The sequence below is a fragment of the Symsagittifera roscoffensis genome, chromosome 10, assembly GCF_963678635.1.
Source record: "Symsagittifera roscoffensis chromosome 10, txSymRosc1.1, whole genome shotgun sequence".
NCBI lineage: Eukaryota > Metazoa > Xenacoelomorpha > Acoela > Convolutidae > Symsagittifera > Symsagittifera roscoffensis.
Genome location: NC_087071.1, coordinates 5,014,001 through 5,077,750, shown reverse-complemented (window position 1 = coordinate 5,077,750; position 63,750 = coordinate 5,014,001). Strand labels below are relative to the sequence as shown.

The 63,750-nt window shown below is 34.6% G+C and overlaps 1 protein-coding gene and 1 long non-coding RNA gene across 2 annotated transcripts; one reads left to right on the top strand and one right to left on the bottom strand.

Annotated features, from left to right (window-relative positions):
* The first annotated feature begins 7,729 nt into the window (after positions 1–7,729).
* Positions 7,730–34,015, top strand: LOC134854954 (mucin-3B-like). The gene is made up of 8 exons (XM_063871334.1): positions 7,730–7,991; positions 10,655–10,889; positions 11,277–14,805; positions 29,432–29,569; positions 30,506–30,626; positions 31,988–32,159; positions 33,714–33,936; positions 33,998–34,015. The coding sequence occupies exons 1-8, from the start codon at positions 7,730–7,732 to the stop codon at positions 34,013–34,015; spliced, it is 4,698 nt and encodes a 1,565-aa protein (XP_063727404.1).
* A 21,692-nt stretch (positions 34,016–55,707) lies between these two features.
* LOC134855579 (uncharacterized) lies at positions 55,708–57,498 on the bottom strand. Its single transcript, XR_010164509.1, has 2 exons — positions 57,273–57,498; positions 55,708–56,135 (listed from the first exon to the last, which is right to left on the bottom strand). It is a non-coding gene; the product is annotated as an uncharacterized LOC134855579 (long non-coding RNA).
* Positions 57,499–63,750: the final 6,252 nt, after the last annotated feature.

Below are 63,750 nucleotides of genomic sequence, written 5' to 3'. Positions count from 1 at the left end.
GTCAGCAAAAACATAACAAATTAGGGTGTTCGAGCCGCGTTTTTAATAACAATCACATAGTCTGAGGATCCGAGACTCAGCTATGTGGTTGTGTTCGCATGTAAACGAAAGCTGATTAAGAGTCGTTTGACCGATGGCCTAAAAATAGTAACTTTTTACTTAGCCCTAAACAGACCAGAAAATCAACTGGCTAGGTCGAGACGAGTAAAATTAAGGTAACTGACGCTTGCCAGTCGTTAATAGGTTCTTTTTCTACGCTCCGTCGCTGTGTAGTATTTGGGCGAATGTTACACTTCACGTGCTTTTCACCGTCTTTACTAAAGCCAGTTCAAAACATTCCGAACAAGATCGGGTCAACGAGTGGTTATCGCTTAAAGGCTATCAGCTGAGTCATGCAGATTAACTTAATTTCATGCAAAATAGTTAAATCATGGCTGGATCTCAGTATCTGCAAACCACGGAATAACGGGAGAGATATATTATCATGATTTAGTTACTGTTTTACTACTGTTTTTGTACGGTAGACAAAAATCACCCTATCCATCGGATGGACCTTTTCCTTAATCCGTAGCTTCTCCTAGCCTGAAGCTGAATATGGACGCTACAATTTATAATCAGGACATCTCCGGAAGCTAACAAATAATAAATTCACAGTTGGGAGATATATCCCCAGACCCTTCCGATTCCTTCAATATTCCTGAGGAGACGACTTCATCACGACCAGGAAGGGTTGCCATCTTCGCTCTTGACCTTCACCATCGGTTCTATCCTTCCGGTAACGGTTGTATCAGCACAATCGTTACAACTCGGAAGGCTTCTTGTCTTTTCAATATTCGTTCCTGAAGTCCTCTTAATTTTTCTCCGTTAATGATATCACGGTTCTTTTCCACGAGTCTGATTTTTCTGCGTTTCAGTGGTCGCGAAATTATGAAACTTCACGTGTTTTTTTTTTCGATTGAATTCTTGAAAATATGCATGTTAACTCACAGTGACAATTCGTTCTTTTCGTTAAATAAGATTGTTAAACATAGAAACTGCTCTTATGTACAGTCAAACTACCCAAAACAAAAGCCATTTTGATAAACATTTTTGGCGGCATTTTAGTCGAATGTCCTTTTATAATCCGTGGGCGCTCGATATGGCCTCCTTGTCTTGTATTTTAGTTTTCGACTTATTGTTAGAGCAGCTTGATTTTTTCAAAAATAAATCTAATATAGATGAAAAGAACCAACACAAAATTTTTAAAATATACTTAGGAAACCTCAAGTTTGTCCATATGAAATTGATAAAAGTTTTCGTATGAAACGGTAAGAGAGTGATAAATTTTGGCTCTTTTCAGATTTTGCCCTGATGAAGTAACAAAATATAAATTTCATGTGATTCCAACCTCACTTTGTATGAAACGAAGTGTTAAACAACCTTTCTTCCAAATTGCGTCGTATCAGTTGAAAATTTTTAAGTAAGTTTGCACCGAACACAATTTTTTCAAATGGGCATTCGAACTTTGAAAAAGTCAAAGAGGGTCCGTGAAAACTCTATAAAACATTTTCGAAGTGATCACCCGGGTCGATGTCATCGAAAAATCAGCCAGTAAAAAAACTCAAAGAATGGATGAAAACAATTTAACAGCATGAACTTAAATGGTTCGTTGAAAATCAAGTCTCAATTACGTCAGCTAGTTATGATTTCGTATAAAATTAAACAAACTTTTGACGGATAGTGCAAATAGCAATTTATAGCAATTTATTACAATAGAACTTTAAAAGACATGTTTAAAATGGTAACATTTTGTGTTTGCAGTAAGATAATTGACAGACTTGCCAACTTTCACGACTATGACGACTATTGGCAATGAGAAGGAAGGTGTGGGTCCAGACGACGCCGCCTTCAAGTGGTGGACCCGACATCCTGGCATGCCAGGTTGCAAATGGCGTCAAGCCCCTCTCCCATGGTTCAGGGCAAGCTCAGAAGTCTCCGGGTTATTGGTTACGGAGCGTCTGAAGCCGGTCAGGCTGCGCCGTCCGCTCATATTCGCCCTACTCTTAAGATCAGGCATTAACCCTAACCCTGGTCCCTAGAAAAATTCACCCCGTAGCCTAAACATAAGAAGAAACCAAGCCAGTATCTGGTACCACATATGTGGCTGGATACATTTTAAATGCAAAGGCCTCAAAGATCTAAATGAACATCGCCGAGATTTTTACAGCCCCTTTTGCACTACTTCTACTTTCATTTTACCTCCCCTCGGAACCAAAGAACCATCCACCACCGTTTACCAAGTAACAATTCCCATAAACCAACCCTTGCCCACAGCCCCCTCTGCATCTGATTCCCAAACCAAACAATCAAAATCCATCCAACGAGTTCTCCAGTTTAATGGTAATGGAACCTCTGGAAAAGCTCAGGAAATTGCAGCTTTCCTAGCCCAGAATGAAAGCCCTATTCCATGAAACCAAGTCGTAACCCCTCACTAGGTCCTCTATACACTCTAATTCGAAAAAACAGGCCCAAAGAAGGTGGAAGCCTCTTCATTGCAATACATGAATCCATACAATACAATGAAGTAAGTTTAAGACCGACGGAACACTAAAGGTTATGTTAATATCAGTTGTAGCCAGAAAGTCAAAACTTTTTTGTAATTTTTATATCCCCTTATATCTAGTTGTCATCCCAGTTATACTGCGTCCCCGACTGAACTCCTGGTTCCAGGTGACGCTTTTTTACTCGGGGATGCAAACGCCCACTCTTTTCTCTGGACTTCAAATTTATAAGAAGATCAACAAGGTTAATTATTCTCAAATTAAATAGCTGATTCCTCTTACGCCCCCCTAAATGATGATACCCGAAGTAAGGTACTTTTTAGTTCTTTATCCTCTGTTGCACAATTCGCCTCCCCAGACATCTGACATCTCCCTAGCATCGCAGAGCCGTTTACTTTCTTCGTTCTGCACCCCAATTAGATCTTTAGGCTCCGACCACCTCCCCATACTTATCGAACTACCTCTAGATGAAAGCATACCTTTTCTCCAAAAAAAACTTTCATTCAGTTCCTCAGGGCTGATTGGCGGCAATTTACCGACGAGATTGAGTCGGTTGCCTTGCCTCGAGATTTCGTGCTTCAGTTACAGCCGGGGAGAAATTCTTTCGGGGTCTGGTACTTAGGGCAGCACGCCAGCACATACCCGCCGGGCGCCAAGGCCATAACATCCCAACTTTTTCTCCAGAGTCAGCCCTCTTGCTGCTGAAAGAGGTCTCGGTCGCCACAAAAATCAGCTCATTAAACCTACATAGCACTCCTTCCCAAATGAACTCCCAACTCCTCAATTGAACTCCCAACTCCTCACTTGATCTCCCAACTCCTCAAGCGAAAGACAAGAGAAACAAGTGCCGTAATTTTTCCAGACCTGTGATTATCGCTCTGGCGCCGGAATGTTCGGGAAAATGGCATGCTCCCTAGCCGGATCCAGGCCTGTCGTAGGAAGGCACCCTATTCAAATTGAAAAAAAATTAACCATCTCTTCAGACACAAACATTGCCAAGACTTATAACAAAACAGTTTACAAATACCAGGATTCATGGGTCAGATAAGCTAATCCGGAAAACTAGACGCAAATTAGCCCAGCTCAACTTTTCAGATAACCCTACAAGTTCCTCCCTATAAACTAAGCAATCCAAAGCAAACCCTCGCGAGCTCTTGGTCCAGATGATCTCGCGAGTTCTTGGTACCCCTAGCTCTTAATTTTTTAACCTTTTTTAATATGTCGCTGTCTGAAAAAATATCCCTAAAATGTGGAAAAATTCGAAGATAATCCCTCTGCCCAAACCAGAAAAGGCCCTTAAATTATCCATTTTTTATAGGCCCATCTCTTTACTCTGCCCCGCTGTTAAAGTTTTAGAAAGGCTTATTCATCGTTTTTTAACAAAGTATCTTCCTACCGCCAAACATCAACATGGTTTTGGTGCTTTCCACTCTAGAATTTGTTGTCACAGACGGTATTAATCAAAATCGCTCTTACTCCCGCACCGTTCTCGCAACGCTTGATCTCTCGAAGCTTTTGATTTGGTGTGTAATCGTACTCTCGTGGAACTAACTCATGACACACCGCTGGCTGAGTAACTACTTGAACGGCCGACAAGCCACCACACTTTTTAACAACCAAGATTCCCACCACACAATAGCTCACCGTGGACTTCCCCAGGGCTCTGTTATTTCGCTCAGTCTTTCTAATTTTACGTCCATGACGCTCCCACAGCCCCCTATGATGTTCGTCTAACATCTTACGCTGACGATTTTCATCCCTTTTCCCAAAGCCCTTATGTAGAGGCAGCATCTCGATCGTTGAACGATTAGTTTCATCATCTTTTTAAATTATCTATCGCGTCCTCTAAGGGATCAGTAACCCTTGTTTCACCGTACAATTAAAACTTTCACTTATCATCCAGAGTACTTTTAAGCAAGGAGCCACTTCCTCTTAACCTAAACCCAAAATATTAAGGGGTTATTTTTGAACCAACCTTATGCTTTGCTGCACACTGTAAAATATCCGCTGATATGGCTCGCCGCAGGTTATGTGTCCCAAAAGCGTCAGCAGGATCCTCTTGAGTACAGTCTAAAAAAAATTCCACTTACAAAGCCTTAATACGCCCCAATTTAGATTATGCCTCACCTGCCTGGTCACCTGCCGCTAGCAAAACCTCCATTAATTACCTGCAGGTTACCCAAAATCAAGCCCTAAGTGTTATTACCACCTCAGTACTCATAAGTTCCACTGCCCACCTGCACAGTGAGATCTTCATGGTTCTAAATCACCACACTCTTCTACCCTCTCAGTTTCTTATCTCGTCATACTGCTCCCATCACCCGAATATTTTAACCACTCACATCCCGTTTTTCCAAGTCAACTTCGACAATCGATTTTAAGCGTTTTAAAAGAAAATACTGACGTCGCTTTAATCAATCTTAACCATTCACTCAATTCTAATAACCTAGAAAAAAGTTTCCACTTTCGTTTTTAACCACCACAAGTCCCTTTTGAATCACAACCACACAAATCTAGTAAACAAGGTTCTCGCAGAAATCCCTCCCTCTTAAATAAATTGTATACCGCCCCCTAAGATCGACCCCACAGTAAAATTTCTCCCCAGAACTACCCGCTGTAAACTATCACAACTCCGGTCTGGTTACAGCCGGATTTTAATCACAAACCTCTCCCGACTAGACAACGAAGTTTCCCACTATGCCCGGACTCTGACCTAGCCTCATTCCAAACTTCTAACTGCCCCAAGAATCCCTCCCAACCTGTGGCTTAGGCCGGTAGAAGCTGCGATATTCCTTAGCCTGGAGATGGACGAGCCCAACCCAACCAACGTGGGCTAACGAATCGAAGAAGGAGCATTTGAAAAGCGTAAACACTACCGGGTCCGTGAAACAGTAGAAGAGTCGCAATTTGGATCTTCTCAGGGTGAGTATTTTGAATTTTTTGAACTCTTCTTTATCTAATCTGCATATTTCATTTTATCCTTTTTTTATTTTTTTTTGTGTTATTATGGTTGTATATCTGATGTTACGATCAAACTATGCGAAAAAATTCAGTTCAAAATAGATAGTTTGTCGGCTTTTTTCCAGTTTCCCCTCTTTCAAATTCTATTTTGAAAAGTCTATTTATTGTTGTCATAATGCAATGAAACTTGACGTGGTGAAGAAATCGACAATTCAGATTCATGAACAAAGTCAGATAAAAAACTGGATGAAATTACAGACTGTGATCAGATTTTCCTGAAATTCTAAAGATAATTGAAATTGACAATAATAAAAATACGAAGTAATTGTTGTCTACTTGTTCACTTTCATCTATTCCGCGTTCAAAAACCATGTATTGAATGAATAATTGTTTTACTACTTGAACTCGCATGCTGCTTTTTTTAATATAAGGAAGTTTGGCTCTTTTCCAGTTCCCCACCACTTTCAAATTCAATTTTGAAATGTCTATTTAACGATGTCATAACGCAATCAAATTTGGCGTGGTGAAAAAATCGACAATTCTGAACAGATTTGTTCTTCATACTTTACAGCGTAACATCACGCGTTTAGCCGTAATAACACGTAAAACAAATATAATACTCGGTATTTTGAAAGGGGGGAACTGGAAAAGAGCCAGTTTGTCTAAAGCAGATTTTTTTTGCATAATTGGGCTCTTTTCCAGTTCCCCCCCCCCACCTTTCAAAATACCGAGTTTTATGTTTGTTTTACGTGTTATTACGGCTAAATGCGTGATGTTACGCTGTAAAGTATGAAGAACGAATCTGTTCACAGTTGTCGATTTGTTCACTACGCCAAATTTCGTTGCATTTATGACAACGTTAAAGAAGCTCTTCATAGTTGAATTTGAGAGGGGGGGACTGGAAAAGAGCCCATAATTGCAATGATGAAGTAGTTTTCATAACTACATGAGTTGTTGAGCTGTTCTGTGGAAACCACCCATAATTTCAAAAAAAACTGCAAACCAAATTACCCTGGAATTGAAAAATAGTTGTCGAAATATTATTCCATGCCTAATTTTTTTTAAATGTCGAAAACCTTGTACAAAAATGATTGCTATTATTTTTCAACACGTGCTTTTTAAATATTTTTTTTATTATGTATTGCTTTCTGAACTTAGATCAACATATCAATTTATTTTAATTTCCAAATATTGAATAGTTGAATTTTTACGCCCAAGTTTAGTCAAAGTCTTCATACCAGGTGATTATGCTGCTGAGCGACAAAGTGTTATGATATGGACATCGTTGGAAATCAAGTGACTAATTCAAATTTACACTTAGAACTCTTACAACTTTCGGCTCTTTTCCAGTTTCCCACCCCCCTCGAAAATTTGCAAAATTGGGCTGATTAAAAAGTGTTTACACAGCTTTTTGCATATTAGAAAATGTAGTAAAATCTTGTTTATTTGACACTCTTTGATGCAATTTACATCATGAAAATAATTTTAATTAGGCTTTCGTTTTTTGAGTTTCAGAAAAAATAAAATGTGGGAACGGAAGAGAGGCCAGTTTTCTTGTCTTTTAAACTTAAATGACCCCAAAAATTTAGTTGCCATCAAATTTCATTTGTCTGCCTTGTTTCATGTGTTACCACTGCTCTTTTCCAACCCCCCCCCCCCCCCCCCCATTCAAATTCAATTTTGAAAAGTCTATTTAACTTTGTCAGAATGCAATCAAATTTGGCGTGGTGAACAAATCGACAATTGTAAACAAATTTGTTCCTCATAGTTTACAGCGTAACATCACGCATTTAGCCGTAATAACACGTAAAACAAACATAAAACTCGGTATTTTGACAGGGGGAACTGGAAACAAGGATCATAATGGAATTGAGCTAATGAAAAACCAATAAATTGGGGCGTTTTTAGGACAAGCATCAAACATTGAGGAGAACTTGAAAATCCGAAATTTGAGGGAAGGGAGGGGGATTGAAAAAAGCAAGTTTTCAAGAAACGGGAAGAATAGTGGATGCTAGTCAAAGTTTCGAGTCATTAAAAAATGAAACTTTTTTTCTAAACAAGTATTGCCTTTATTTCAAGTAGTTGTATATACAGTGTTAAATTTGACTGCTATGTTTATCGAATTAATGAGGACGCCGACAACAAACGAGAATGTAATCTGATAGCGACTATATCGGTCAGCGAAACGCGGCGTAATTAGCGTTATACTTTTGGAACTACAAGCCAAAATGCAGAAATTTGCCGAGACTAAGAAACCGAAAGCCGACTCGAATCGGACGAAATCCTCGAAAAGTATCGGATTAAATCGCAGCCAATCACAAGCCAGTACGAGTGTGTTGTCGGCTCTGTCTCAAGTAGCATCGGGTGGCAATGTTGGCGCTTCGGAACTGGCAGGCGGTGGAGTTAATGAAATACCGAAAGACTGTTCTAACTTGGCGACTATTAGTCTGACTATTGCTACGGATTTGAATGGGAACCCAAATGGAACGGGTAATTATCAGTTGTTGACAGTATTCCATAGTTCAACAAGCATATCCGGTTGCCGTGCACGTAGCACAGAATGTTCCGAACGCATTCTCAGAAACACTTTTTTAATTAGTTTTTTTTCTGGAGCGTCATGTGATGATAGAACTGTAAAAACACGTTGAAATTTATTAACTTAAGCTAAAATGATAATGATCCTCAAAAATAAGTAAACAAAAAAAACTAAATATTTTAAAATGTTTTTAAATTTTTTCATTAAGTTTCTTGTCTCTTCTCCATGCTTTCCCCGCGGCTCTTTTTCCTCCCCCCCCCCCCCCACTTCACACGACCTTCAATATATTAGGGTAACGAGTGGTTTTACGAGGTTGAGTATGAAAACCAAATATGTTTGTCGTGGCCTTATTAGTCTGTATGTAAAATTTCATAGCAATCGGACAATGTAGTCAACAAATTTACATGTTAAAATTTGCAGGTGGGGGGGGGGGAAGGAAAAAGAGCCTTCCCCGCATTTGAGTTTCAGTTTTGAAAAACATTTTAAATAGACTTTCTAATAATGAATTTCAAGAAAAATCAAGGGGACTGGAAAAGAGCCTTCAAAAAATCAGCAAAGTTTTCTTGTGCTCTTTTCCCGGGTCTTTTCCAGTCCCTCCCTCCCACTTCAAAATACAGGTAAAAACACGTAAGTATACAAAAATACACATTCAAATTACACGTAAAAACCGTAATAACACGTAAAACAAACATAGTTTTATGTTTGTTTTACGTGTTATTACGGCTAAATGAGTGATGTTACGCTGTAAAGTATGATGAACAAATCTGTTCACAGTTGTCGATTTGTTCACCACGCCAAATTTCATTGCATTATGACAATGTTAAATAAGCTTTTTAAAATTGAATTTGAAAGGAGGGAACTGGAAAAGAGCCCTTTTCTCGACTATTTTCACACCACATTTGAAGATCAGTTTCGAAAAATGAGTTCAGCGTAGTCACTTTCAATGAATTTTTGCATGGTCAACAAACGAACTATTGATAACACAGCTGTTCTTCGAAACTTTCATTGTCACGCATTCAGGCATAAAAGAACGCAAGACAACTGAAAAAACGAAAAAATTCAAATATGGATAGGGGCGGGGTAAAAATGAGCCTTATTTTCCAAGAAAAGCGGCTCTTTTCCCCTTTTCCCCCACGTGTGATTTTTTTTAGAAACTATTTTTACGTTGTCACAATGTTGTGAAAAATTACATGTTGAACAAATGACTATTTTGAACACATGCTTGTTTTCATATCTTTCGTTGTAAAAACTTGCATTATGGCAAAATAACACGTAAAGCAACTGTAAAAACTGTCAAATTTGAAATAAGGGGGTGAAAAATTGAAAAGAGCAAGTGAATTATTCAAAGCTAGCTTTCCTTTTAGTAAAACAATTTTTTAGCCTAAAATGCTACTTTTTATCTATAAAGAATGTTAATTAATCGCTTTACTCGCTGCATATTTGACTAAAGATTTTAAACCAGTTTTTCTCAACACTTGGAAAATTTTTTGAAACTTTTCAATGTCACTCGAATTAAAATTGAAAAGGCAGCGATATGATATATCACTCTACCCAGGTTGCGGTATTTAGTTTTGCGTGCTGCAAAACAAAGAAACTAAGATACATGTTCCTCTACTTTTTCAATGGTCGCAGAAAAAAAATTTATAGCCCCAACTACCCCGCTTTTAATGTTATGCGAGGAGGTGTTAAAATTTTTTGCATAAACAATGGGTACAGGACCCAAAAATCTAAAATCAGGTCTTCATTTTGAATTGACTCGCTGGTTCTCTGATTTTGATTTTCAAAAAACAAAAGAAACTTGGTACTAATTTACTCTTCCCCATTTTTGAACTAATTTTTCATTACGGACCTTAGATTTTTTCATGATAAAAAGAGTTCAACAACAAACTGGAGATGAGGTTAATTTGACAGTCATAATAAAAAAGTAAACTGAAAAAAGAAGTTTTGTAGAAAATTACTAGAAAAAAGAAAAAATACATTAAAAAAATATTTAGATGAATTTTTTCAAGTTTTGCAGTTTTTTCAATTTTTCTAAGAATCCAAAAATGCGCTAAAATACTCAGAAAAAATTAACGTTACCCGAGTAAAACTAATTTTACATTTCAAATTATGCGGTTTTAATCTTCTAAGCCATTAATATAAGACTGCTCGCTCGCTTCATTTGCTCGATTTAAGACGAAAAATCAAAAATTTCAAACCGACTTTTCTCAACACTGGAGAATTTTTTTGCAACTTTCAAATGTAGTTCTAATCACAACTGTTAGGCCTTCAATATGATTTATCACGTAACCCAGTCCAACGACTTTATGTGGTACCTGATTTTGAGTGGAAAACGAATAAGATGAAACAAAAAACAAATATTTTAGTACTTAGTTTATTTCAACATAATAACAAAAGATGAGAACTAGATTCACAAAAAGTTCTTGTGCAGACAATTTTTTTCCTGTGCCTATTTGAAATTTGTTAAAAACAGATACTTTTCAAAACACTTCGAGACTAATAGGATGTCACGTGATGAATCATTTTTAAGTCCTGTTAGTGTGACTATATTCCAAAAAAGGAAACACAGCCAACAATTCATTTTTGCTCAATTGATTCGTTTTTTTTTTCTTTCCAGACGCAGACGGCAACCAGATCCAGTCCTACAAGAGATCTGTCACTCTCAACCTCGCTTCTCAGCCCAATATTAGTCTTCACTCTGTCGACAACGACTCCCCCCTCGACTCCAAAGGGGGAGGGGGAGGGGCCATGATGACAGTTGTACCCCCTGATGTGTTGAATAGACTGATGGATATTTGTGCGGCTGATATTTCTGCTAGCGACCAGAAAATGCAAATGCAATTAATCGCGAGGTAAGAAAAAATTAAATGATCAAAATTATGACGCCGCGATAAAAATTTTAAACCCTAAATTTTAAACCCTAAATTTTCTGTTTTTAAATAGCCAGTGTTAACTTCCGTATCTTAAATCAAAGTTGAGAATGAGTTTATTTCATTTTATTGGAAATCAACAGATATCAATAATGGTAGCTTTAAAAATATAAGCGTATGAGAAATGAAAAATTTGACTTCCTTTTTTTTAAATAACATCTTCGCGCCAAGATTGGGTTAAAATATTATCAAACTTAGGTTCACAAAAAATGGATTCAATCAAGGTGCAAAAGCTAAATTTTGAAAAAGAAATCAAGAAATTTGACCAAAAATTCCTCGAAACTCGACAGAAAAGTTATTTTTATGCAGCCTACGGAACAGCAAAGTTGACCAAACTACTGTCGTCAAAAACCCAGATGGGACCGTTACTTATATGCAAACCCGCAGAGTAAAATCAGGCAAAAACGTCTATGTGGTTGAACAAAATATCACAGTATCACGTGATCAAAAGATCACAGACAAACCCGAGAAAGCCAGTGACGCTTTATCGGTCGCTCCGACAATCAGCTTGTCCGAAATTGACTCGCAAAGTATCGTCGAGACAAAATTGACTCGCAAAAATTCGAACAATTCAAGTCAGTTGAAGCGTGTTCAGAAATCGGAAGTTTCTGGAAATGATTTGAAAAACTCAAACCACTCAAAAAGTTTTACTGACTCCAAAAATCTAACCGAAAATTCGAAATCTGGGACAAATTTTTCCGAGTCAAAGTCGCTTCACAATTTAAAACCGGGTTACGATTCGCAAGCTGAAACTGAAACGCCTGGAATAATTCAGAACATTCTAGAAGCTTTACCCGAGAGCATTCGTTCTTCGCAAGTCGCTCCAGCTGACACTAAGTCGGAACTTTCGACTCACAGTAAAGTTGAAAGTTCGGTGAAAGGTATAATGAAAAAACCGAGTAATAACTCGTTAGCTAGTAGTGCAAAGCCGAGTCAAGTCGGGTCGAATCGGGTTTTTACTTCGAGTCAATTATCGCATACGCATAAAACACAGGAAGAATCCGAGAAGGATTTGCGTTCGGCAACCAATAAGAGTTCAGCAACGGGTGGCACGAACTCAAGTCGTAGAATTTCGTTTGACAAGGATAGTTTAAACATCGCAAAAACTCCGGGTAAATCAGATTTGGACACTCTGGATGTTAGAAGCGCCAGGAGTTTGCATTCCGCCGCTAGGCATCATGGAAATTATGGCGAGGATATTCAACTGATGAGGGTAAGGAAACCAAAAATCCATCAACCGCCGCCGACGCAGAGCGAAAAAGCTACTGCTGATGTTATGCCGCCGGCTAGTTCTACCGGAACTGCAAAACCTTTTGGGTCGACTCCTATGAACAAATCCGGTAGTCAGAAGTCTTCAAAGGAAAATGATTCCTCAAAGGTTTCCGGGGATCTTTTGGACGAGCCGATTATTCGAATTAGCAACGCGGATACCTCGTTGCTAGCTTCGTCGAATTCTCGACGCTCGTCTAAAAGCCGAAGTTCACATTCGTCGACTAAAAAGTCAGGTTCGACTAAGACTTTTTCCGAAACACAATCATCGTCAGGGTTGATTGAACCAAAACCCGAGATAACAAAACCCGAAAGTAAAACTTCAAGTGGCTCGGAAAAAGTTGAAACGAAAGCGACGCGGTCTGAGAAAACCGAGTCTGATAAATTCAGTTCGGGAACAGCTGGAAAAAATTCAGAAACAAAAAGTGATAAGAAATTTCAACCCTTTTCAAGTATGGTTTCAGAATCATTGAATAGTACTGAAATGAAATCGCGAATGGCAAGTCGGAACCGCGAGCTCGGTAAAGATTCTCGAGTGGAAACGAACGAACTTTCGACGACCGTTGAAATAACTTCAACAACGAGCAATCCAGCTAAAAGTCGCTCCAAAACCAATCATTATGATGATGTTCTAACCAGCCCACAAGCAAGTCAAGATCTCATGAAAACGAACGATCAGGTATCCGAAAACAGAATAAGAATAACTTCTGAAACTAATTCTCAAAGTGGTAAAACAATTGAAGTTTCAACCACGAATTCGATGACTCATAAAAGTAATAAAGGGTCTGTTAGTGAACGAAGCCAAGTTGATTCAAGGTCAACAAACGGCCGAAAGTCGGACAAAAGGTCACACCATTCGGCTAATCGCCCCAAAACTGAAAGATCGGCAACTGATAGTCCAACATTGACAACACATACGTCAATGATCAGAAATACGACAAATCCTTTAGCCGAAACATCGACAGCGAAAAGTCAAGTTAGTGCCAAAAGCCATTCGTCTAAGAGTCGGAAAAGTCATAGTTCGTCTAAGAGCAGTCGGAAAATACGAATAAGTTCGGCTAGGGCGGGTTCAAGTGCTACGGGCGACCACACCGTTCGGTCTAGTACTAGGCACGTTGGATCCGAAAACTCGGCAGCTCTTCGGAGTCCTGTGCCACCCGACGACTTGTCGCACCAGACGTCGCACGAAAGACGACAACAAAATTCCCGACAACAAGTTTCCCGACAAGGATCCAATTTACAAGCAGAGCCTCAGCCTTCATCTCGTGGTGCGAATGATAGCGGTTTTATGACACGAGAGTCATTCAGATCGAGCGGTCCAAGCGAGCCAAGTCAAAACCGAGCTCTAGTCGGCGACGAAATTGAAACGAATCGACGAGCTTCTCTCGCTCGCATAGCGCCAAGAGGACCCGAAGAGACAAATCAAGTTGTCAGATCGACGAGTTTCGGCGACCGAACCGACAACACGACTGAAGCACGACAACGTCGTGGTGGACCCGATGAGTTTTCAAGTCGTGTTGAAAACTCGTTCGTTCAAAGTTTGAATCCACAGAGCACTGAATTCGATGGATCCTCGAATCGAAGTTCTCGAAAAAGGTCTCGATCTAAAATTGACTCAACTTCTGTCATACCTGAAAATGAACCGAGCTCTCAATCTGCAACTCTCCCTAAAGAGCTGAAAAACACAGATTTTGATGATCACGTGAGTCGAAAAAGCAAAAAGAAAAGTCACAAGTCAGGATCGAACCTCGGTCTCTCGGCTGACGGGTCCGAATTGAAATCAGCTGTTAGAACCTCGGAGATGGAAAGTTTGGACGAGGATAAAAGTACTTTAAACCGATCTCCAAAACCGTTAGAAGGGACTATTTTGGAAAATGATCGAAGAAAGAGCATAACAACACAGAGTACGGCGGCTCAAACTATTGATTTTGAATCAACAATAAGACAAGACAAGCCTTTAACAACAGACGTCCAAACTTTTGATGAAAATCAAAAACATGAAGATGATGAAAATAAAAAATTTTCAGGTTTGTTTGTCGCTGTTTCGACCGCCTCTGAAAAAATTCCAGTTAATAACACAAACACCAAAACGGAAATTTCCACGTACGGAACTATTTCAGAAGATACTACAACTACAAGTCACAAACTGAAACCTTCAAACATTTCGAAGCTTGAAAAAAGTACTGACGTAAGCTCAAAACTGTATTACATAACAAAAGAAGAAGAAACTACAGAACCACATACTTATGACGTAATAGACGACGATCCAACTACTTCAAACCGACAAGCAAGTTTGTCCAAAATTGATAAAAATTCTTTGGCAGAAATTTCGAAAGATTCGAGGTCAAATATTCAAACGATGGCCAGTTCCCAAACTATGGCCGGTTCTCAAACTATGGCTAGTGCTCAAACTATGGCCAGTTCAAGAAGTGTAGAGTATTCTGTGATTGAAGATTCGACCGACAATCCGCCCGCCGTGCCGCCGAGGGTTCCTTTGAAGACTTCTTTTGATGGAAGCACCAGCGGACGAAAAAGCAGCAGGAAAAGTTCGAGGAAAAAATCGGCCAAGGTGAGTGTATGTTTTATTAACTATCAGCTAAACAAAAAGTTTTTCTAAGAGATGGTAATTTTTTTTGCTACAATTTAAAGTAGAAAATATTCATGCTCCTAATTTTTTTCTATAATTTGACACTTTTGTAGATTAAAACTCTACTGCTACCAGAAATCAGTTTTTTGATTTTTTAAAATTCGCTCAACGTGAAAAAAAACTATTCAAACTAGTATCAGCCACAAACCTAAGTGGTTGAAACCTGAGCGCAATAACAATTTGAGTGATAAAATTACTAATTAATTTTGTTAAAACCAATCAATGTTTAGGAGTTTGTTCTACGATCCAGTTTACAAATTCTGTCACCTGCAAACTTTGAAGAATAAAATTCATAATTTATGAAAAAGAACACCAGGATTAATCTGGCAATCAAAAAATGTTGCAATGAATCACCAAAACTTTTCATTGAAATAATTGAACCACCAAAGCTTATTTTTTTGCAAATAACAAAGACAAAGAGCTCAAAAATACTGTTGATGACGCAGATTGAATAATTTCTCCTTCAAAAAAAGACTATTTTGAGCTCTGGGTTGGCAAAAAAAGTAACTTTGACTAATCCTTGAAACCATGTTACACGTTAAAATTGCAAAACGAAGAAACTAAATGCAACTAGTGTACGGTTTCCAATTGTAAGTCGAGTTTTTGTACCTGTGTTTTCGAGACCAGTTGTAAGTTAAATTTTTTAGAAAAAAAAATTGGTCGTTAGATGATTTAGTTTGATAGTGTGTTTTCTAATACAGCCGGCCGCAATTGAGTACAGAGCAACATCAAGATAAACTAATAATCGAAATAAGCACAAGCAAAAAACTGCTTTTATAAGGAGAAAAATCTGGAATGCTCCGAATGCTCTAAAACGTCCCGATGCAAAACTTTTGATTGTCACAAAAAATGAATTTTTTAAATGATTTTTCTCTTTATCTTCTCCACCGCACACCAAGAAAAGAGTAAAGTGATATATTTTGTGTGAGTTTACATTTCTTAAGAGTCTGATAAGAACCAAATTGACAGCTTTAGGCAATTTTGCAACTTTGGAAAAAAATTAGTAGCAGGTAGTAGGACGCTTTAGTGGACGAATTATATCACACTTTTGTGTCCAAAGTTAGCCACATTGGTAATTTTGAAAAGCTTCATTTTACGAAAAACGGTCGCAGATGAAATATATATTTTTTTGAGAGCAAGTCTTCAAACAATTTCAGATCACATGTAAATCCCATCAAACATGTGTAGTTTAAAAGACGAAATTTTTCTTGACAAAAAGTTTGCCACAACACAAATAATATGCCGTTTTCTTCAAATGCCGAGCAATCAAACGGCAAAAATTTATTCATCGAGACACCAATTAGCAAAAATAATTTAATTAAACAATTAAGAAAAAGACTAAAAAGAACAAAAATTATCGAAAACTCGTTTGAGTTGTTTTTGAATTGAAAAAATGCTACGCTAATTGATAATACTGTGTTAATATATAGTTGTTAGATGATTTAGTTTGATACTGTTTATTTTTGATACAGCCGCCTGCAATTTGAGTAAAAAATCAAAATAAAGATAAACTAATAATCAAAATAAATACAAGCAAACTACGCTATCAATTTTACTTTTTCATCATAGTGACAACTTTCATGTACTCAAAAACGTCTTAACTGGAAATCAAAGGTACTTTAAAAATATACAAAACTAAAGCGTAAATAACTCACTGTTGGTAGTCTCCAGCTGTTCGTAATTATGTTTCTTGTTTCGTTTTGAGTCAATGTGCTCACATTAAATTTAGATAATCCGAAGTAAACTTAAAATAGTTCGGCTTTTTTGAAACAATTCTGCGTAAATAATAACTGTTTCGAAATTAAGATAAAAAAGAGAAAAATACTGGAGTTTGACTTTCAAAACTTCCGCGCTATCTCTAGAAATCCTTTTTAGATTTAGAAATCAAGTTTTCGCTACTATGGCTATTAGATTTTAAAAAAAACTTCAACCATTTATTAGCAAGTATGTTACGCCAACTACAGCAAGAGCAACCGAAAAAAATCAACCAGTCCCACCAACCTAACACCTTCGTAATGACACGCAATTTGCACTTGCTAGTTCATCTACCAGTTTTTTTGGCCCGTTACAGTAAAAACTTAAAAAGGTGTTTCATTGTTGTTGTTTTAGTTCTTCTGAAAAAAATTCTATAATTAGCTTTAAAAAATTAGATTTCAGCCGATTTCAGCCACGTTTCACACAAATCAATTTTCCATTAATTTCTGTCAATTTTCTCAAAAGATCTTCATAGCTCAGATAGTTTTGTTTGATTTAGTCACAAATATTAAAACTATTGGCATTAGTATTTTCAACAATTTACTTAGAAACAAATGTAATTTTTATCCTTTCCTTAATATTTTTAACCACACGTTTGTGAAAGTTTTTTATCATGAATATGCTCAAATTTAGAAGAAATTTTTGGTTTTGGAATAAAAAACTTTTTGTCCTTTTGAAAAACAACTGTAATCTATAAATTTAGTTAAAATTTCAAATAGTACCTCTCACATTCAGCAAAGATGAATCATTCCGCTTGTTCATTTCAATCTAAATTAGGCATTTACTTCTCTGGGTTTCCCTAATTTATAGATTTCTAAGTCTCTGGAACTCAGCTCTCTGAACAGAAACAAACGGTTTATCGAAAAATGTTTCGACCTTTTTTGGAAACACCAAGATAACTTCTTAAAAAAACGGTCCGGACTTGCAGTTTTTGGACGTTTCTTAGAACATTTTGAAAGGGAGGCGTAGGGGGGGGGCGTAGGGAAAAAATTCGAAAATTTAGTCGATTCTGTTTTAGGTCGGCCAAGTTGATTTTCCAGGCACTCGTCCCGAAACTCGAAAAAGAACGTATTTTGACCAAATTTTTAGCGCTACAGGCAGACTTCTTGGAACAAACTGGTCAAAAATGCCGTTTTTGGGTGTTTTTTGGAAAATTAGTACATATTGACCGCCCCTGGATAAACGTGTTCATTCGGTTTTATAAAAAAATTTTTTTCAAAAAGTAGAAATTTAATCTTTACAAAATTTAATCAACTTTCATGGAGTTTATGTACAAAAAATAATCCATTGTATTGAAATTGAAAAAGGATTATAATCGCTTATAATAAATTTTAATGTGTTTTCGTTTTTCGAAAATAATCGATTAAAATGGATTAAATCTCCATTTCGTTGTCTAAATTTGCCATGACAGTCGATTATATAGACATCATTTCAGTCAACAAAAATCCATTATAATTGATTTTTATCCATAAAACTTCTCCCTGTATTTTTAGCTGCTTGAAACAATACTATCTGGATGCACTGGATTTTTTTTCTTGGTAAAATAAAAAATTCTTTTTTAAAAATTCGTAGAATTTAGTTCCAGTGAACGCTTCATCAACATGAAGCATCTGCCATCTTTTCTTAATAGTCTCCTCTGAGAAGAGTTTGAAAAATTGACAAAAAAATAAAATCTTTTTTTTTTCACAAAACATGCAATAATATGAAAAGAAAAATACACACGATGGTCGAGATGATTTTTTTTCAGAAAAAAGTTTTAAGTTTTTGGTATAATATGGACTGATTATTCCTTGGAAATGATCTTCTCTTGAAAAACGTCATAAATTTTTGCATTCACTATCTGATCTTATCAATTATTTGAAAATGTACAGAGCAATCGTTATCTTTCCATGTTCGTCTTCAATCTTGAAACATTTTATCTTGCTTGTTCATTGCAAGGTTTGGATTTATTAGAGTCGATGAACGTGTATCGATGAATATGTATTGATGAACGAGACTCTGATATAACTGGCGGTTATTTTTTGTGGTATTTTATAGATAAACTTTTTAGCTGTTTGTCTTTTTATTTTTTTCTTTAATTTCAGTTCAATTATTTTGTTAAAAGGAAGGCAAACTCCAATATCGAACATTCAAAGTAGAATTTAGGTGTTTCGAAAAATAGCCGGCTACTTTATATGATGGTTATACCCAACTTTCAACATATCCATGCTGCCTTAAACGACCCGCACTTGATATTCATGAGAATTTTTTGGTTTTTGAGGAATTCAGAGCTAAAACTAGTTCCATTATGATAGGACATAATTAAATTCTAAGCTGATATCAAGAAATTCACAATCAAGTTACTTAACAGGCAAAGATACACAAACAAACAGTAACTTTTTATTAGATCAAACTGAATTTTTTTCAAACATTGCGTTTTGAACATCGTACCCGCATAGAGTTTCAAGCGTTAATAATCGATTATATTACGATTTTAGTACCACTCTTACTAAAATTGAGAAACAATCATTTTTAATCAATTAATAATCGTTTATAATCTCTCTTTTTGAAATCAATTTTTTATCACTTATAACACAATTTAATCGATTATAATCGATTTTTTATCGGACTATTTTTCGATACAGTTATTATCAATTATAATCGATTATAATCCATTTTTAATTCATGAGTTTTGCACAAAAATCTATTATAATCGATGATAATTGATTATAATCCCTTTTGTTTGCCCGTTTTGTCTTCGAAGTTGCATCTAATTTGTTTATAAATTATGATTTTCGTAGACGTTGGTTCCTGTGAAAAATGAGAAATCAGTTTTTGAAATTTTCAAATCAATTCAAATTTATGAGTTTTTTTTATTTTCTTCCCTATTTTAGGATGCAAAATTCAAGCCTTTTTAGCCTTCAAAATATCAATAAATTGATTTAGTTTCAAGATTGATTCGGAAGATTTATTTTTCACCGCGGAATCTTGCAATTAAAATGAAAGGATCTCTAAGAAATTTTAGTTTCGTGTTAAAACTTTGTGTTCAGATGAACCAAAGTGTGACAAGAGATCTCTCTTTTAGAGACTTTGTTTTTGACACAAAACTATTAACCCATAAGATATAATTCGACTATAGTTTTGGCTTGACAAAATTGTGGCAAAATAAGATATTATAATCGATTATAACTGATTTGAGGGTTTTTTTGTATGATCTTTAATCAATTATAATCGATTATAAGAGATTTTCAAATCTCGGAAAATATCACGACCTTAATCAATTATAAATCGTTTGAGCATGTAATTTAGTTAATTATACTCGATAATAAAGGTACAAAAATCATCAAAAAAATCAGTTATAATCGATAACTTACTCCTAAAATTGGATGCGGGTACTCTCCACTAGCAGCGGAAACCTCATCACAATTACCCGACGAAGTGTGAACATTTAAAACCACCCGAGTCGAGATTTTTCACCTAATTTGAAACAAGATTTGAGCGGCTTGAGCGGTTTTTTTAGACAATTACGCTCAAAATTGTATGAAAATTGTATGATTAGCATTTTCCGTACATTTGATGCAGGCAATTGTATGATAAGCTTTTTCGGTGTGAGGAAATTTAAAATAAGCATTTTCGGTTTAGGGATGTCAACCCGGGGTCACATTACCTTTCCAGGCTTTTTTGTTGGTTTTAATCGGTTTTCTTTTAAAGACCGCTCAAAAAACGCTCTAAAACCGCTCAAATCTTGCTTGAAAAACCGTTCAAAAATCACCGCAAGAAATGAGCGGTTTTTGAACGGTTTTTTAAGCAAGATTTGAGCGGTTTGAGCGGTTTTTCCAAAAAAACCGCCCAAACCGCCCAAACCGCTCAAACCGCTCAAATCTTGCAGAAAAACCGCTCAAACCGCTCATATCTTCAGCGGTTTTTGAGCGGGATCTCGACCCGGGCATTGATAGATCATTTTAAACTCAATAACCTCATCGCGAAGATTATTTTGGAAAAACTATACAAACACTTCCATGTTCTGAACTACAATTAAAACCTAGTAGCTTCAACATTGCGTTATCAAGCGATTACACTGCAGTAGTGATTTAGACTAGACATTGATTTCCATGGGCAAATTATTATCCCTTTGGAGAAGAAGAAGTAACGCTAAAAATTGAAATGACCGCTATAAATCTCAGTTCATGTATATATTCTACTCCAAATACAGAACCACAAAACTATGACTACAAAACCCTTAGAGTTACAGAGAAGAAGCATACGAAAACAATGTGTACACAGAAACATTAGGTTACAAATCCTTTTACCGCCCATTTCAGAATCGTCACAAGCAAGCAAATTTTAACTTGTTGCAATCCTGATCCAAGCCGTCACTGCATTCAGTACATTCAAAGTTACCCCAATGATTGGACCATAAGTTTTTTCAGTTAACAAATCTGTTATCAGATGAACCAAACTTTCTCTTTAAATACGCTATAAATCAAGTAAATTGATGTGAATCACAATCGAATGCAAAATAGTAATTCTATATCATTTTGAATAAATAATCGCATTTCACAATAACATGTCACAGAAACAAATCATTACTTACAAAAAAAATGGAACCAAAAATTAACTAGCTCGAGAACCTTTTTTATTTAAAACAATTTAGAGCCTATTTTACAACTTGAAAAAAAAGTTAAAAATTAAAATGAAACATTCAAAAATAAAAGACCAAGAACATATATCCTTTCCACATAATGGGTAAAAAATTCCAGACGATAACTCAGTAATTTAAACTCGAGCCTTGTCAAGAAAACACAGATAGAACTGAAAAAAAACTAAAAGGGCTATACATATTTATAAATATCTACCTACACTATTTATAACACTATTTGAAACGTAATCCACAATTATAAATATTACATATTTGTAAATATATACCTACACTATTTATAACACTATTTGAAAAAGTTTTGCTGGAATAAAAAAAACATGGTAACCAAAGAAATCCAAATCACAGCGAAGTTGAAAATCTACTTTTAGTAGACACCAAAAAAGATACATGCCTTGCAGTTTTATGGATAACAATTGATAATAATGTCATTTGATAGTCAGTATGCATAATTTTACCAACGTAATCGAACAGAATCCATTAAAAATGGATTATAATCCTAACATTTTTTAAATCAATATAATCCATTATAATCGATTATGATCGATTTAAATGGCGGTTTTCAGATGTGAACATAATTTTGCAAGTTATCTCATTTCCTGTTTAGTGCAATTACTCCGGATTACGTTTCATAAATTTAAACTTTTCACATAAGATTTCATATTTTAAATTTCTCTACTTTTTCATTTTGGCAGTTTAACATTTTATTTTACTGTTTTTTTTTTACAATCGGCATAGTAAAAATTTTTACCATCGGCATTCCCCCGCTGTACCCTAACAAACCCCCCCCCTGCCGCCACTACCCTTCTCCTCTCATTTGATTGAGAAGGGTATTTAATGGTTGAAGCCAGGGGGGTATACGGAACACCTCCCCCCTACTTGGGTGTACGTTTAAGCCCCGGCTTCACTCCTGTTTAGTTTGTGGGGAGGGGGAGGGGGCGGCGGTTACTGTACTGTTTATACACCCAATTACAAGTAGGGGGGATTTAAAGGAGGGGATTGCCGGGGAAGATGGGTTTAGAGTGGCGAGGGGGTTCGAAACCCGGGGATGTGAGGTGGAGGTGTAGATGGAGGTGGTGGTGGTAGGGTAGGTGGTGGGGGTAAGTGAGGTGGTTGGTGTAAATTGTGGAAGGATATATTAGGATAAACTTGGAATGGGGGATGGGTTGGAGTAGGAGAGGGGACATACTTTGAGTATTTTAGGCTAAGAATGAACGTGTTTGTTCGGGTTCTAAATTTGCAGATCGTTTCCAGACATTTCAAGATTTTAATTAGCTGTAAACATTTTTCTGCAGAAAAAAAATCGGTTTTCATGAATTTTTGTGGCCCAAAAAGTCGGTTAAATTGTCAAAATAATCGGTTATAATGGGTTTTTGAATATTGAAAATAATCGATTAAAAACCCCTAAAAATCCATTTTCATGGTTGGATGGGTCATGAAAATCGATTAAATTGGTTAAGTTTTTCGCTGATACAATCCATTATAATCGAGTATTTCCCATGAAACTCCAGTGCGGGTAGAACAAGACATAAATTACAAAAAAGAAAACTTGAATCATCTAACGCTTCTTTGGTTGATGACGAGCACTATGATTTGAAATTGCTTTTAAAATACTTGGTTTTGATCATTCCTAGTTCTTTTATGAAAAAAAATTTAGAAATGATGAAAACCAAGAACTTTAAAAGCAATTTTAACTTATAGTGCTCGTCATCAAGCAAATAAGCGTTAGATGTTTACCCCACTAGCATTTTTCAGTGCTGATATAGCACTGGAAAAAAGCTGATCTTTCGAAACACCTATCAAAAATTATCGAGGAATTGTGAGGAGTGTTCAAAATCTTCATTCTAGTCGTAATTTTTAGTCTTAATTCTAGTCGTAATTTTTTGCTTAGTTCAAAAAAATTAGAAACTGCGAAAAAGTGTAAGCTGTGCATTTCTGGCTACTTAACTTAAGGGCTTTCTGATGTAAGAAAACATTTGGTTATTATGCATACAGACAAAAATGAAGCTAGAATTTTAGAGCGTAATTTAATTGCTTTTATAAAATTATATAATTTAATGCAAAAAAAAAATCGTTTATGATAAAAAAAGGTTTCCAAATATGAAAAAACTCTCAACAAAGTGTTATCAAGCAAATTTATGATGCATTTTACTCATTCAAACCGTATGACCAGCCACTTTCCGCTTACGAAAGTTGTATGATTAACATTTTTGATTACGTCTCAAATGGCATAATTCCCAAATGGCATAAAAATGAAAAATTTCCCAAATGGCATAAATTTCATGCAACAGGTGCTTTGGAAAAATCGAGAACAATTTTTTCGTGAACAATGTGAGAAAATTAGTCAAATTGTCAATTCAAATGTTGATTGACATTTTATCGTGAAAAACTTGTAGAACTTTTTATCAAAAGCAAGAAGCATAAGCTTGCGATTATTAATAAGCTTCTGGTGGTCAATTTTTTACGACAAATCTGTTGCTTAAATTTGTTTGGAAGCAATTAATTCCAAATCTTGTTTACATGCTTTCGTTCCTGGCAAAATGATAGAAATAGAAATTGATAGAAAACGTTTAAATTACAATGAAAACTTGAAATTTATGCCATTTGGGAAAAGTTTCCATTTTTATGCCATTTGGGAATTATGCCATTTGGGAAGTTACCACATTTTTGATCAACCCCTTGTTTTCAAAACAGTTTTTTGGTCTTTTCTTGACCAGCAAAACATATGATATCTCTCCGCAATCTCGCTATTTATTCTTTTCTTTTGTACAGTGCTGATTTAAGTTAACCGGACAAAACGCGTTAAACTTGAAACTTAAAACGCGTGTTGTCTCAAATTGGGTTGAGTTTAGGTGAAAAGTTATTAAGACAAAATTTGCTTAGAATTTTAGCAGAATTAATATGATGTAATTTGTTTTTGCAAAATTCGGGTTCAAATTTTTACCCCAAAAATGGGTCATTTTGGTTTTTTTAAGTTAATCAAAAATTACGCCAAAAATACCCAGTCGATCACAGACATAATTATATCAAAGTGAGCCCCTTACGTAGTCCAACAAACTTTAAAAAAGGGTAGATTCTCCAAAACATTGTATAAGTTAATTTATTATTTTTGTTTAATAGACAAAAAAGGTCGTTTTTACTATATAAAAAACCAACTTTTTATTTAAAAACAATTTTTAAACTATGCAATTTTTTTTGGAGAAAATACCCTTCTTAAAGTTTGTTGGGCTACGTAAGGGGCTCACTTTCATATAATTATGTCTGTGATCGACTGGGTATTTTTAGCGTAATTTTTGATTAACTAAGAAAAGCCAAAATAACCCATTTTGGGGTAACAATTTGGACACGAATTTGGCAAAACAAATAACACTAAATTAAATCTGCTACAAATCTAAACAAGTTTTGTCTTCATAAGTTTTCACCTAAACTCAACCCAATTTGAGAAAAATGCGTTTTAAATTTCAAGTTTAACGCATTTTGTCCGGTTAATTTAAATCAGCACTGTATTCAAATGTCCTTAAAAGAAGCTTGCCGGGTGAGTAGGTTAAATGTGACGGCAAAACATTACCAATGAGATCCCTTCGGTACAATTTCATGACATCCACTTTTTGTTTACCCAAGCTTAACTTTGTAAAGGTGCACTTCAAAAGCCTTCTAAACTGCCCAAAACTGAGTAGCCTCAAATTAGAGTCTGAAAAAGTCAAAAATAATTCCACGGTGTACTTTCGGACATTCGCTCTCTTTCGCCAAAGTTCCTTTGTTCGACCTTGCTCTTGGTCAGATTTTTCGGGAATCTACAAAATTACCTTTGACGAGAAATTTAAAGGAATGTATTCCTGGAGTAAAAAAAATGAAAACCATTGCCAAAAAAGTTATCTGACGGTGTTTTCTAGGTGCCCGGGTTGAACTCACATTGAAAATTAGCGGAAAAAAATGAAAAAACAGCGATCCCAATCGATGCTTATTTTCAGCGATGAAACAGCAATAAAAAACCTATCAGCATGAGCAAATAGCTCTATCAGGGGCTTGATCCCCAATCCTTCAGCTTTGTCGACACAGATTCTACCTCTGCGCTAGCAATTCAATGTAAACTGAAGTTAAAGGGTTTATCAAGTAAAACTCTTATTTGAAAGCTATTAGAATAAGTTCAAAAATTCTTAAGTTTAAGTGATGATTTTCTACGGAATCATTACTGAAATAGCTCTGAAAATCGCAGGTTTATCTATGCAACAAACTCTGAATTGTACATGAATCAGCGCTGGAAAATAGCGATCACTGGGATACTACAGAAAAAGCGATAATTACCGGTGGGACTTCAACCCGGGAGGGAGTTTGTTATTTAATTTTTATCAAAAGTTATTTTTCTTGATTATGCAGGGCGGTCACGGTACTGGTAAAGCTCATTCTGGTATTGATAGAATATATCATTGTAAATAAGCTTGAGCGGCTAAAGTTCATTATCAAAAGTTGTCCAAGACCGTTCGTAGAAGCAACTACGTTATGTATTATTTGAGCCGGGTCATGCTAACCAAAACCCAGACCCCCTAAAAATGGTAGCACCACAGAGTATATTCTAGTATCGCAAGACATTTAGAACGGTACTTTTCTGATTTCAGCTCCAATTTTTGTTCCTGAGTTTAGGTCATCGAGCCAAAATTCCATGCATAATAGACAGTCTGATTTGAGACCGTTAGTTTCTCGAAATTTTTTTTGTTCCGATCATGGTTATCCGGTTTCACGATACAACTGGATGTTGCTGGTAATTGTTCACCAGATGAAAAGTAAGCGTAGAAGTCAATTCCAGAATATGCTTCTACAGAAAAAACTGTCTTCTATTGCTCTATAACTGGTTTTTTCTAAAGTTTCAGTAATTAAGTTTCAAAATTTGACCAACTTTGCTTTTGTAACAGAAAGAGTACACTCGCAAGTGGAAAAGTGCGCTAAGTTTTTAATGATTGCTCAATTTAAATATAAATAAGAAAAAAAACGACGCAGAATTTATTATCTTGGTGATTTTATTGCATTCATGGTATATCTAAAATTTATGATCTAAGATGCAACACAGCTTCTTCCGTTTTAAATCTTAACATTAGATCTTTTTTGAATTGTTTGCGAACCTTGTAAGTTTTTTTGCCTAACAAATGAAACAAAACTTTGTTGCGACAACTCTCTCTGAAATTTTTTCACTATATAAAACAACAACTTAAATGGATCGAATTTCTTTAAAAGTTGATTTAAACTTTTAAGTAAAATCCGATAATTTCATGAATTCGTCTCATATTAATGCTGCACTTCTAAAGCAGTACTCAAAAATGGAGTGGGCTTTCTTCTTACACAGTTGTATCAAATAAAACGGATCAGCCTTTTTTCTGCCTTTTATAGTTTTATCGCAAACGCCGAGTGATTATTTTTCGGTCTGAAATTTTATTCGAGACAAGCAATGCTTAAATGTAAAAAACTGCGTTCGCCATTTAAAAAATTTAGAGCTAAAAATATATATTCGAGTAGCAAAATTCAGTGCTGATTAAACAGCGAGTTTCAGTGCTCATTAGACCGCGAGGTTTGAAAAACTCGAAATTTTTTAGGAAAAAAAGCAAAAAAAATGATTTAAAAAGGCCACTTGTAGGGCGCTACCAAAATGTGTGCTTCTTAGAAATTTTTTCACTGACTAATTTCGAATCATCGCTATTTCTTTATTGAAAAGAGTAACATTAGTTTTTGGTGGACATTAATAAACGAGCGATCAATTTTATGAAAACATTGAATCATCTGCAGAATTGTTCTGAAAACACACTTGCATTGTTTCATGGATGCTGCAAACGGGTAGTTTTAAATACGATCATTGCGATTTATTGAAACGAAAGTACAGATTGTGGTGATAGAAAAATAAACAGTAGTGATGATTTTAACAATCCTGTCAATTTTGGTTCTGTAAAAACCAGGGCTTATTAAAGAAATAATGAAAATTTTTCAAAGATTTCTTGGAGGTAAAACTTATGCAAGTTTCATCACATATAACTATGACAGAAAAAAAACTCGTTACACAAAACTATGACAAAATAAGGTTTCCAAATCCCGGGTTCACCTTCGTAGACCAAAAATGCTAATGATACAATTCCATAAAGTAAGTCTATGAAAAAACACTAGTCAAACAAACATAATACACTTTTTTTTTAAAATAGTGCCATCGAATTTTCAAAGATTTTTTTCTTGTTTCGGTATAAAGTTCGAAGTATCCTACTAAATAGAAACGGAAAACTTTTTGTCGAAAAATGCTAATCATACAATTTCAATATATGGAAATTGTATGACTAGCATTTTTTTCATGGCGACAACCAACTTTTTTTTCAATAATTTTGAAATTGCCCCAAAAACTCTTTGGTTTTTTCCAACCGCAAATCGAAATTTTTACTCAAACAAACATTTTTCACAAAAGAAAATTTTGAATGCAAAATTTAATTTTTGTGTGCATAACGTAGTCCTGGATACACTAGTCTTGGATTTTTTTCCTTTATGCTTTTTACTTTTTTCGAAAACACTTAAAACTCCTATTTTGATTTGTATGGCATGCTTATGCATGCCTTGATTAAAGTTGATGAATTAAAAACTCAATTTTAAAAAATAATCGTCGTTGGAAATTTTCACTAAAATTTTCGTTATATTTTTTGTGTAAAACTGAGTTAAAACATTTCAGGTCGTTTCCAATGCATTTATAATGCGAGACGATCAAAATATTGGTTACTCAACTTTGAGTAACCAAGTATTGTCACTTGAGTTCAGTTACGAATACAATCAAAATGTTTTGAGAAATTATTTTATTTTGGTTTAGGAAAAGTGTATAATTAGAATTTTTGGTCAACCTGGGATGCTATCTGAACTAAAGTAATCGAACCACATTGTGTACTACTAGAGAAAAAAAGTGATTAGGTCGAAACGTTGTTTTACAATCTATATATACAATCCAAGCTACAGAACATAAAAGGATTAGTTTCAATGACCCTAACTTTTGAAATTTTCTTTGAAAAGTTTTGGCGAGTCCAAAACTTTTTCATGGCTAAAAAAATAGCCTCTATGTGACTTTTTATGACCTCAAAACAGATTTAAAAACTGATTTTTTATGTTGATTTTAATCCGCCGGCGAGAAAAATTTATTTTTTGATAGGAAAAAATTGTTGAGAATTTTTTTTGGTGAGAAAATCTAATTAACTTACACAAAAACTAACTGGCCTCAGAATCGTTTGCACTTCTTTAAAATTTCATCTTCAAAAATTTGTTAGCGTGTCAACCAAGGTCATCTAATATTTCATAATTAAATCATTTTTTATGCGTTAGATAAAAATCTTTTAATAGTGAAACTCGTAAGAAGTGAGGCAACTAACCAAATTCAATTAAAGTAGCTTAAGCCAAATGAAACATTTTTTGAATTAACGCGGGTTTTGTTTTAGTTTTGAAACAGAATCAATTTTCAAATATCCTAATACTTGGTTAGAATTTAATACAAAACAAAGTTGCCGCAGATTTAAAATCTTTTGCCAATTTTCTTACAGTTTTTTTGCGAAGTTGGAGATAGGAGGATCTGAACAAATAGTTTTTCGTTTGTCGTGGTGAAAACGACTTACATTTTGTTTTTTCATGTCGTTGAAAAATCTAATTGCTGTTTGAAATTGAGAAACTATTATAAATTTTTTCAAGGAACATTTAGTTTTTTTTAGTAATTTTACACGATTTTAACGACCAAAAGTAAAAACTTTTCAGACTTTTTCGACCAACACTTGAACAATTTTTTAAAAGTTTCAATTTCTACTCGCAGTGTACTTTCAGCGCCTATTTTGGAATCCAATTTTTCAAAAATTCAAAAAATTGCAAATAAAATCTTGAATTTTTTTTTGATTTTTTCGTTTTTGTATTTATTTATCTGCAATTTTTTTTTTCAATATGCTAGCTCCCAGTTTTTTGTTCATCTCTTTTTATCACGCAACGCCGAATAAAAAACGACAATAATTTGAAAAAAAAAGTTGTATTTTTCAAGACTCTGTTCGGAACATACTGTGCAACTTGCACAATAACCGACAATCTCTGTTTTTTTTTCAATTGTTTTGGAGAAAATTGAAGACTGGACTAAAGAGCAATTTTTTTCAGTTTTTGTATAATTTTTAGAAGTTGGAGTTGAGTCAGGATGGGTCGAGTGAGTTCATCAGGACAGCCAATCCTCAGTCCCAGTCAATGTGCTCACCCGACTGTTCAGCAAACAATCACTCTCAGTCTTGTATCCGAACAATGGTAGATCGAAATGGGGCTAGTAGTTTAAATCTCTAGTAATTTATAGCTTTTTACCTAATCAAATTGTGTCTTAGCAGATTTTGAAAATTTATATTTTAATTTGGGACGAATTGAAAAAAAAATTTAGTAAAGGATATGTTTTACAGTCTAGTCCGTTTTGATATAAAGAATTTTTTATATCAAAACGGAATAGACTAGAAAAGCAACACTTCTAATTCTTAAAAAGCAAAAAAAAAGTTTCATAGAACCTCAATGTGAGGTATTAATATTCAAAACATGATAAACTTATATTTTTCATTTAAAAATGGTTTTCTGATGCCGTGTTATTGACCAAAAACACCATAAATAAGATACTATTATTCATTTCAAAATGGTTTACTGATGTCTTCCAAACGACCAGAAAGACAATAAATTTTTTCATAAAATCTCAAAGTGAGATATTAATTTTCAAAACCTGATAAAATACTATTTGTTCATTTCAAAATGGTTTTCTGATGTCGTGTGAACGATCAAAAACGCAATTAAATTTTAATCGAATTTCAATATTTTAATATTCAGAACCTGATAAAATACTATTTATTCATTTCGAAAAGATTTTCTGATGTCGTCTGAACGATCAAAAACTCAATTAATTTTCAACAGAATCTCAAAATGATGTTTTAATTTTCAAAGTTTGTTAAAATACTATTTATTCATATCAAAATGGTTTTCTGATGTCGTCTAAACGACCAAAACACCATAAATAACCAAAAAAAAATCGGGTTTTTTGGACCACAAAGCATCCCATCAGTCTTAATCTGTATCCCGTTTGTTTTCTCCTGTCAACAAAACTATTTGGTTTTGTAGTGATGTTCATAAATTTTTTCAAATTTGATAATAAATCCTGTTTTTACTTCTAGAGTAATTCCTACTAAAATTTGCCGTCGACACTAGTATACTTTGGGGTTTTAGAATTCCTCGGCTGCCAGTGGATCGAACAAAAAAGACAGTCTGATGAACGACTCTTTGGAACTGTCAGGAGGAGCGATTAGTCACCGATATGAAACAATAGATGAGACTACTTCCAAACTAGGTAAAGTATAGAGTTTTTTCAAACGGGTTTATTTAATGATTTCTCTCTCTTTTCATAATTGTTTAGGTTATTGAAACGATTTTTTTTGCATAGGGAAGTAGCAAATTGCCGAAATCTGATGAAACTTTTGATTTTGCTTGAATGCCTTTCGTTCGTGCATGTTTTCGTGGTTTGTTGAATGTTAACTGAACTTTGGGCAAAGTTTTTATAACACTATGGTATCAAACAATTGGATAAAATAGACTGAAAAAAAATTTTTTAGATAGTTTTTTTTTCAAATTTGGCTAATTTGGAATACAAATAGTGAGAACAAAAACAGTTTGACAATTTAAGAGTATTTTTATGGTGCAATATATTGCAGAATCGCAAATCAGAATTATGACCTTAAAACGGGTGAATTCGTTTAGAACAAAACTACGGAGTTATACACCTCTATGGTAGTTATTCTCACATCGATTGACCCCGTTTGCCCCCTAACCTTTGATCCATTCGAGTTCGCCAATTTGAAGAGTGTAATATTTGTTTTTAGTGCCGCTAAATAATTTGCATAAAAAATGCTGGTAAAACTTCGAAGAATTTCCGCTATTTTTAGTCTATAGGCAAAAAAAAAGAAGTTTGAAAATTCTGTGTTAGTTTATCTTATCCGATTGTTTTATATGAGTGCTATGAAAGCTTGCTCAGCTCAAAATGCAGTGAAATTATAATAAACCGCAGAACCATGCGTAAACAGTATAAAAGCCAAGGTAATAAATTATATCATCAGAGTTTGGCGAGTTTGGTGAGTTTGGTTTTTGATTTATTTTAAAATTCAGCGCATACCGTTTTTTTAAAGGATAGGAAACTCCAATATCGCACAGCAAAAAGTGTAAGGGGTTACAAATGACGTGATCGATTATTAGTTTCGGAAATTGTAAATCATTTTTCAGATTTCCAGCGGAGTAAAAATCGTACCTATTGAAGTCAAGTTTTCTGAAATTGGGTTATTTTTATCAAAAAAATGTCAGTCATAAAATGTTTCATAAATCAAATGAGCTTTGATGCCAACTTTGTTTCATCGAATTTCGAAACTGAAACTTTTTAAAAAAAAAACAAGTCAGCAAGTTTTTCTTAATCACTTGCGCTCATTTACTGTTTTCCTGCTGTCTTTTGGAAATGTTTTAGAAACCGAAATTCAAAAGTTGTAGTATCAAATTTTCAAAGATTTAGTTAAAAAAACAGTTTTGGAAAATCAAGTTGAAATTGACAAATTTATAAATCACAACTATAAAACTCTAAAATTGAAAACTTATACCTTCGATGAAAACTTATAACAAGATTTTACTTGAAATGAACAAAAATATTTGAATTCAAAGCGATTTCAGGTATCTCTCAATTGGCAAAAGCTACCCTTGAACAAACCAATCGAGAACAACTGAGCAAGTCCCACATTCAGTCTAGAAGCACCCCCTACACTACTCACCACAACCCACATGAGTCATACTCGGGGGGACCACACAGACTCGTGAGACGCAACTCAACTCGACAATCTTCCAGGCAAAATTTTATTTGTACACCTGAATTTCACCAAAAAGAAATATTTTCGCAAAAAAAAATTTGTTTTAACGGTTTTGAAATGTGTGAAAAACTGATTTCCGACCTCAAAATCAACATATTTGTTCCATAACTTCGTTCAGATAAAACAGTTATTGTTGTCCATGAAACTACTAAAATTTTGTACACGTGTAATATCTCGCTCAGTGTACTCGTGAACTAAAATCACGTTTTCGCAATCTCAGAATTGCTCGTGTTGACGTCCATATAAGAAAAATGCCTTATCATACAAATTCATATATGGGGTCTATAGAAAACATTTTTATCATACAGTTTTCATACAAAAAAAATTATGACAAGTATTTTTTCAATCGTTTTTTTCTTCGAAAAGTTTAATTATTTAATTTCACAGTACAACAACTGCTTTTGCTATTTTCATGAAAATCTCGGAAGTATGGCAAGAAATTCATCATTAAAGCTAGAACGAGGCAAAAAAAGCTTATTAAAAAATTTCGTAAGAATGCCTAAATTGCTCTTTTCTTACATTTTTTCCAGTCCATGAAATCGTATAAAACTGTATGACAAGCATTTTTTGATAGTATGAAATTGTATGATAGGCATTCTTTGTCAAACCGGGTCATTCGATTGGTAAAAAAAAGTGCATCAAAGAGAAATTTTCTCAAAAGGTAGCTCTAAATCGACGCTTTTAGTTCACTTTTGAACACAAAAATCTACCAAAATGGCAAATTCAGTTCAAGAAAAAAACTTTCCTCAAGAATTTTCCATAGAAACCGTTTTCAAATTTCTTTTTATTTCAAACATCAAACGAAGACTCATCCAATGCTCACATCATATTTCAATTTTTTTTTTAAAAATCATATTTGTTGATAGTCAACACAATCGGTATAAATATTGTATAATATATGTATACAACGTTGAAAAAATATGTTTAATCCAAAAAATTAAAATGTCGACAATCCGTAGAAACTATGTACCAAAATATACATTAAAAAAGTATTTTGGGTGCTATTTAATTGTTTATCTCAGTAATCGATCACCATCGTGCTAAATTAAGTCCAGTCGATTACATATTTATTTGATGCAATCAAAACTATCTGTTTACTATTGATTACTAATTTTTACTAGCGTTAATCGACTAATTTTTTAATCCAAAAATAGGCGTTTTGAGAGTTTTGAAACAAAGTTACCCAAAAAAATGGAAAAGTTTACTTTTTGTGTTTAAGTTGTGAACACAAAAAAGAATAAGTCTTGCATGCCAGAAAAAGTTTTTCGGAAAATGTTTGTTTGAGTGCAAAATTTGTGGAAATTTTCTTTTATGGAAACAATATGATTAGCGTTTTTTGGCGACTTTTTTTCTTGTTTATTTATGACGATGCACCGACCGACTTCTATGCCGAAATAGGAAAAAAATTTCTAGAAAATTCGAGGAAACCGTTTTTCAGCCTGGTTTTCAGCTCAATATTTAACTAAAAAAGCTTGAGGTCTCGAATTAAGAAAACAACCAAACTTGATAATTAATTTTTTTAAAATTTATAGATCTCGAATCCACTCGATGACTCGCGTGGTCTCCGTATCTCAACCCCCCTCTGTCGTCAATCTGTCGAACTCGATGGAGTCTGTCAGGTCATCAAACTACGTAAGAAGTGGCGAGACATTTGCAGTCGTGCCAGAACACGACTCGAAACGAAGGTACAAGCAAGATAGTTGGAACCCTAAATTACTATGGATGGCTTCCCGAAAATTAGGTCCTTTTAAGTGGGTTAGAATGTCGTTAATCGTATGAAAATTTCTGTTGAGTTCTGTTGATGGCTTGTTTACAGATTGGTGAAAGTCACTGAAACATTTTTTGCCTGCTTAAAACTTCATTAAATGTTTCTGCTTTGATTTTCTTCAAAGTTTGTAGATTTAAAAGTCCCTGAAATTGTTTTTGCTTGCTTAAAACTTTGTTAAAAGTTTCTGCTCTGGTTTCTTCATTTTTGTAATTGTTCAATGAGTTTTAGAAGCCACCTTTCAATCCTGCATTTTGATTATAATCTAACTATCATGCTTGTACCGACACGAAGAATGTCCGAAACTACTCAGAGTCGAGTGGATCCTTTGACGAGTCAAAGTAAAGATCGAGGGACTTCTAGGAATACTTATAGTACACATATACATTATGTCAAGCCAACGGATGAATTAAGGGACCGATTTAGCTCCGGCATTCCTTAATTTTTCCTATTTTCGCTCAACTTTTCTTATATTTTCGACACAAAGAGGTAATTACATACTTTTTTTACTACTTTGAGTTTTTTTCATTTGAAAGTTTTTTGACATCAAGCTTGAACTTTTTTTTAATTGACTAGTTGAAAATAAAACAACTATTAGACAAAGAAAACAAATTCATACGACCTGAAGCCATTTTTTGGTATCTGAAAACTCAAAAAAAAAAAGTTTTCAAAATTTCAGAGCTGCCAGTTTTGAAAGGGTAGCAAAGTTTACCAAAGTATGGGAAAAGGCTTAGAGAGATCTTGAAAAAAAAACCAACAAAACATAAAATGAAATTTGCTTAAAATAAATCGGATTCTAATCATAAGTTCAACCCGCGACAACCGATCTGGTCGGAGTTACGAGTCGAGTTTCGGCTCCAATCGTGGCCGCCAAATTATGATGGTCGGAGAGGTGGGCGAAAGCATTCAACCTTCAGAACTGGAGGATATTAGTAACCCTGACCTTGAAAATGATGGTAACTTATAAATTATAAATTTAAAACATATACTCGTAACATAGCCATAGAATTAACAAAGAAGTGAAAAGAGTGATCCTTACAAATTTTCAATCAATTATGTGACTGATTTTTTATTAAGAGAAAAATGTATGAAAAACCTCTCAGATTCCAACTCGCATTTTTTTGCGCATCTTTTTTACGGTGCTGCCAAAATCAATTTCCAAAAAAAAGGTTCAGTAATCAAAAATACATGCATAACTTCGATGCTTTACGCAAAAAAAAAAACGATTTCATTTAACGGTAGGTGATTTTTTTTCAGGCATTCTTCGTCCTTTAATGTCGCAACACGGACACAAACTGAAACTGCACGAGCAAAACAGTAATGACTATTCCTACTCGCAAACTGATTGGAACTCCGAAATGGCCACCACCTGGCAAGAAGGCGATGATTCAAGGCTCATTTTTTGTTTTTCGCTCCGAAAATCACCTTTTGCCCACAAGAATGGTTTAAATATGATGAAAGCTTCTTCGAAATTGAGTTAACTAGCTAAAAAAAAAAACAGTTATGAAAACATCAAAAACTTTTTTTCTCTTTAGTTTTGCTTAACATATTTCAAATTAACTTACAATTTTGTGTCATGTTTTTCCATAAATCTTGCTTTTTGAAATTTATCATGAAGTTTGAGAATCGGAAAATGAGCCCACTGGATATATTCAGCATGCAAAGTAGCACTGTGTCTCAAACTGCGTTCCAATTACACCCTGGCTATCAGAAGTTTTATCAACAGCAGACGCTCAGTCCAGCTAGTCACAGAGGTGAGAAACTCTTTTTGTGTTCACAATGAAAAATATTTTGATTTTGAAATCAGGTTTCAAAAAAGTATTTGAAAAATAGTTTATTTTCAAAAAAGTGCTTTCGTGACGACAATAGGCTTTCGAAGATTCTGTTTTTTGTTCTAAAGGCGGCTCAATTGCTTGTTTTTGACCAGTTTTGCTTGTGAGTTTGGTTTTTTTTATTTCAGCAATTGTATAGTTATAACATGAATTAACAGTAATAACATATCAGTTATAACAATAATACAGTATAAATTGTTGAAAATTTGTCTATTTTTTTTTTCTTCTGTTTCAGGTGGATCGGCACTCCAGAATTCCAAATCGGACGTCAGCAGTCGTGTCTCGATGGGTTCCAGTTACATACAGCCAGTGATGTGGAACGACGGAGCCCCCACCCCTGTCAGTGGATCCCACAGATTAACACCTGTCAGAGCCCGACAAACTTCCCAGGTGGACGAATTGGACTCGGTTTTTGTCGACAACAGGTAGGTGCATGTGTTATAACAGCATAAACTGTATGGAAGATGATTAAAAAATTATGAGTAGGTTTTTTTATAAAGCGCAAATTAAGAACAATCATAAACTTAATAAATTGTTCAAAAAGTCGTAATAAAAACAAATTGTTCAGGCTTACAATCAGTGGCTTTTTCTTAGGGATTTGACCATCACGCCAACCAAAAAATCCTTCCTTGCGTATTGTTTTATGACACCGATTTCAGCCTTGCTAACCCCAAAAAGTTTCTAAAGGCCAAAATTTAGTAATTTTGAAGGGAAGCGTAATTTTTTGGTCAAAGTTTTCCAAAAGTGCCCAAAAAGAGATTTTTGACCCGTTCTTTCAAAAACTTGTCTGCGGCGCAATATTTTTTGAATTTTTATCTATACTGTTTTGAGAGTGCTCGGAAAATCTAATCGGTCGACCTACAATTTTTTGAAAATCGCCCCTTTGAGAAAATCTTAGATCCACCAATGCTTTCAATAAAAAAACAGAAAATTATTTTTTCATTTTAGAAACCAATCTCAAGTCTGAAATTGAATAGTTTTTAAACGCCTCTAAAGTTTTTAAGATGTTCGAATGTGCATAACTAATTCGTTATTGTTTGAAAAAGACAGTTAATTTCATCGACTGGGAGATCACCATTAGACCTACAAGTCCGTTTTTATGTGTCGCGGAGCGGAAATTAGGAATTTAATTTTCTAGTGCTTCGAGAATTATCATGTTCTCAAAGTTCAAACTAAATTTTTGAAAGGAAAGTTATGATTGGTTTCAGGTTTTCTATACAAATCTGGTTTTAAAAACGAGAAAAAGAACTAAAAACAAAAAAAAACACAAAAAATTAAACTAATAAAAATCCAAGCGAACAATTAACGTCAACAGGCATTCTTAGATATTCTATATAATACAGGACGTAGGAGTTTAGGTTTATAATTGAATAAGTTTTTTGCTGCGAAAAAAAATTGTTGTTTTCATTGAAATTTTATTTAAAATAAGCATAACGTCTTAGCATTTTGCATATCCTTTTAACTGAGGTTTCATTGAGCTTTTTATTTATCTGTTGGTAATTCTGGTTATCTCAACGTGCCAGCTCAAATGCTTGCTAAATTGATTATCAAAAAAAATCGTTAAAAATTTAAGTCGCGTAATTACGTCTAATTAGTCTTCAAATTTTTTCACTGTATCATACAAATGGATCAATTTATAACAAAATACATTTTTTTGTCTCCTTGACGTTGTATTGATTGGTAAGTTTACGTACTTGGAAATCATTCTGATTAGATTTGTCAACCCCTGATCAAATTTTTTTTTTCGGCTGCATAAGCCAAAACATCACAATTACTAGGCCAGACTACATAACTACATAACTAAAGACTTGTCTCTGGATTGCAGAGACCTCTCGTACCCAGTAAACTTTCTAAAACAGATCTGAAATAACCTTTTTCCGATCTAGATTTCAGATCTGAAATGGGTTATGAAATTTTTAATTAACGCTTGGATACTTTAATAATTGTTTTTTTTTCAGATCTAATTTCAGATCTAAAAATTTGTTTTACTTGGTTATTTCAGATCTGAAAAAAAAACTACTTTAAATCTAATTTCAGATCTGAAAAAATCAATGACTCTGACACAATTTTTTTTTATTTTTGATTTTTTTTTGTATTTGTAGCTTCTGCTAGCTGCCACTAGGTACTCAGAAAAGTCGCAGTTTGGAGACTGCCAAAATATATTTCCCCAAGCATCAGATAAACATTGAAAACGCATAATTAGCGCATGAACATCAAAAATTTTACAGATCTTCTAACAGTTTTTGAAAGCTTTTTAACACCGTGGAACAAGAAATTTAGTTTGAAAAAAAAACTGTTTGTGAAATTATTCGGAAATTTTTTTGCTGATAGATAATCTAAACATAATTGTGTATTCCAGAAGCAATAAGAAACAAAAAATCAACTTTTTGGTCGAAATGCATAAATTATAACTTGACAAAAGATTTCTCAAAACTGACTTCAGATCTGAAATTCTGTTTTTCAATGTTATTTCAGATCCAAAATTCAGATGTGAAAACTGTCAATTCTTATCAAGATGTGAAAGAAAATATTTCAGATCTAAGAATCAACTTATGTAAGAAATAAAGAATTTCAGATCTTGCACAGAAAATTCCCTGGGTACGGGCTACAAATATCCAATTGTTTGCCTATATAGTGCACAGTTTGGCCTCGTTTACTCTTTTTCTCAGTCTTTTGAAAAAAAACTTCACTTTTTAATTTTCTCTTATAAAAATTTATAGAACTGATTTTTTAACTGGATTAAACGAAGTGAAGACACTTAATTAGGTCCTGTATTTTTTTTCTTAAATCAAAAATGACGAATCTCATCTTTATGAAAAATAGTGGCAATCAAAACTAACTCATGATTTTTTTGTTTAAACATTGAAGGTTTAAAACATCGAAAACAATTTAAAAGATTTTTTTGTTTTCCTTTTCCTTGATTCTTTTCCGTTTGCTGGTTGGCTTGATCTATTGAATTGTTTGAAAAACATCAGAAACGGAAGAGGGTAGCCAGAACACCTTTCAATGATATCAGCAGTCTTTTGGTTTCATTTTTTTTTAAATGACTACTTATCTGTTTAGAAAAATGACTAATTATTATTTATTTGCACAAGATGAAAAATGGCAAAAAAAAGTCGACAAAATGAAGAATGTTTTGAGTTGAAAAATGTACATTCAGTTGAATTTGAGCTGAAAAATTATTTTGCGACTAATTCCCGGGTCGAGGCGCTCAATTTTTGTTTCGATTCAAATTCGAGTATCTGTCAGTGCTCGACCGAAAAAAAATATTCGAGACAGGGTTTGGGTCGACCACAAACTCGAAACATACCTCGAGCACCGTCAAAACATAAAGTGAACACCTTGACCCGGGCTATTTTAACTACCTAGAACGAGGTCCCACCTCGGGTCAGCGATGATTGAGCCGAGTGCAACAGTGGTGGACGACAGCGTGTTTGGAGATACGAGTGTTGCAACTGACACGACAATGACACTCTACAAAAGACCGAACCAGACAAACTCACGAACAGGTTTGAGTATTCAAAACAACTTCTGAATAAAAATTAATTCGCAGACTTCTTGTGAACTAATGTTTTGTCCAATTACATTTGTTTACGTTTGTTTTTAAACCTATCGGAGGCAGCAATTGCAGAAAAAAAGCAGGTAACGCCCTAACAGTTTTTTTACTAGAAACGTCAATAATGTGAACACATTCAACCAAAGTTTCAAAAACTACAAATTTTCACATTTTTCAAGGTCACTCAAGAAGTGGAGGTCATTCGCTGTCAATCACCCCTCAAACGCGCAACACAAACAACAGCAATGACTATACTTTGTCTGAATCACAGAACAAAACAGTCGAAAGAGACCAAATTTTGCCCCAAAATGAAACACGCTCGCTGGCCGACACGAGAGCCCAGAGTGTTGAGCAAACGCAACTTACTACGATTTATATGTCGAAGACATTACGGGGAAAAGGGATTGATCTACAACTTCAAGTTGATTCGCAAAAAAAGGTTTTGAGGAACAAAACTTATTAGTTTTGTTTTTAATTTTTACGCCATAAAAATTTGCAAAAACCTTGAAGCGTGCTAAAAACGTGCACGTTGCATGCAATACAAAGCATAAGCAGAATGGAAAAACTGAATTTGAAACTGGCAAAGCAACAACAAGCGATTAAGAGAGAAAAAAAATGGCCTGCGTCAAAACAATCAGCTTTCTAAAACGAGTGAAAAAAAATCTGTAATGAAAGCAGAACTTTTTGAATTGTAAAAGTTCAATTAAGCTTGGTACAGCCACAACCAGGGGCGGGTTTAGGGGGGGGGGGGGTTACGGACGTTTGCTTCCTCTCAGGGTTTCGACCCTCTTGCCGACCCAAAGTGTCCACCTTTGTACTATTTTGAGATATCCATTTTTTGTGACGGATCCTAAAGATTTTCTGAAGACGACTTTGGCGCCAATATATAATAATTTTTTGGAAGGGTAAGCGCGCGTCGAAATAATGAAGTTTTTTGGTCAAAATTTTCCAAAAAATGCCTCTTTTTGGACTGTTTTTTTTCGAAACTATGCCTGCGCCTCAGAAAATTTGGTCAAAAAAGGATCTTTTCTAGTGCTTTGGGAAAGCTCGGAAAATCAATTTGGTCAATTTCAAAAAATCTTGACAAAAATTTTGATTGTTTTTAAGATCCGCCCCTCCCCCCTCGATAAAAACCTAGATCCGCCCCTGGCCACAAAATGATATTTTTTCGAAGGACTTCTAAACTAAATTGTTTTGAACTTATTATTAGATTGTTATCATAATCCCAAAATAAATCTTTCCCTTAAAAGACACAACATATCAGCAGTTTTCAACGACAAATAACAAAATTGAGGAAAATGCTGAGAAATCAAAACAGAATCAAAACAACAAACAAGTCGAAAAGCAAGAAAACTCAAGTCGAAAATCTGTTGACAGATCCACAAAAGGTTCAAATTTTGGCGAAAAAAGCGTCGGCGAATCGAAAAACGATGGGTCAAATAACATTGAAGGTTCTTCTAACATGGCTACAAAAACGTTTGTCGGGTCCAGTTTTGGGACATTGTTAAAAACTGATTCCAGTCATGGGAAAAAATCCTCGATGGAAAAATCTGCAACCATAAAGACGCCAATGGGAAAATCTCAAGAAACTTCAGTACTTGGGAACTCAGAGGAAAGAAATTCTGTAGCTGAAAATTCTTATACTGTTAATTCTATGATTGGAAATTCCATCGGGGGTGGAAATTCATGGAATGAAAAATCCCTGAATGAAAAGTCCGGAAAAGAAAACTCCTTGATTGGAAACTCTTTAAATGGAAGCTCCATGGGTAAGTCTAGAGAATATAAGCAAAGTTGTTTAAAATAGTAGTTAATTCAGGTTAAATTTTTCCGGGGTAAAGAACCCCATTTAGTTTTTTTTCGGGAGAATTTACCCTCTGCTTTCTACTTCGCTGAAGCAATGTATGAGCGCTTTTCCATATCTATTATCCTAAATTCTAGGAAAAGATCTCAGACATTGCTGTTTGGGCAAATCAGGCGCAAAATTTACCAATTGAAAGTTATCATCTGAAACAGTGTACCTTGATACAAGGAGAAATTTATAGCCTATGTTAATAGATAAAAAAATATAAAGAAATTTATTTATAATTTTGATCACCGCAAAATTTTTGGTCCCCATGGCTTTTTTGATAACTTCTGTCGTGCTTTTTAAAATCCAAATCTTGCAAAAATTTTTCAAGATGTTACAATAACTGCGCAAGAAAATGAAACTGTAATTTCGAATTAAATTAAGCATTTCACGTTTTACAATTCTGATTAGATTATGTTGTGGAACTATTTTTAAAGATAAAAACTGTTAAGAAAACTTGTGCTGCTTCCATCCATGATTTTTATTGTTAGCTATCTTTGAAAATTTGCGTTTGAAAATTTAGCTAAAGGTCTGCTAGATGCTGGCAGTCATACAGGAAACTTTTGATAAGGAACTCAAAATTCCATCAACAAATACAAAAAAGAGGTTAAAAAGCGGTAGAGCAGACAAATGCAACATTTTGAAAACATTTGATATAAAAAATATAACTTTTGGTAAATTGTGAAAAACTTATTGAGTTGCAAAATTGTGAATCCTAACTAGGGTTTTAAGCAAGAAATTTTTAGTTTTTGCTTGAAAATTCATAATTATTTCAGAAATTCAACATCGAGAAATTAAACTTCTAACTATTTGATTTTGCAGGCAAAATAATGACACTACTGTTTTTTTAGAAACATTTTCATGGTTTAATAATCCAAATTAGTATACTTATTATTTTGATCACACCGTTGGAAGTGGTTGGAAGGATATTGAAGATTGTGGGTGTTTTTGCACAACTTAGGTCACCCCAAGAAAAACTCGTAAAAAACGTCAACTCTAGTGTCATTTTAAAGCCATTATTCTTGATTCGCAATCCAAAAAAAGTCAAACTATCGGTAGCAATGTCCGATAAGTTGCTTTGAATGTTTAAGAGTCGATGAACTTAGTTCAGATTCTTTTCAGATTCTTTTATTTTACTGTATTATTAATTTTTTTTCGTTTTTTTTTCGGGAAAATACTTTAAAATTGTTCAGGCTCAAAATTATTTTTTTGCAGTTTGTCTTTTGACTTCTTTTCAAGCTCAGTTCAATTCTTTCGGTAAAATGAAGGCAAATTACACATTCGAACAGAACAAATGTATGCTCACGAAAAACGTTATCGACTTCTGGTTTCGAAAGTGCAGAGTCTAATTTTCAGATTTCCCTGCTACATATAAGTTTTACTTATTGATCCAATAATCTTAGTTTAGATTTGTTTTTATTCATAATTTTCAATCACAAATTGATCTAAAAATTACCAAAGTTTAAGTGGCACCTTTTTTCCTCGATATTCAAAAGCTGATATTCAAATATTTTTCTGTTTAAAAGCATTCTTAGACTATTTTCCAAATATCTGTTGGCTCTGTTTTCGGTTTTTGCATGGCAGTTGATTCAATTTGTCTTTTTTAAAAAACAAAAAATGGCAAAAAAAACATTTTGTGATCAATTTTTGCAAATAAAGTACCGTACTGACAAGAATTCGATTGCAATAAACTTTATACAGACAATAAAGCAACCCGGGTTGACCCAAAGTGCCAGTCATACAAAATTCATATATGAAAAAATGCTAATCAGGCACTTTTCATGAAATTCAATAAGTACAAAAAAGTGCATGAAAGACCTAGGATAAGTGGGTTTTTATACATGGAAACTGTATAGCTAGGATTTTTCCATGAACCAAAAAACTTGATAAATTTAAAAATTTAATTTCCAAAAAATTGTTGGTTTGTGTTCGTAATCGAACACAAGTGGCAAAGAATTTGGCTATTCAAAAGTAGAGTCAACAAACGTTAGAGCATCTCGTAAGTTTAATGCAATAGAAACGGCTTGAGTTGTCTAGTTTTGTTTTAAGCAAAAGATATAATGAATAAATCAAACTTTAAAATGTTAGCAAAAATTTTCAAAAAACTATTTTTTTCTAAATTTTTTAAATTGTTTCATTAATCATGGGTTTGTAGCGTTTTTGTAAAAAGTTATCCTGAGAAATGAAAAATTTTGTGTATGCAGGACAATGTTAGACACACAAAAAATTACACAAACAAAAAAATTTTGTTGAAAGTTTTTTTTGCAGGCTTTCTCTTTTATTTATTACAATACACCAATTTTATGCCAAAACATAATAAAATCTTCATTTTAGTAAAAATGTATGAAATTTGTATGATTAGTTTTTTCTTAGACTTAGTTTATGGATCTGTATGATTAGCATTCAGAGTCTATGGAGGTAAACGCGCGAAAGACCTACAAGGGGGCGTCGATATCTCGTACGAAGAATCTATCCAATCAAATCCTCGATACAGAACCGCAAAAAGTAACAAAACATCCGATACGGAAGGAACAAGTATCAACCAATCAGGATCAGATATGCAAATGTTCACACATCCGCAAGAGGGCGCATCGTCATGCGGAACTGACATTATCCAATCTGATCAATGTATGCAAATTCACATCCCTCAAGTACAGATCGGAAATTTATGCGGCAAAAACAACAACCAATCAAAACAAGATATGCAAATGCACAACTCACCACGAGAGGGCGGAAAGCCATGCGGTGAAAACTGTAACCAATCAGATTCGTCAAATTTTAATATATTCACAACTACGCCATATCTAACCAGTTCACCACGAGAGGGCGTCGTAACAAAATCCAACCAATCAGAAGCAACGGAGTTATATTCAGCCAAAAATATACAAGTTTCATTGTCCCCGACCTTAAATTTAAACATCAACAGCTCAAATAAATTCATAATCAACTCAACAAAACAAAACTTTCAGAGGAAAATGAGTAAATTCATCCTGCCATCCATAAAACAGACAAAAAACCCGATTGAGGAAAGAAATAGAGCAGAAACAAGACAGACAGTGGAGATGATAACCGAAAGCAGGAAAAGGAAAAGGATCAATATCGTAAACAAGAACAAGATGCACTACGCTCGAATGCTGGCAAACTTCAGAACGAACAGAATGAAAAAGACAGTGAGGGTCAACATGATAGCAGATAAAGTTGGAAAGAAGAAAGAACAAGAAGCTCCAGTGAACACAAACAAGAAATCATTCACCACAGGCCTCCATAACATACTCGATGCGGATCTACTGGGGGAACTCACGACGGAAGACAGCCAGTTAGGCCAACTAAGGAAACACATCCTAGCGAAGGATAGAGAAGGATTCTTGAGATTGGGCAGCTACATGGCAAACTTTTGGGACGACGCCTCAGTAATCAACGACTGCATCATTATTGACAATAGAGTGGCAATACCAACTTGTCTGAGGAAAGCAGTAATGGCCCGATTGCACAGAACACACCCAGGACAAGAGGCAATGGTGGAAGCGACACAATATCTGTGATGACCGAAAATGCATAGGGAGATCATTGATTTATGCCAAACCTGCAGATCATGTTCAGCGTATGGTAAGAACCTTAAAACGTCTAAAACATTCAATTCGGCAGAACCCTTAGCAGAACTATCAGAGGTGAACGAGGAATTATAAATAGACCTTGCTGGCCCAATGTTCGATTCTAAGGGAAAGAAACTATTCATAATAGTCGCTATTGATAGATTTTCAAAATACCCTTCTGCCATGATCACCAGGAAGTCGGGGAGCGAAAAAATGCTCAAATTCTTAAAAAACTACATACACCAACATACCATACCAAAGACTTTAAGGACAGATCAATATTCGGGATTCAAAAATGCGAAAGTAGCAGAATTTTGTAAATCAAAGGGAATAAATCAAATCTTTTGCCCAGTAGGAGACCACCGGGGGTGTGGATTAGTAAAAAGATGTATTCAAACCATAAAAAGAAAACTAGGCACAATGCAATTGGACCCAAATTTTGAGGATATACAAACAGCAGTCAAGTCAATTTTGGAAGATATTCGAATATCACGTCACAGCATCCTTAAGAAGTCACCTTTCGAACTTCATTTCGGACGGAAACCGAATACGGAATGGTCTAATTTCAGGGATAAACTAAAATGTTCATTAAATCTAGATCAACAGAGACTGGAGAGATCACTATTGAAGCTGGAGGAGATGCGAGAATCGGCGGACTCAAGGACTAGATTAAAGGTGGTGAAGAAAGGGATGGCAAGCAGAGACGTGTCACCAAAAATGAAGAGGACTGGAGAAGAGCCAGAGAGTATCAGAGCATTAGAAAATCTGGCAAAGGCAGCATAGGACTGGAAATTGCACAGGAGACATCTTTCACACAAGGAGGGATCTGAGGCATTTAGAAAACTGACTGAAAGAAACCCATTATTAGCAGCAAGCCTCAGAAGCGACTTGAATGAAGGAACTCTAAGATTTAGAGTAGAACCGGAGGTGCCAGAGTACAGGACGAAAACAAGTAATCTAGAATTCGATCTTATTCACTATCCGGAGAAAGTAGTGGTATACCGGAAAATTTTAGACAGGAAATCGGGACGTCCTTTATTCAAGCGGTTTAATGGGAAAATTGTTAAAGTCACTAAGAATACTTACATCACCAATAATGGGAAACTAATTAGAAAAAACCACATATCACTTAAACCGAAATTCAAGTCAGCATATTGTTCAGGTTTAGGAAAGAAGACACCAGCCGCAAGCACGCCGAGGAAACCATTACATCAGTGCAGCTCAAGTGGACCAAACATACTTGTTCATATCCTGCCGAGACCAGACGTCTCATCAGTTTCAACGTCAACCGAAAATTCAGACACAGAAAATACGACATTTGACAGGCCATTCGAGAAACTGGATAGACTACATGCGAAGACGATGAAACTATATTCCACGCTGACGAAGACAGCGAGAAAGAACCCGCCAACGTTAGCTTCCAAATATGTAGCATCGCCAAATAAACTTAAGGAAGTACCGAGTGGAGGAGTAATAGACCTAATCATGTCATCAAGCAGCTCCCCAGAACACGAGGTGCAAGCAGTACCACCAGCAGAAAATAGATTTGAGGCACAGTCGACAGAAGAATGTCCAATCTCCATAATACCAGCCGGAACAAAAGAAATGCAAATTGAGAATCAATCGAAAGAAAGCATAAACTGTCCAATTCCCGCAGTACCGACAACAGAGAAGGAGAAGACGCAAGACAACATGGAGGGGAATCAGAGTAAGACGGCAACAGAGAAGTCAAATACTTCACAGAACGAGGAAGAAAAATTAGACGGGAAGATGGGAATAACATCAGAAACGACGGAAAAGAAATCGGAGGAAAACAAATCAGCAGATAGAAGGAAAGCAGAGAAGAAAAAGGAGAAAAGAAACGGAGAAGGCGATAACGATTCACAGGTGTCGAAAAACTCAAGGTCGTCGGGCAGAAGCAAGCGGCAGACACAATTCTTTGGAAGCCCACTAAAACATTCGGTCAAAAATGTAGAAGAGAAACAAGGGTCACAAACTATTCCAACTTCGCCAGGGGAAATTCCGTTATCATCGGAAGATACAACGTCACCATCACCGAGAAGGAAACATAGGAGACCAACATTCTCGACTAGTAATATGGAACTACAAGGAAAGAAAACTTAATCCCAAAAACTTTTAAACTCATTGACTGAATTTTGTTTATTGTGATCTTATAAGAGAATTTCAAACGTTGTTGAAATTTTCTAGAGGGGGAAATATGGTGGTAGTGAGTAGACCACCTAAGAAAGAGGACGCTATAACTTATTATTATTAATGTTAGAGATCATTTGAATAACACTAATTAAAGACCTGTCAATCATGTTGATTGTTCTAACAACTTGATGGTGCTAAAGACTGAAACTCACTCTGTGTTAACTTTTGAGAGATTATAGTTATCTTCTATTCTTTGATCCATACTTACTTATTAAACTTTACTATTAATTCAACTGTATTATTAGTCTAGTTTTCAGATAAGATTTAGGGATTATCACCGATACAGAAATTTAGTTTATTATTTTATTTCAATCGATTCTAGGTCATTTTAATCCATTTTTGTCAACATATATGGGTTCATATTAATCTAAATATTAGATTTTTAACCAAAGATGTTAGATTTAAATCGATTTTTGCCGTCAAGTTTTTTCTCTACCGTTAAAACCCATTTAATGTACTATAAATGATTTGTGTAATTAAATGGGCTATCGTAAATCGTTTTTTTTTTAAATTTTAATTAAATAAAAATCGATTTAAATCGACTTCAATTTAAAATTTTTCAGTGCGGGCAGCACTCAACTTTCCTTTAAAAAAACTACCCCTGTTGAAACTCTTTATTTCAAAAAACGTGAATATATTGCCTGAAGATATTAAAGATTTAGATAACTATCTTGAGTGTATTTTCAGTGGTTGGATCTTCTGTGAGTGGTTCGAATGTGAAGTCTATGAATGAGGAGTCAAGGGCAGACGAAGCAAGTCAGTCACGCAGTTCAAGTAGTAAGTAAGTAATTTCAAAACTAATTAGTAGTAATTTCAACTAAAGTAAATAATTTCAACGAACATTAAGCATTGAAATACAAGGATTGAAAAAAAACCACAAATATGTTTTTGAGCATTTTTGAATTTCGACTGTTAATAAGTATTTAGAGATTAATTATGGTTCCAGGAATGTTCTCTTTTAGATCGACCAAATTTATTTTCCGAGCTCTTCCTCAACACTATAAAAACAATCTTTTGACTAACAAAAAGTTCTGCGCTGCAGGCAGTTTTTTGGATGGGGATGTCAAATCCCTGATAGTGGGGGGGGGGCGCCTTCCGCCCCTTTAAATCGCTCCTGTGTGGTTCTGAGACTTTTCAAGAAAATTATTTTTTTTTGAAAACTATCTCGTGTTCCAATTGCATGCTCAAGATTATGTTAAAAATTACTGCTAGATTTTAAGCCGTTCTGAATATTATTTTGAGACAACTTTTTGATTTCTAGGTAAAATTGTGAAATTACGAGTAGCGCGATTTGTGAGTTTAATGCGCTACAGAAGGTAAATTCGAAATCTATCTTTCTCTTTGAGTTTCTTGAGGGTACTAGAGTGCTATTTGCCGGACTAGTACCCTTGATTTTGTAAACTTTGCTCTCAAGCAGAAATGGTAATTTTGCTTCAAACTATTTTGTAACTGCATCTAAAAAAAATTCGAAATTTTATTCAAAAAACAGACTATTTATATCAGAAAAAGACATTTAACTTCAAAATAATCTAGTTTGTTTTGTTTAAAATTTGTTCGTTAAACTGAATCTAATCTTTTTGAGTGAAATTTGTTCGTTAAGATGATTCTAATCAAATTTATTTAATAATTTTTTCAAACTAATTTTTTTTGTGTGCTATAGGAAGTCTCAATGGAAGTTCGAGAAAACAGAAAAAGTCAAAATCGAGCAGAAGAGACAAAGATCCGAAGTTTCTGTAGCGGGCGATACCATGTGATTCACCTGGTTTTATCGAAACGAAATGAATGCAACCAAAATAGTACCAAGCCACCAAAGTGTTTCTCATTTCCTTTTGTGTAGATATTAGTTCCTACAAACGCTTGCTACGAAGTTATATTTTATTTCTTTTTTCAAGAAAAAATAATAAACATTTGAGACCATATTTTTTATTTCCAGCAACTCAGAACATACACAAACAATAATGGTTCCTGTACTGAGTAAAATTGTTATGGATGGGATCTGATTTTCCTTCCCGGGTTGAAGTTGCATTGCAATTCAGAAATGCATCACAGTTTTGTCATCGTTTGACATATATAAAGCCTCAGGTTTAACTATAATTTAACTACAGTGCTGATTTAAATTAAAATAAAAAACTAAAGAAATTTTATATGAAGAGGTAATTTTTAACTTTTTTTAATGAACTCAAAGTTACGCCTAGAAACCGGGTCAATTGCCGAGCAACTACATTTAGCCTTTTTGCAGTTCAAAAAAGTTAATAGGTTATAGTTTTTCACCTTTGGTATGAAACAAAACTTTTTTCTAACCAAAAAATATTATTTCACCTTTATTATTTCAGTTTATACCTCATTCAAACTTTGTTGAGCTTGTTCTTGAAGGTTTATCTCTGATTGATAGGGTTCAGTATTGGCTGTGTTGGATCCTTGTCGAATGTTGAAACTTGCTGTGCATCCACTTTTTTCGGTTTGTAATTTTCAGGTAATACAAAATCGATTTAGAAGTAATCTGATTTTTTGATGTGCCCTTCGCTCTGGAAGGGTTTCTATGAGTCATTAGTACTCGTTGGAGAATGACAAAGCCATTGCTCTTTCCGCTAGTCCATTTGCTCGTGGGTGGTAGATTGGTGATACCATTTTGGCGAATTCCTTGAAATTTACATGATGCTATGAAGTCATCGCTCAATAAACCGGGTCCATTCTCAGTACTAGATATTATGGTATTCCAAATCTCGCAAAGACTGCTGGTAGACACATTTGGTCTTTAGATTAGCTCTGTCATTGGTTGGCATTGAACAATTTGATTTCTCGCAATTTGATGTGCGCCCAGTCCATAACAATTCTTCCAAAACATCTGCTTCCGGCCACTTGGAAACTGTTTTCCCAAGCTATGGTCTGCTCTTCTGACAGATCTCGCAACTTGAGACATGCCAGATCTCTAAGCAGCCAAATTCAGAGCCGTTTCTGTTGCTCGCCTTGTGGGGATCGTCCATAAATTGTTCCTGAACCTCGGCCTGTTAGAAGGTACAACACCTCTTAAGATGATGCCTTCTCGTTTTTTCAGTGTTTCTACTTCTTCCTTGAAGTGTGATTCAGCTTCTGAGCCTTTTCTCCAATCTCATGGATGTCTTGACATATTCGATTCGATTGCAAATCGCTTTTGATGATTATTCATTTACTGCCGCCATACACTTTTCGTATTGGTCGCGTGATGTTCCGTAGACAAGCAGGCAGCCTTGGAAGACAACCACGCTTATGATTCTTTTGTGTGGTTTCTCGATGCAGTATTGAAAGCTCGAGGAAGAGTTTTCTTATCCTTGAGAGAGTCGAGAGAGACATCTCGATAGGCCGCTGTTGGGTGTTAAATATGCTCATTTATTTTGCTTCATCATCAAGTTCGATTTGCTCGTAACTCTCTGAGAAGTCTTTTTCAAAGGATTGGGCTCCATATAAGTTGTGGAAAATTATCGCGGTGACGGGTGAGGGGTACTCTTACGTCTTTGAATTGATATTTTTAATCAATACGAAATCGGAGATGACCATTTTCTTTCTCTGCCACTCAAATGGTGATGCTTCGGAATGCACTGGCTGGAGGCCTCCCTGTCTGACCCTGTCATAAGGCTTTGCATCGGTAACAATAATTGCTTTCTTGCAGAAAATTGGTTGGACCTAAGCTTAGTTTCACCTGGGCCTTTTATCTTTCCACTGTCGACAATGTCCCTGAGAGCCTATGTACCGAGTATTTGGTTGGTAACAGATTGCCTCCAAAGAGTCTGAAATCCTTGTTCGACCGAATAACTGCCAATGGTAGCTTTGAGTAGATTCAATGTTCACAAATTGGTCTTCAATTGAATTAGAAATTGTGTTCATCGCATGCTTCTAGAGTCTGAGCAGTTCCATCTAGAGTAGGTTTTCCGAACTTCTCCGTGATGCTGGACAACGCACTGTTGCATCAGCACCTGTGTCAGCTTACAGTTTAAAGTCAGTGCCATCAATGACGGCACTTTCATATGCAGCGGCCATGCCGATGAGATTTGATGCTAAAAAGGTTTCTTCTTCAGTGCCGTTCTCGGAGCCCTTTTTATTTCTCCCTCTGAAAACTGACCCCCATCAGCCTGATTACTTACTCTCTTATTAAATCTATTTTTGCCGATGTTGTTGTTGCTTAACCTACTTCAAAACTTTTTTGCAAAGATGAGTTACATTACTCACCCGATGGCAGACCAGATTTATCACCATGCTGTTTTCTTCAACGGAACGAACATTCCAAATTTTGCCATTGCAGGCCTTATAATTTCTGTTTTTTTTTGAGGTTTGACTTAGAATGATAAGCAATTTCTTTTTTAAAATCACCCTTACAATTCTCAGCAAAATAATGTGCTTGATCGCTTAACTGTAATTTGGGTTGCAAATCAATTGGATATATGTCTGTTTTAACTCAACTTAAGAATAACAAAGTCAATAGAATTGTCAATGAAAACTTGGCTAGTTCTGCAATGATCACATGTTCACTGAGTCTGCTGTAGTCAAAACAAGCCTCCTCAACTTCATGATTGCTTGCAGTCCACTTTGACTGAGGAACAAAACTCGACGTTTGAAGATGCGCGTTCGTTTCCTCTCCAGCTTTGTCAACTTTCTCTAGGCGTGCTCTCTTAGAGAAACCAATCTGCCAGAGACTTGCCTTGTAGATTTTCGAAGAAGCTACTGAACTTCTAATTTTAATCATCTCAAGTTTCCCGTCTGAACATTACTGTTATAGATCTGTGCAAGATGACTCATTTTTTTGATGACTCAATTAAAGTTATTTGGTATTTGTAGTTGTTATCAGTGGGAAATGTTAAAACACGTAGTTACAAGATTTGTAATTACGGATAAATTTCCTTTTTATTCGCAAGTTTCCTTCTATGCTAACTTTTTCGAAAAATTTTCAGAAGTTTTACTAAAGCATTCATGGATACGATTGATTAGAAGCATGCTAATTTATCATAGTGACACATTGTGATAATTGGTTAATTCAACTGATAATAAAAAAACAGCGATAAATACGAAATTGTTTCTGAACCAATTTAACACGCTTCAACAGATCAGGTAATTTCATATATTTATTCTCTTTAGGTTTGAAACTTAGGTTTTTAATCCAATGGTTTCTCAGATAATACAGTGAGCGGAGGAAAAAGAGCCCTTTTTGTCTGCCTGTAAAAATCACTATTGTTTCACATATGCAAAAGTATACAACCAGTACTGTAAAACTACTGTTCAAATGCCATAATAGCCTTGATATGTGATGAAATTGAGTCAACACTGATTTTATAACCAATGATCCTTACCAACGTTCAACCAATCTATCCAAGGATACAAATAATACTTTGATAAAACTCGATCAATGGATTTGTAAGAAATCTTTTGCTATAAGACAACATAAGGAACAAAAAACTTTAAAAAACTTTGAACCGATTTTAAGTTGTGAGAGATGCACGGCTTGTCTAGCGTTTTGCATTTTTTGTTAATTTCCACCAAAGTTTAAACTGTTTTCACCAAAATTTACTCTGTTTCCAACAAACTTGACTTCTACAATACTATCCTATTTTCAATTTTTTTGGCAATAAAACTGCCTTCTTACAATTTTTATCAAATTTTTGAGGTTTGAAACACTTAAATGACTGTTTTACATAGTCACGATACGTAACAAAACTTAAATTTTCATCTTTGGGAAAAAACGTTGAATTTACCACAATTTGCGGTCAGTTTTTTGCAAAACTATAAAACTGGTATTAAAACAGATTACTTCGCACCTTAAAAAAAATTGTCTTCTATGGGTTCAAACTCGTTATCACCGGATAATCACCTCTGGTAAACACCAAAATTATCAGTACTCGTGCAGGACAAAAACAAAGAATCCGAAAAAAAAACAGCTTTGTAACACTGTTCTAGTGCTGTGACAGTACAACTTTTTTTTTGTTTCTTTTCCTTTTTATTCTGCAAGAGCTTTGCAAAGAATAAAAACTCTGGGTTTATTTTGAAAGAGTACTGAGTTTAATTGACCCAACAATCCGGGAAACCTATAGTGCAGCTCGAAATGCTTAGCTAATTTCTTTGAATTTTTCATTTTTTGAAAGTTGCTGTTTTCACGACCCTTTCCACGCGCAGACAAAAATTGCGTTTTTTTGTGCTTTATAGCAATATGATGCAAACACTAAGATAACCAGCGCAAATTTAAGCGTTTTTTTTATATTGATACATGCCAAAAGAACACTTTTTTTTCAAAAAAGCTTTTCTGGATTTTTTTTTCAATTTTTCCAAATAAACGAGCAGTGTTGTTGTCTTGTTGCTCCGACCAGTTCACGAAGTGGAGGTAAGGATCCAAGCCGCGGTGCGAATTTTTCCAACCAATTTTGACAGTTATAAAAACAATATAGAAGCACATATGGGGTATCAAAAAAAAACGTAATGTTAGTGATTGAGGTTTTCAAAATATCTCTTAGTCTGGAGAAAAATTTTGGTCGCCTACAATTTGTCAGACCAAGTAACTCAAAAATGACAGATATTGAGCGACAAAATACTGAACTGTCAGTTAATTTCCAGTACACATTAAACATTTTTATTGCTTTTTTCAATCATTTTGCTGCACATTTCGACAAAAAAAAATCGAAAAAACGGTTCTTTTTTTTTATTTTTAAAGTTTGCTCTGTGATTCAGGAAGTTCGACTCAAGGAGAATGCTGTTAAAACGTGTAATGCAATGTCATTAAGGATTCTTGTGAACAGCAACAGCTTTTTGGATAAGATAAAAGACAGCAAATAATGATGATTTGTTAAAAACATTAGTTGAAAAATCAAACTTAAACTGATAATTTCCATGAAAATAAACTTATTTCCAATATTTTTGAAAACTACCAATGTTTGCTCTTGAAAAATTGCAAACTTACAACTTTTTTACCTAGAAAAAATGTGCAGCGAAAAACCCTAGAGATCTATTCTCCCACCAACTGTCAGTTCCAGAAACCTTTTCAGTTGAGTTTTTGGTTACAAAACTTGGTGGATTTGAAATGCATGGAAAGAACGCTTTCCATCACCTGGAATTCATATCGAGCGCTAAAACAACAGACTAGACTAGTGATATCAAGAAAGCGAGCTCTAAAACAGTTCACAACGAGCTTCTAAGCATATCATAGGAGGTCTATAAACAAAACTTAAAGCAAGCTCTAGAACAATAAACTATGAATATCCTTAACCATCTAACTTTACTGGAATTGCAGGATAGTTAAAGAAGTATAGAAAGCGCATATGCTTAACCAGTGAAATAGGTCTCTTAGATGTAGTTATTTTTTAGGTATCATACGAATGAAAAGTAAAAATATTTGAAAGTAGTCAATTTTTGCGCGTATTTTTCAAATTAAATGCGGGATGTTAAAATTTAATGTTTTCTGAAACTAATTTAAAGTCAAATTTTCATGAGGGTTGCGATTCTGCTGGTTTAGGTTTATACTTTAAATCATTTTAATTTATCAAAATCAAAATTCAGCTGGAAACTCATACCATCGAAACTAATTTAGGGATAAATAGACAAGATTGCGAGGAAAATATCATCGCGTAAAGCAACAGAAAATCGGAAACTAGATCAGTATTTTGGCCACACTGTTTGTTTGGTTTTATTTAACACGTATCAAAAATTGTGCGCATTAATGTTTTCGTAAGGTTGCTAGCGAGTTTATGTCTCGAAGCCAAATTGTTCTTATCTCATCCTCTTTCAATAATGTTGGCTGTACCTAAAAGTTTATCTCTGCTTTTTTCTGGAAAAGAATTGAAACAACTTTTTTAAAAAAAAAAACTTGTTCCGACTTTCCTAACGAAAATAACGGCATATTTGTGCTCGGCGTGGGTTTTTTTTTCTCCAGGAAAATTTCGACTTTTTAACGAGTCATTTTTGACAGAATTTTTAATATCATTCAACAAGTATTGATGACTTGAGCTTAAATTTGAAAAGACATTTCACCTGTGATCATTTTTCGTTAGTTTTCCATCAATTTGGGACAATTAACGCGCGATATATTTTGCGCTATTAACGCGCATAAGCTGGGATTCGATCAGTCTTAGAAATCGATCCAAATTGGCAGAAGGAAGCTTATTTGCCATAATTGATTTGATACTAGGAGCAAAATTCATAACTTTGTACTTCTTATGACGTGTGGGGGATGATTTTCACAAAAAAAAGTCAGTTTTAAAAAAAATGCTTCAGGGTTCCAACTGGGATATCATATCAAACATTTTATCAGTCGTTATCGGAATTAACGAGGAAATTTTTAAATCTAGAGAAAAACTTGTCTGATTGTCTTGTATTTTACATCAGATGACCCTAAATTTTCGAAATACCTGCGATGAAATACTGAAATAAGAAATTAATTTTACCGCAGATGTAAAGTTACTTCAGCCATTGATTCCAACTCGTTTTTGCATTATTTATTTAATTGAATATATTTTTTTGGAAAACAAAGGTAAAATCGAAAACTGTTAATATATTGTTTACTTTTCCATATTATTCTAATTAAATTTGTATTTGATCATTTTTTGTCGTCAAGGATTGTTTTTTCCCACAAGTCAATCAAAAGCTTAAACTTATTTTATTTGCTACAAAATTTTTTTTCCGCAATGTCATTTAAAAGAACCAAATAGTTCAACTTTAAAGAGATAGGCCGCAAAGTATTTCTCTTAATTATTTCTGAAAATAAGTGGTTAATGTCAACATTTTAATTCAGCAGAGAGTCATATTCAGCTGTGAAATGATAGCATAACATAAATTGCAATGACGACATAGCTATGAAAGACATATCACATAAAGCATTGGTGAAACCGGTATGAAATCCAGTAATTCGGCCATGCTGTTTGGTTGATTCAATTTCAGAAGTATCCAAATGCCCGAATGATTTTGAGATCCCTTTTGTCCTTGTCAGAAACATTTCTAGTGAATCGATTTCTTGAAGCATGTCTGTTTTTCTACCCCCATGAATGGGCGTCTGGCCTTTTGTTAATATTGGCTCGTCCTAATTGTTTCTCCCTATATTCCCTGGAAGTTACCCGGAAAAGCCACTCTGATGAGTCCTCCTCGTTTTCGAGTGACGCCCAGTTTGGAGTTGGATTTTTTTCTTGGAGATATCCGACTGCTGAAAAAGAAACAAATTTTAATCATAACATAAAAAATTAGCTGAATTAAAGGTGAAAAATGTTGAGATATTAGAGCGTTAGAATACACTGTAATCGGGCTCTTTTTCACTCAAATTTACGATGAAAGATATGAAAACCAAATATGTTAAATATTGTTAGTTCGACAACGTTTTATGACAACGTTAAAGTAGTTTTTTAATTTGAAATCGAAAGGTGGGGGTAGGGGGGTGGAAAAGGGTCGACTTTTTTTCGCTTTTTTCGAATAATTCTCTTCCAGGTTTCCTCTCTACGTTTGACTATTTTTCATGGTTGTGATTGTGAGAACGTTTCTGCCGAATACCCAAAAATGTCTCGGCGATTAGAGGACTCAATCTAATTTTAAGTCGAGCCGCCGTCTCTTTCCCCCCCCCCAAGTGATATTCACTTTTGAAAAGCTCTTTTAACATTGTCAAAATGCAATGAAGCTTGGCTTGGTGAGCAAACTAAAAATTGTGAACTTATTTAATCTAGAAAATTTGAATGACAGGGGAAGTGTAAAAAATACGAACTATCTTTCGGCGGAGAGGTCGTTGGTTTTTTCTACTGTCTATGAATTAGTTTTTTTGCTAACTTTACAACAATCAGTTGCAATTTTTTGTGATTAAAACTAGAATCAGGTGTGCTTCTAGGATTTTTTTGAGAGGGCGGATTTTTAAAAAATATCGAAAATTTTGTCGACTTTTTTAGGTCGACCAAATTGATATCCCGAGCTCTCCGAAGATACTTAAAAGTTTTTTTGGCCAATTTTTTTGTGTCGCAGGCAAAATTTTGAAAAAAAAACGGCCAAAACGTTTTAAATTTTTTTTTTCGAATTTTTTTACCAAAAACTTGTTTTTTCGGCGCGCTTCCTTCTAAAGGTTAGTACTTATTGGCGCCTTAAGAAAAATTTTAGACTAGGATAGATTTTAGCCTAAATTTTAGCCCTTAGGGTCCGTCAGCCAAAAATGGATATCTCAAAATAGTTCAAAGGGGGACCCTTTGGGTCGGCAGGGGATCAAATCACTGAGAAAAAGGCGTCCGTACGACCCCCCCCGCCCCCCTTGAAGCTGCAACTAGAACATTAAATCTTCTTATAATGATGAAAACTAATTAGTTACCTTGAAATGGCAGTAATCCGAAGATACCACTTGCAAAAATGATTCGATTCTTGTCAAATTCAAAGCCTGAGTTTTGTTCCATTGTTGACCTTGAACACTCGGCTCGGAGAAACCAAACAAAAAATAATAAAATAAAGATGTTGACTTTTTTATTTGAAGTTTCTACCATTTTCAGTTTTATCAAAGCAAAGATTTGGAGACAAACTGCTCTTTATGATGTCTACTACTTCAAAAAGCATATAATTGAAAACTGACATTTTATGATTAAAGAGAAAACAAAAATATATATGGTGTATTTATTACTCAATTGACAACCTTTTTTGGCAACAAAAAATTTATTTCCCCTTAAGTTAACCACCAAAGTTATCTCAGACATAAAAAAACTGCCATAAATTAGACTTTCATCGCAAAATTAAATTGCCGCCAGTAAGTTATTGGCAGCCGTTTCCCAATCAGGAATAGAAAATTATTTTTACGGAAAAAAGAATTGATTACAAATAGCAACGCACGATGTTATTAACTAGTTGCTCTTTTCTTAATTCAAATTCTTAATTCTCTTGAGTATTGATTGGAGAAAAAATCAGCAAATAGTTAAATTATAATATCATCATAATTAAAACCAAAAGACAGAAATCTTTGGTAATCGGAGTTTCATTTTGAAACAGGAAGAGGTTTTTAATTGATTAATGTGGTAAAATGATTCACCATAAAAACTTATAACAACGCGAAGGTTTTTTTACTCGGTTCAAATAATGACGGGGGATGAATCCTTTTTCAAATCTACCTACAACCCCCCTTCCCCCCGCTCCGCCCCCTTCCTTCCATTTTGTTAATCAGATTTAAAAAAGTAGGTTCCCATTGATTTTAAATGAAAATTTGTGTAAAACTAAACGTAAATCACGAGAAAAAAAAAGATTTTCAAGAAGCATTGATTTATCATTACGAGGCCAAACTGTGCACTGGATAGGCGAACAACTTGATCTCTGTTTAATCCTGGATTCCAGAGACAAAACTTTAAACTGGTTACAAGAAAAATGGATTCCCTTTACAAAATTACCGTGGATTCCAAGTACAAATACTTATAACGTAAAATTTGTCAGCATTTTAGTTTTGGCGCGGTTTCCACAACGAGCGAATATAGCTAATTAGGATGCTTAAAAATCCGAAAGCAGTAGAGCAGTGTAACTGGATAGACTTTTCAGGCAACTTTGATAACAAAATTCCGAAACTGAAAACTATTCTGCGACTGAATTATATTGATATATTTTTGATTAAAAAAGCAAATAATTGTAAAATTTGTACCGACTGTTTTTTGACGCAATTTTTGAAATTTTTTAAATATATTTAGACAAAACAAAAATTCTCATGATCTCTGTTTTGTAAGATAATTTTTTAATCGGAAGTTAGAACGTATCATGAAAAAACCAACGTCTGTGAAAATTAAAGCTTTTTCATGTATTTAGAATTCACTGAAAAAATTTTAAATAGGCTTTTAAAATGAGCTCTAAAAAGCGGTGTACTCAAGAAAAAAGCTAATACACGACGAGAGAAGAGCTAAAATGTATGTGAGCAAAGTTGTATTCAAACAATGTGGTAGATCCTTAACGGAACAAAAAAAACTTGGAATAAAATCAAAACTTCATATCCCATGTTTGCAACCACAAGGTAATTTTAAATTTACGATACATTTGTTTTTGAACGAGGGTTTGGGCCGGTTTTTAATCCGATGCAAGATTACCACCCAATATTTCGTCCGTAATGCTTTTTTTCAATTGTAATTTAAAAAAACGGTCTCAATATCTGATTCCAACTTACAGATTGATAGAACGATAAGTGTATCAATTATATTAGCAAAATTTTCAAAAAACTAAGAAAAAGCAAACAATATCAACCTAACATACCTAACACTTAATACAAATATTTTTATTTCTATCAAATTACTTTCTTTTCCAAGCTCTTTTTTGGATTTTTAAATTTTTTTCTCAGTTTTTTCAGGTGCATTCTAGAAAAACGAAATTATTTAAAGGTACATACATTTCACGAAAGTTTTTACCCTTGGTGCATTCATTGATTCATTGACAAACTTTTTCTAAATCTGGTAAAACGTCCCACCTTGTTTTTCTACTTGTCTGGACGTACACAAAGATAGTCAAGAACTGATAAACAATGCTTAAAGTGTTTTCACGGAAATCTTTTTTTAAACAAAGAACTGGCGAATATTGTCCCAATTTTTTTTGAAATTTGAATTATATCTCGGTCAATTTCAGCGTAACCACAAAATGGTACTGCTGAAAGCTCAAGCCATCATTGGGAAGCAAGCGTCTTCTTCAGCAGCCAAATTAGTCATCAAAATAAGATAGAGTATTTCACTTGAATAAACTGTGATGAAGCTTACGTAAGTGTTAGCTAGCAAGCTTACATAAACTAGTCAAGTCTATGGTTCAAAATTTTCCTTTCGGAATTAAAACTGTGTTTTTTTTTCAAAATTATAATTATGTTCCCATGCATGTGGTGTAGCACCGTACTTATTTATACTCTTAGATTGCAATAAGTTTTCCGCAGACGCAGAACGATAGGCACCAGGCTCTCTCGCTCTAAGTAGACTGCGTTGTAGACTTGTAAGCGTTCAATGGCATAATTGTTTTCTTTCTTGAATAACAACTCACAGTCTTCGAAAAAATCTTTGTAGGAAATTGCGCTGATTCCGTGCGTGAATATTTCTCAATACCCAGTAGAAAAACAATCTATATTTCAATCTTTGACCTGCTTCGAAAAAAAAACACCAAGAGCGATCCTAGGGCCTTTGGCTCTTTTTTCATCGTTAAGTTCATCTTTTTTTCCGAACTGCGAGGTAAACGGTTGGCTTCGGCTACCGCGTGATCACTTGGTCCTGCAACCTCCGGTTTGGGAGAGGCGTCGTCGTCATGCACAACACCGGAGTTTTTAGCAGTTCTCGCAGGTCACGTCTCTCTTGCAAGGTGTTCGCGATACTGATTTGACCGATCCAACACTCGCAACTGCTAGGCGGGTCCGAAGTAGGTTTGGGTCAAAATGGGGGAACTCCTAGTAAGTCTGTACGGTCGTCCGAGACCGGAACTGCTGGCTGTGTCATGTGGTACCTAGAGAAACTTGTTGATAAAATTAAAACCAAGAACATGACTCATCTTCTGATATAGATATAAGTATGATTGCTACATAGTATTTGTCATGAGAATTAAATAGGAGTATCAATTTAAATTTTTCGTAAATTGATTGAGAGTAGTTTTGCAGTTTAGCAACAACGAAAGTAGTAGTTTGACAATTCGTCAACGACCTTGGAATCCATGTGGAAGCATACTTGAAATAAGATAGTATGACGTAATAATATGTTTAATCTATGCTGCACCAAACTGTCTAGAAAGATAAGCGATGGGATCTGATTCAGGTTTTTTGTTGTCGCTTAAACAATCGAGAACGTTTGTCTAGAAAACAGCAGATTGTTGACATGAATGATTTTCTAGCAACATTTAAACCCATTCATAACTTGGTGTCACAATTAGATTTGGCTCTTTCTAGTTTCCCACCACCTCGTAAAATTACGAATTAAAAATATTCAAAAAATTGTTCAAACGGCGTTGTGCATAAGAGAGTTGCTTCAAAATTTTTTGTTCACTTATTCACGCTGACACGTAAAAGAGTTTTTGTCATGCTCAATCATTTTAAATCGACTTTTGTACATTGAACTTCAGAAAAAATCAAAAGGAGGGAACGGAAAAAGAGCCTTAAATTTCAGCTGAGCAGTCAGGAAGAACCTTAACAAAGATTTGATTTTAACTTTTCGGGCTTGCTAATTTTAGATCAACCGTCGGTCCTATTCGTTCTTAAAGAGGCATTTTTCTTTGACAACCACGATATGGGCGTTTAAAAAGCTAGTTAATTAATTAACCCAACGCTCATTAATTATCCCATATTGACCAAATAATCTTGCTATATACCCATGTTAAAACATTGAAAATGTTGTAAATTGGCATCTTTATCGGTCGTATGATATGAGATTCAGTCAGAAAAAAAGTTGCCATTTGATGAGTTTTTCTGCAAAACAAAAGAACACATTCACAAAACCATGTCGATACGCACCATATTTAGTCAAAAAATATCTATTATGTCTATATATCTATTATATTGTGAAATGTGAGCGGATTCTGCAACAAGAACGCTCTCTTTGTTTTTCTTGTCTACACATGTTTACAGACTTGCTTACAACCTTTTTACAGGTTTGTCTGTGGACTCAGGGGTCCTACACACTTCAAACTGTGCTCTTATCCAGTGCACAGTTTGGCCAAAAATATCGCGAACTGTGCAAACTGTAAAATGAACTTGCAACGACTAAAAAATATTTTTTGGAAGGATTGTCAATTTATCTGAAATTTATTTGAAATTTTTCAAAATATCCTATTCAAAACATTACAAAATTTAGAAATAGAACAGTTTTAGCAATTCGGAAAACAAGAATTTTTTTCAAATCAACAAAATATTGGCGTTTGTTTTTATTTGATACCCAATCAAATTATGTTATGGTATCTCGTTGCTCTGAACAAGGGCTTGGGCGTAACACGGGCTTCATATCTAGTTATAAACAGCCTAATCAGCTCATAGAAAAAATTGTTGTCATCAAAATCAAAATTAAACTTTTTTTTGACAAAGTTTCTTATCAATGTTACACTTTTCTTTTTTTTCTAATTTGATCTGAAACTTAGAAACTTTCAAAATTTACATTTTTCAACACAATTTTTGAACAAAAATTGTGTTAAAAAATTAAAAATAATTCACAAATATTTCACTGTTAACTTTTTACGACGCATTCTTGTGCTACCTGAGTCTATATTGGAAACAAAACACAACGAACGCGAAATTGATTTCCACCTTCAATGATCGGAACAAAAGCATGCCAAAAATCACACGCGAAAACCACTACCGTTATACATTCAAAATTCTACATTTTAGGACAACAGTTTTTTTTCAGAATTGCACATACGGTGCGTTTAAATTTGACACAATAGGGCGGGCTGTATAGTCTGTTGATTATGTCTACAAATTTTTCAGAAAACTGTTGATCCCAATTCCTCAGAGAACGCTAGATGAGTCCCTGAATCCACAAAATCAAAAAAATGCTGATCAAACCAATTTCAACAGGAATTCAATTTGACCAACACCTCTTACAACACTTTGCTTTTGAAAAACCTGTTTCATGTGATTTAGTGGTTGACAAGGGCTTAAAGTAGAAACCTTTTTCTGAAAATTTTCAGAGAGTTTTATTCTTTTTAAACATATTGGTTACAACTGCTTTTTTGCTGCTGGTTTAAATTAACACAATCTAAAGACTTATGTTTTTTTTCAACCAAATTACGATCCAATGCTTTCCATTTAAAATTTCAAAATTATGAAAAAACTTTGTAAAGTTTGTAAAACTGTCTCAAAATTTCAAAAAGTTTCATTGTACATCTTTTAGGACGCGTTCTTGTGCTACCTGAGTCTGCATTAGAAAATACACCACGAATGCAAAATTCATTTCCACTTTCAATGATCGGAAAAAAGCATGCAAAAACTGCAAGCGAAAACGAAAAGCGATATTCATTCTAACCTTCTACGTTTTATGAAAAAGGTACTGTTTTTCTAACAACTTTTTTTCAGGTTTGCACATACGGTGCATCTAAATTTGACACAGTAGGACGGGTTGTATAGTTTTTTTAGTATATTATCAAATTTTTCAGAAAGTTATTGAACCCAATTGTCCCACCTCAGAGAACGCTAGATGAGTCCCTGAATTCACAAAATTAAATGAATGCTGATCAAAAGAATTTCAGCAGGAATTCAGTTTGACCAAAATCTCTATCGACAGTTTGCTTCTGCAAAATCTGTTTCATATGAGTTAGTGGTTGGCATTGTCTTATTATGAAAAGGTTATTCGAAAAATGTTCAGAGAGTCTTGTTTATTTTAAACAAAGTGATTAAAGCTGTTTATTTTTGCTGTTGGTGTAAATTAACACAATCTAAAGACATGTTTTTTTTTCAACCCAATTATGATCCAATGTTTCCTATCTAAAATCGCAAAATCATGAAAAGGTGACGATTTCATACACTTTCTCCCACGCTTTTTTTCTCTCTTTGTCTTATTGAGCGCATAGTAGATTCTAAGATTGGTTCAAAATGCATACAACAAATTTCTTAAACATGAAAAAGATTAGCAACGACTCTGGTTGTTAATCCAAAAATCAAAGATTTTCTTGATTCAAGTCTTGTGTACATTAAATTTCATTGCCACTCCAATGAAAGTGGCTTGATTTTTGAATCGCGGGTGACCTTGTGCACCGTTCCTTTCTTGCTGCTATCTGCCCAGCAAAATGTTTTGGGTACCTCGTCATTGTTTTTCATAAAACTAAAGAAAAACTGTTTTTCTCATTTCAGCTGCCCATTATTTGCAAGAGGAGCTAAATTTTTC

Bases quoted from the DNA above. Each gene is read 5' to 3' on its own strand.
- LOC134854954 (XM_063871334.1), top strand. From the start codon at position 7,730: ATGCAGAAATTTGCCGAGACTAAGAAACCGAAAGCCGACTCGAATCGG. The intron at 14,806-29,431 runs GTGAGTGTATGT...TATAATTTTTAG, and splicing joins CGAGGAAAAAATCGGCCAAG to AAGTTGGAGTTGAGTCAGGA. The intron at 32,160-33,713 runs GCAAAATTTTAT...TAAAATTTATAG, and splicing joins TCAACTCGACAATCTTCCAG to ATCTCGAATCCACTCGATGA.